General features: G+C 39.5%; 2 non-coding genes across 2 annotated transcripts; both read left to right on the plus strand.

The window, feature by feature from the left end:
* The first annotated feature begins 15,569 nt into the window (after window positions 1-15,569).
* On the plus strand, window positions 15,570-15,673 carry LOC130964207 (small nucleolar RNA R71). The gene has a single exon (XR_009080310.1). It is a non-coding gene; the product is annotated as a small nucleolar RNA R71 (small nucleolar RNA).
* Window positions 15,674-22,767: 7,094 nt separating this feature from the next.
* Window positions 22,768-22,871, plus strand: LOC130964463 (small nucleolar RNA R71). The gene has a single exon (XR_009080557.1). It is a non-coding gene; the product is annotated as a small nucleolar RNA R71 (small nucleolar RNA).
* The last annotated feature ends 49,218 nt before the right edge of the window (window positions 22,872-72,089 follow it).

Below are 72,089 nucleotides of genomic sequence, written 5' to 3' on the forward strand. Positions count from 1 at the left end.
TAAGGGAAAGTTGAAGATCTCAGGGGTGGAGGAGACTAGAAAACAAGTCTAGATCTCAATCCCTTCCTTGATCAAAGTAGAAAGCAAATTGAAGAAGAAAGAAAGATGAAAGCCGTAGAGAAAAACTTGGATCCAAAACTCAATTCACTGAAATTTTGCAGAAGAATAACAAGAGAAATCTTAGACCAAGAGGGAAACAGAATTCCTTCACTCTCAATCCCAGATTTAAGACAGAAAAAAAATAAAGGAAAGAGCTCTCCTACAAAGATGGAATTGATGCCTTTATATAGGCTTTACAAAATGAAAAATGAAAATGAAATTAAAACAAATTACAAAAATGAAAATCCTAATTTAATTGATCCATGTGCCTTTGAGTGATGATGTGGGCTTTGCTTGCTTTGGATTTGAGGAGAAATGGGTTTGGTTGGCCTTGATTCAATTTGGAGAGGAATTGAATTTAAATGAAATTTTGGTTGAATTTTTGGCCCATGTGCTCCCAGGAGGCTGCCCTGCCCTTGTGGAGGACAGGGCAGGAATTGATGCGTGCGGCCTTGGTACGAGCGTGGTGTGCAAGTTGGTGCTGCAGAATGTAACGACCCAACTTCCAAAATGTCATGATCGTACCGAAAGTAAGGCGTTACCAACCTGCTTTCCTTTATTAACTATTTACTATTGAGCCTCTAGTTCGATATCGCGAATCAATTTTAGTAAAAATACCAGAAAATTTTGTTTTTGATATTTAAAATCAAATAGCAAACATCACCAAGTAATAATAATCACATAATTACTAATAATAATATCTGTCATACAAAAGATTTCCAATAAAACTTGGATACAAATCCTATCCCTCTGTGTAAAATAAAAAAAAAACTAAAGCTACAAAAGCGAGGGAATTCTAGGAAAGCAAATTAACTCATACATTTAACTCATAAATAAGATCTATAATCGCCTGCAGTTTCAAACGGAGTCTTCAAACCTGCGTCACTGAAAGGGTGGAAGAATTTTGGGGTGAGAACAAACCACACGTTCTCAGTAGGGAATGAGAATGCCGTAAAAGTAATGATTAACATGCAAATAATTAACTTTGCTTAATAAACCATCATTGTCAAACCCTTTGAAAAACTTGTCAATCTTACTTTAGTTAAATAATTACTTTCTTTGAATTTCTAAACCCAAAACTGATCTCAATTGCAAAACTTGTCATATTAAATACCTTTCAGTCACGTAATTGATTCAAAGTCATAACAACAGATATTAATCATCTCTATCCATTCACAAACTACTAGCACAAGTAAGAAACTCAATTCAACACACAAACAAATCACAATAAGACAAACAACACAATCACAAACAAGTAATACAAGCAATACAACCAAATGCAAATACACAACTAATATGATGCATGTCTGTCCTAAGCAGGCCATGAGCTCACGTGTCGGTTTACACCCTGCAGCCCGACATTACCTAGGAACAAGTCCCAGATATGGCTTCCCTTTGTGTCCTTAGTGCATATGTGTCGGTGGTAAGAATACCACTCCTTCGTGACTACCGGCAATCGGCGCAAAGCCCGACCCCATAATATACGCACAAGGGGAAACAGTGATCTTCAGTTCGTGGGCGTCTCCGAGATCAATTCACAACAATAAAACAGAGATCCTCAGTTCGTGGGTTTCCCCGGGGTCAATGCATAACAAACACAGCGATCCTCAGTTCGTGGGTTATACCCGAGATCAACATACAACAAAAGAACGATCTTCATTTTGTGGGTTATACCCGAGATCAACATACAACAGTTCGTGGGTTATTCCCGTAATCAATGATTATCAGTTCGTGGGTTATTCCCGTAATCAATGATTATCAGTCCGTGGGTTTTTCCCGCTTATAAAACAAATAACAATTTATGGGTTTCCCCGAGATCAATGATCATTCAGTTCGTGGGTACTTCCCGAATTCAACCAATTATCAGTTCATGGGTGTCCCCCGTAGTTAAACAACTAACAGTTCGTGGGGTATTCCCGCCTTTTATCGTTTTTCGTTATCCTTTTTCAACATCAACAATCCACAAATCAATCTTCATTTCCTCTTTCCTTTTGAACCCTTAACACATATTCCTAAACCTTTCTTAACTTTCTCAAGCATTTGTCTTAATCCTCATTTCAGTTCATAATCTCTACTTTGGCAATCTTGGGTCAAGCCAACTTTAAAACAACTTTTCAGTTTAGTTCTCTATCAAAAGGCTCAAGAAAATTATTTATTTTAAATTCATTAAACTCCTTTCAAAACATAACCTCTCATTAGAGGTAATCAAATAAAACTCTTTCTCAAGTAAAACCTCAGATTTTACAAAATTCCGGCAGCACCTCCCCTAAAACTCGTACTCAACCACCCTTACGGGTTCCTCCTTTCTCAACAATTCAACAATCCTTTCTCAACGATCATCAAATACAAGATTCTCAAGCAATCAGAAAATCCGCAATTCGCAATTTTCACATAATCCAACAATCCGATTTTCATCTCATCAATTCGTAACTAACTTTCATTTATCATAGGATTCTTTCAAAATTAAACTCAATAAACTAGTATTCCAAGAAACTTGGTGTTGAGGTAATTTGGTCACAATAAAAACTTGTACCATCTCTCTTAAAATTCTGTTATTGCTTCCTAAGAAAATGCAGAAAAACAGCAGCAAGTAGTAAGTTTGGTAAATTCCTTAAAAATCCAGTTTTCACCCAATGCCTTTCAAAATTCACGATCTCAAACAAGACTCTTTTAGCTTTTTATTGAATTAAATTCCAGATTAATACCATGTCATATGAAAAAGTTATGAAGTGAGAAACACAGCCAGGCCTTTTAGAATTCGGTTTCCAAAATCCAGTGAGTTATCCATACTCTTTTCAACATATCTACTTGGTTAATTAGGATATTGACATGAAATTTAAAATGAAGATTGTGGACACAGGAAGCTTGAAAATGTCGTTGGTTTCAGCTCAAATACTTATCAGAATTGAAAGTTAAGTGAGTTGGAAGTTGGTGCTTCTGCAGTAAAGAAACAGAATTTTCTGCAGAAACCATCAATCTTCAAAAATTCATTTCTCCCAAAATACTCATCAATAAATTCTGAATTTTTTATGAGATGCTCAAAACACAGTAAAGTTTCATGCAAAAATAGTTTCATTCAAGTATATGATCCGGGATGCTCCCAGAAATTGATTCTTTCTACTGTCAGGTATGCAGAAATTCTGCCTGAAGCATTTTCAACAACCTTACTTATCAAAAACCACATTTGGACTTATAACCCTTCCGAAATCACACGTTTAACCTCTTTCCAGTTATTCAAAATTGTCTTCATTGCCAACACAGTCCAAGAGCCCAGAATCAATAATTCACACGATGTCAAGTGCTTAAGCATCATCAAACCTTTTCTTTTCTACACTATGTCAAGCATAATTTTCCATATACACTCATCATCATTCAAACACACAATAACTCGTCAATTCACACCAGCAAGCTCAGCAACAAAAGTAACACCATTTATTCTATCCCTTACAACATTCAGTACGCACAATCATCAAATCAATCACCAACTACAGTTATAATTCAACTCAATTCCATTCATAACAGAGAAAACAATATCAATTACAACTTCAAACACTCACAACAAAGCCCAAAGACATTCGAAGCCTTAACCTGAATTCAATAATCCAGTTGAAGCACTAACACATCATCAAACTCACTCCAAATTTCACAACCTCAACCATCATCACAATAATCCCAAACCAAACACAAATCTAACTCAGCTCATCAATTATTATTACAACAACTTTTCAATAGTTAACTCATCAAATTTCAATTTAACAAGTATTATCAAATGAATCACCATTCACAGCCACATTTGATTCCAGTCACAGCTCAAAATATTCACAACAACTAACAAATTTTCAAATGCATTTCAGGTCATTCCTGACAATTAAGAAATTCTAAACCATTGTTAACCATTTGCACTTATTCAAATAACTTGGTGGGCATTCTAAATTAAAAACGTTAAATCCCCTACCTCAATGTCGCATTAACAACGAAATCAAACCAACCAGCAGCCTTGGTGATGCTTTTCCTATGAGTTCCCTTCCTCTAGCAACAACACAGCAGCTCGGAACCTACGTAGCAGCATCAGAATCATCAAGGACAGCTCCAACATTGGTTCCTAGCGACTCCAACGGCAATACCCACGGCGGCAAAGATTCAGGTAACTGTGAAAATCAAAAGCAGAGGAAGAACAGAGGACAACCATGAGCAAGGAAAAGGATGAATTACGTCAGAGTCAAAACAGTAACTTCGGCGACCCTCACCGGCAAGAACAGAACCGACGTAACTTCAAGGGGCTGAGATAGCAAACCCTAAGAAACAGAAACGGAATTTTGGAGTAGCAGCAGCGGTGCTGGTGGCTCAAAGCAGCAAGAACGCGATGCCGGATCACCTCCCGTGACGGCAAGCTTCGGCGACGACAAGGATGAACGGCGACAAAGGCGGCTTTCCCCCGCGGCAAGCTTGCGGCAGACGCGACGCCACTCTCCTCTGTCTCTCTTCCTTTTCGGCGTGGGTGGACGGCACGACGGCGAGCAAGACGTGGCTGGGTGTGACGGAGTGCGGTGGCGGCGTGGCTCCTCCCTCTTCTTCACTGGCGCTCTCCCTTCCTGCCTTCTCCATATGTGTGTGTGCGTGGGTATAGTGAGGAAATGAGTGTGAGTGCGTTGATGAGGCTGAGAGTGAGAGGTGAGTCTATGTGTGTCATGTGACGAGGATAACGGCAGTGGGTGGTATGCTAGGGTTTGGAGGCTGGTGGCTGTTAGGGTGAAAAGGGTTAGGTTTCTTAATTAATTTGGGAATTAAAGTTTCTGAGTTTGATTTGGGAATTTAGGATTAGAAATTAGGGATTTTATAAAATAATATGGATAGATATGAATAGATATTTCAATAAAATTGGAGGATAGGATAATTTTAAAATCAAATGTACTCTATTAAAAATATTTAGAAACATTATTTATCAACATATTGCTAAGTTTAATCAATTATTTCTAATTTACATTATAAAATGAACAAGTTAATTATATTTTGTAAAGTACAATTTAAATTCAAATATCAATTTTCTAAATTAAATCATACAAATCTCTATTATTTTTTTCTATCTCTGAAACTTTAATTTCAATTTATAAAATAATTAATTATATTAAAAATTGTACATAAATATTAGTTGACTTAAACTTAAAGTATTTATAAATATTAATCTAATCATTTCTAATAAAATAATTTCTAGGAGTTCAAATTAATAACATATTTCATTTAAAATAGGATTTATTTAAATTAAATTATACAATGCTTTCTTATTTTTCAATTACCAAAATTATAATTTCAATCATACCAAATATCTAATAAAATTTATATAAAAATTCTAATTAATTTAAACTCCAATTATCATGAAACTCCATTTAATTACCTTTAGCAAAATAATTTTCTTAAAATGAAATTATCAGCAAATAAAATAAATCACAAATAACTAATTATCTAATTTTCAAAAACTAGGGTTGTTACACAGAATGCTGTGAGCGCCCAGATTTTACCTTAGCGAAATTCTTGCTTCCAACCTCACTTTGCATCACGATTCTACCCTGCCCTTGGCAAGAGCAGGGCAGTGTGTGCTGTTTGCCTATTCTTCATTAATTTTGTCATGGGCCACGCTTTTAAAAGCGTGGCCTAAAGCTCCAAAGTGTATCCCAACTTCAAAGTGTGTCCCAAAGCTCTTTTTTTTTCTCCTTTTTTTGTGCTTCTTTGCTTCTTTTTCTTCTTATTTCCTACAAGATTTATAAAATTAAAAGATCAAGGAAATCTATCATTTAAGTACAAAAGCATTCAATATTTAAGCACAAATCATCAATTTATTGTATGTAAAGCATAGAAAAATAGGTATATGATGACTTGTCATCACAACACCAAACTTAAACCTTGCTTGTCCCCAAGCAAGAAAAGAATCATGCAATAAAGATTGACAATCCAAGGTAAGAAGAATAGCAACTCAATGTTCATGGTAAGCTAGTTTTCTAAGCATGCTTCAATCACAAAAGAAATGTAAATGATTGATGCTTCTATCTAGCTCAATTTATGAAATCTTTTTCTTATAATTCTTCCTTGAAACAAGCTTTTGAATTTTTTTTTTTTTTTAGCTTCTCCTTTTGGGTGCTTTGCCCCATGAGTTGATAACAAAGCTACGACTTCTAAATGTTTTGTTTTCAAGTATTACCACTTGATACATAAGCACCACAAGCATTTAATTAGAGGACTTCATTAAGCTCATCATTTTTTTTTCTTTTCTTGACTCTCTAATCATTGATGCTCAGAACCTTGAGCTTTGAGGGAGTGCTTTTGCACTTGAGCCTAGCCTTGACTTCTAAGTGTTTTGTTTTCAAGCATTTGGCTTGATACATAAACACCACAAGCACTTAGCAAATAAATTGCCATTGGTACTCAGAGCCTTCAGCTTTCTCATTCTTTCCCTTTTTCTTTTCTTGCTTTAATTGTATTTGCTTCTTCAAGGTTTTCATGATTTTAAAAGATTTCACAAAAATTCCTAGATGAAAACTTCAATTAAATAAAATCCAATGCAATTGAGCAACAATCAATCATACTAGCTTTCCAATACTTGTATGCACATGCTAAATTCTTCTTTAATGCCTTGTTTGTTTATGATCATGATGCTTTATTGCTTTTGAATTCACAAAGCTCAAGTTGGTAGTTATAATGCCACAGCAACATATTATAAATCATGATTCAAGCTATGCTTATTCATACACACATGCATACAGAGAAGATAAAGACAATCATGCAGTTTATGAAACAAATGAGAGGAAAAGGAACTTTACAACCTTGTAGTTCATCTTCTCTATTGTTGTCATTTTCCTCCCATTTTCCTCCTTCCCATACCAAACTCAGAATGCTTGCTCATCCTCAAGCAACAATTAGAACAATGGCTATGGGGCTAAGATGGATCATGGATGTCTTACACAATGAAATGTTAGTAGCACATGTGTTTTAAGCAAGCAAAATTAAAGATAATAATCAAGGCACAAGAGACAGAGACATTTTGATTGCATAGATAAGAAGGTGTGCACAATACATTGCATAAAAGATAAGTGGCACACCAAACTTAGTGTGACACTTTCACTTGGAATTAATGCAAGTATCTTGTAAGAATTAGAACCAAATTTTGTTGCATAGCAACACCAAACTTAGAATGCAACCATATGTCAATTTATTTGAACTAAAACTAAACAAAAGAAACTGTTATTTGTTGAATACAATCACCAAGTGAAGAATCTATCATGAGTAAGGATGTTTGGGTGATGTATTAACAAATACAGTTAATAAAAGAAAGCATTAAAAACAAGGAAATGACTAAAACAATCAAGAAGACTAAAATTGTCTAACTAAAAAAAATAACACTGCAGCGGCATTATGATTATGTAAACAAGTGGTGTTGCTTGAATGAATTGCATAGAAAAATAAGTGGCACACCAAACTTAGAATCTTGGTGCGTCACTTTCATTTTTGATTTGATGCAATCATCCAAAAAGATTGAAAACAATTTGTTGCAAGGCAACACCAAACTTAGAATGTAATCATATGCCAATTTATTGAAATTTAAACAAACCACAAAAAGAAAACAAAGCAGAGAAGAAATGTTACCTACGGTTGGGTTACCTCCCAACAAGTGCTCTTTTAGTGTCATTAGCTTGACATGTTATTCTTCACTTTCTTCCTCTTCTTCCAATTGGTTAAGAGGAATGACTTCAAGGAAGGAGAAGTTTCAGCTATTATCCCCTGTCTTGGTCTCCTTTCAGCAAGCTTTCTTTTGAAATTGGCTTGATTGAGCTTGCTTGCTTGATCAGGGGGAGGATTGTTTGCAGTTGACCTTTTCTTGAATATTGTCCTTGATATCTTGGTCACAATCCTCTTCTTGGTGTTTTTGTCAATTGCCTTCACTTCCTTGAGTCCAAGTCTTGGTGGTTGTGTAATTGTTGGAGTTTTGTCTTCATCAAGAGTTCCTTGCAGTGATGGTTCAATGACCCCTTCCTTCATGTGATTTTCTGCTTCACTTGAGTTTGACTTCTCTTGAGTGTCTTCCTCCCTTTCTTCTTCATGATTTTCCATTAATGCCTCTGGGAGGGAATCTTTATGTTTCATTGTCACCTCAAGTGGCTCTTGTGAATGTAAAAGTTCAGGATCAAATGCCTCCTCCACCTCATTTTTCATTAAAAATTTTGCTTGACATAGAGGCTTCCTCATCTTGCCTTTCCACTTTCTTCGTTGCTCTCAACAATTGAGCTGTGTACACTTCCATGTTTGTGAAGAAGTTCTCTTTTCTTTTCCATAATTTCTTTTCCTCCTCCCAACATCTTTTGAGCATGGACTCAATCCTTGAGAGTCCTTGGCTTGTGGAAGTTTGTGTTGGTTGTGAGTCATGGGATGGATTTTGTGTTGAGGCATAGTTAATTGATGAAGAATTTTCAAATGAGAAACTGGGAAGTGAGGGTGGATAATTTTTCATGTGATTTGACTGCTCAGAATTTGCAGTTTCTTGGTGATACTCCCATCCACCATGAGGATAATGATATGAATCATTTTGTGGTGGTGGTTGGTATCCCTCATAATTCTCTTGCTCATCTTGGGGTTCTGAAGCAAACCTCCATGGATTGGAGTGCTCAGAATTTGTATCTTCTTGGTGATATTCCCAACCACCATTAGAGATTGGTGATGGTGGGTAATATCCCATAAAATTTGTTCGATCATAAGATGAGTTAAACTCCATTTAAATTTTGGAAAACACAACACCAAGGAAAATTGAAATTACTCATATCAGAGATGAGAATTTCTTAGTGAGGCAAAAACTCAAACACCTTGGTTTCAATTTAAAACAAGAAACAAAAACAAAAAAAATGCTTGATCTAGACTTCTCACCCACTTAATCATTGTTGATCTAATCAATCCCCGGCAACGGCGCCAAAAACTTGATGGTGTTTTTGCGGAAAACAAATTTTCCAACACACAAATCCAATCGGCAAGTATACCGGGTCGCATCAAGTAGTAATAACTCACAAGAGTGAGGTCGATCCCACAGGGATTGATGGATCAAGCAACTTTAGTGGGTGATTAGTTTAGTCAAGCTAACATTGAAGTGAATTGTGTGAAGTTGATCAACAGAAAGTAAATTGCAGGAATGATAAAGTTGCAGAATCTAAATGGGCAGAAAACTTAAAGAGCAAGAAAGTAAAATAGCTGAAACTTAAATTGCAAGAATTGTAAATTGCATCAAATGTAAAGGGGAGTGGGTGCTGGAAATTAAAGGAAGCAATAGATTAAGCAATTGGAAATTTAAATTGCGGAAAATGTAAATGTGCAGGAAATTAAATCTAGCTCAATGTGAACAAAGATGTGAAAGTGAAGAATGTAGGAAAGGAAATTGCAGAAAAGTAAATGTAGCAGAAGAGGAATGAAACAGAAAGTAAAATGCAGCTCAATTTCAATAGCTAAGGGAAAGTTGAAGATCTCAGGGGTGGAGGAGACTAGAAAACAAGTCTAGATCTCAATCCCTTCCTTGATCAAAGTAGAAAGCAAATTGAAGAAGAAAGAAAGATGAAAGCCGTAGAGAAAAACTTGGATCCAAAACTCAATTCACTGAAATTTTGCAGAAGAATAACAAGAGAAATCTTAGACCAAGAGGGAAACAGAATTCCTTCACTCTCAATCCCAGATTTAAGACAAAAAAAAATAAAGGAAAGAGCTCTCCTACAAAGATGGAATTGATGCCTTTATATAGGCTTTACAAAATGAAAAATGAAAATGAAATTAAAACAAATTACAAAAATGAAAATCCTAATTTAATTGATCCATGTGCCTTTGAGTGATGATGTGGGCTTTGCTTGCTTTGGATTTGAGGAGAAATGGGTTTGGTTGGCCTTGATTCAATTTGGAGAGGAATTGAATTTAAATGAAATTTTGGTTGAATTTTTGGCCCATGTGCTCCCAGGAGGCTGCCCTGCCCTTGTGGAGGGCAGGGCAGGAATTGATGCGTGCGGCCTTGGTGCGAGCGTGGTGTGCAAGTTGGTGCTGCAGAATGCTGTGAGCGCCCAGATTTTACCTTAGCGAAATTCTTGCTTCCAACCTCACTTTGCATCACGATTCTACCCTGCCCTTGGCAAGAGCAGGGCAGTGTGTGCTGTTTGCCTATTCTTCATTAATTTTGTCATGGGCCACGCTTTTAAAAGCGTGGCCTAAAGCTCCAAAGTGTACCCCAACTTCAAAGTGTGTCCCAAAGCTCTTTTTTTTCTCCTTTTTTTGTGCTTCTTTGCTTCTTTTTCTTCTTATTTCCTACAAGATTTATAAAATTAAAAGATCAAGGAAATCTATCATTTAAGTACAAAAGCATTCAATATTTAAGCACAAATCATCAATTTATTGTATGTAAAGCATAGAAAAATAGGTATATGATGACTTGTCATCAGAGGTTCCAACATTGCTCTGAGTATCTGTGAGGCTCCATGAGAGCCCTCTGTCAAGCTACTGACATTAAAGAAGCGCTTGTTGGGAGGCAACCCAATGTTATATTTTACCTATTTTCCTTTGTTATTTTATGTTTTTTTTGTAGGTTGATGATCATAAGAAGTCACAAAATCAATTGAAAAAGCAAAAACAGAATGAAAAACAGGAAGAAAAATAGCACACCCTGGAGGAAGAACCTACTGACGTTTAAACGCCAGTGAGGCTAGCAGATGGGCGTTTAACGCCCAGTCTGGCACCATTCTGGGCGTTTAACGCCAGAAAGGGGCACCAGACTGGCGTTAAACGCCAGGAAAGGGCAAGAACCTGGCGTTAAACGCCAGAAATGGGCACCAGCCCGGCGTTTAATGCCAGAATTGGCTCAAAACGTGATTTTCCATGCCATTTGGTGCAGGGATGACTTTTCCTTGACACCTCAGAATCTGTGGACCCCACAGGATCCCCACCTACCCCCACCACCCTCTTTCTTCTTCACCCATTCACCAATCACTTCCATACCTCTTCCCAAAAACCCTTCACCTATCAAATCCCATCTTTCTCTTCACCACTCACATCCATCCTTCATAAAATCCCACCTACCTCACCATTCAAATTCAAACCACTTTCCCTCCCAAACCCACCCATCATGGCCGAACCATGAGCCCCCCTCTCCTATATAAACCCTTCTTCACTCCTTCATTTTCACACAACCTAAACACCACTTCTCCCCCTCTTTAGCCGAACACAAAGCCATTCCCTTCTTCCTCATTTCTTCTTCTTCTACTCTCTTCTTTCTTCTTTTGCTCGAGGACGAGCAAACCTTTTAAGTTTGGTGTGGTAAAAGCATTGCTTTTTGTTTTTCCATAACCATTTATGGCATCCAAAGCCGGAGAAACCTCTAGAAAGAGGAAAGGGAAGGCAAAAGCTTCCACTTCTGAGTCATAGGAGATGGAGAGATTCATCTCAAGGGTGCATCAAGACCACTTCTATGAAGTTGTGGCCTTGAAGAAGGTGATCCCCGAGGTCCCTTTTTCACTCAAAAAGAGTGAATATCCGGAAATCCGACATGAGATCCGAAGAAGAGGTTGGGAAGTTCTTACCAACCCCATTCAACAAGTCAGAATCTTAATGGTTCAAGAGTTCTATGCCAATGCATGGATCACCAAGAGCCATGATCAAAGTGTGAACCCGGATCCAAAGAATTGGCTTACTATGGTTCGGGGGAAATACTTGGATTTTAGTCCGGAAAATGTGAGGTTAGCATTCAACTTGCCTATGATGCAAGGAGATGAACATCCTTACACTAGAAGGGTCAACTTTGATCAAAGGTTGGACCAAGTCCTCACTGACATTTGTGAAGAGGGCGCCCAATGGAAGAGAGATTCAAGAGGGAAGCCGGTTCAACTAAGAAGGCATGACCTCAAGCCCGTGGCTAGAGGATGGTTGGAGTTTATCCAACGCTCAATCATTCCCACTAGCAACCGGTCCGAAGTTACTCTTGACCGGGCCATCATGATCCATAGCATCATGATTGGAGAGGAAGTAGAAGTTCATGAGGTTATAGCCCAAGAACTCTATAAGGTGGCGGACAAGTCCTCCACCATGGCAAGGTTAGCCTTTCCTCATCTCATTTGTCACCTCTGTTATTCAGTTGGAGTTGACATAGAGGGAGACACCCCCATTGATGAGGACAAGCCCATCACTAAGAAAAGGATGGAGCAAACAAGAGACCCTTCTCATCATGAAATCCCTGAGATACCTCAAGGGATGCACTTTCCTCCACAAAACTATTGGGAGCAACTTAACACCTCCCTAGGAGAATTGAGTTCCAACATGGGACAACTAAGGGTGGAGCATCAAGAACACTCCATTCTCCTCCATGAAATTAGAGAAGATCAAAGAATCATGAGAGAGGAGCAAAAAAGACAAAGAAGAGATATTGAGGAGCTCAAGCACTCCATAAGACCTTCAAGAGGAAGAACAAGCCGCCATCACTAAGGTGGATCCATTCTTTAATCTCCTTGTTCTTTATTTTTCTGTTTTTCGAAAATTATGCTTTATGTTTATCCATGTTTGTGTCTTATGATCATTAGTATCTATGCCTTAAAGTTATGAATGTCCTATGAATCCATCACATTTCTTAAATAAACAATGTTCTTAATTGAAAAAGAGAAGAATTGCATGAATTTTGAATTTTATAACAGATTAATTATTCTGATGTGGTGGCAACACTTTTGTTTCCTGAATGTATGCTTGAACAGTGCATATGTCTTTTGAATTTGTTGTTCATGAATGTTGGCTCTTGAAAGAATGATGAAAAAGGAGACATGTTACTGAGGATCTGAAAAATCACAAAAATGATTCTTGAAGCAAGAAAAAGCAGTGAATAAAAAAAAAGAAGCAAGCGAAAAAAAAAGGAAGGAGAAAAACGAAAAAAAGGGTGGGAAAAGAGAAAAAGAAAGAAAAAAAAAGAAAGAAATAAAGTTGTGATCCAAGGCAAAAAGAGTGTGCTTAAGAACCCTGGACACCTCTAATTGGGGACTCTAGCAAAGCTGAGTCACAAACTGAAAAGGTTCACCCAATTATGTGTCTGTGGCATGTATGTATCCGGTGGTAATACTGGAAGACAGAGTGCTTTGGGCCACAGCCAAGACTCAATAAGTAGCTGTGTTCAAGAATCATCATACTTAACTAGGAGAATCAATAACACTATCTGGATTCTGAGTTCCTAAAGAAGCCAATCATTCTGAATTTCAAAGGATAAAGTGAGATGCCAAAACTGTTCAGAGGCAAAAAGCTAAAAGCCCCGCTCATCTAATTAATACTGATCTTCATAGATGTTTTTGGAGTTCATTGCATATTCTCTTCTTTTTATCTTATTTGATTTTCAGTTGCTTGAGGACAAGCAACAATTTAAGTTTGGTGTTGTGATGAGCGGATAATTTGTACGCTTTTTGGCATTGTTTTTAGTATGATTTTAGTAGTTTTAGTTGAGTTCTTAGTATATTTTTATTAGTTTTTAGTTAAAATTCACTTTTCTGGACTTTACTATGAGTTTGTGTATTTTTCTGTGATTTCAGGTATTTTCTGGCTGAAATTGAGGGACCTGAGCAAAAATCTGATTCAGAGACTGAAAAGGACTGCAGATGCTGTTGGATTCTGACCTCCCTGCACTCGAAGTGGATTTTCTGGAGCTACAGAAGCCCAATTGGCGCGCTCTCAACGGCGTTGGAAAGTAGACATCCTGGGCTTTCAAGCAATATATGATAGTCCATACTTTGCCCAAGATTTGATGGCCCAAACCGGCGTTCAATGTCACCCTCAGAATTCCCAGCGTTAAACGCCGGAACTGGCACCAAAATGGGAGTTAAACGCCCAAACTGGCACAAAAGCTGGCGTTTAACTCCAAGAAGAGTCTCTACACGAAAATGCTTCATTGCTCAGCCCAAGCACACACCAAGTGGGCCCGGAAGTGGATTTTTATGTCATTTACTCATCTCTGTACACCCTAGGCTACTAGTTCTCTATATATAGGACCTTTTACTATTGTATTTTAGAAATCTTCTGATCTTTGGAATCTTTTGATCTTTAGATCTTTTGATCACCTTTGGGAGGCTGGCCATTCGGCCATGCCTAGACCTTGTTCTTATGTATTTTCAACGGTGGAGTTTCTACACACCATAGATTAAGGTGTGGAGCTCTGCTGTACCTCGAGTATTAATGCAATTACTATTGTTCTTCTATTCAATTCCGCTTGTTCTTATTCCAAGATATTCATTCGCACTCAAGAACTTGATGAATGTGATGATTATGTGACACTCATCATCATTCTCACCTATGAACAAAGTGACTGACAACCACTTCTGTTCTACAAGCAAACAAGGCTCTAATGTTTATCTCTTGGATTCCTGATACACGATGCATGGTTGATCGCCTGACAACCGAGTGCTCGCCTGACAAACGAGCCAGCCATTCCGTGAGATCAGAGTCTTTGTGGTATAGGCAAGAACTGATGGCGGCATTCAAGAGAATCCGGAAGGTCTAACCTTGTCTGTGGTATTCTGAGTAGGATTCAATGATTGAATGACTGTGACGTGCTTCAAACTCCTGAGGGCGGGGCGTTAGTGACAGACGCAAAAGAATCACTGGATTCTATTCCGGCCTGATCGAGAACCGACAGATGGATAGCCGTGCCATGACAGGGTGCGTTGAACATTTCCACTGAGAGGATGGGAGGTAGCCACTGACAACGGTGAAACCCTTGCATAAGCTTGCCATGGAAAGGAGTAAGAAGGATTGGATAAAGACAGTAGGAAAGCAGAGAGACAGAAGGGAAAGCATCTTCATACGCTTATCTGAAGCTCTCACCAATGATATACATAAGTATCTCTATCTTTATCTTTATGTTTCATTCATCATCTATACCCATTTGAGTCTGCCTGACTAAGATTTACAAGGTGACCATAGCTTGCTTCATACCAACAATCTCCGTGGGATCGACCCTTACTCGCGTAAGGTTTATTACTTGGACGACCCAGTGCACTTGCTGGTTAGTTGTGCGAAGTTGTGTTTATGCCATGGTAGTGCGCACCAAGTTTTTGGGGCCATTACTAGGGATTATTTGAGTTGTAGTGATCACAATTTCGTGCACCAATGCCTCTTTAGTACTGTTGGATGCATTTTGCCATCCATTCAGACTTTGAGAAATCATGTTGACTTTCTGAGTCAACACTTTGTTCTGAGCCAATATGGCATTCAGAGCATCAATTTCAAGAACTCCCTTCCTTTGAGGCGTCCCATTATTCACGGAATTCCTCTCAGAAGTGTACATGAATTGGTTATTTGCAACCATGTCAATAAGTTCCTGAGCTTCTGCAGGCATTTTCTTTAGGTGAATGGATCCACCTGCAGAATGGTCCAATGACATCTTAGAGAACTCAGATAGACTATAATAGAATATATCTATCATGGTCCATTCTAAAAACATGTCAGAAGGACATCTTTTGGTCATCTGTTTGTATCTTTCCCAAGCTTCATAGAGGGATTCACCATCTTTTTGTTTGAAGGTCTGAACATCCACTCTAAGCTTGCTCAGCTTTTGAGGAGGAAAGAACTTAGCCAAGAAGGTCGTGACCAGCTTATCCCAGGAGTCCAGGCTATCTTCAGGTTAAGAGTCCAACCATGTTCTAGCTCTGTCTCTTACAGCAAAAGGGAAAAGCATGAGCTTGTAGACTTCAGGATCTACTCCATTAGTCTTAACAGTCTCACAGATCTGCAAGAACTCAGTTAAGAACTGGTAAGGATCTTCTAATGGAAGTCCATGAAACTTGCAGTTCTGTTACATTAGAGCAACTAATTGAGGTTTCAGCTTAAAATTGTTTTCTTCTATGGTGGGAATTGAGATGCTTCTTCCATCAAACTTGGAAGTAGGTGTAGTATAATCACCAAGCATCTTTCTTGCATTATTGTTGTTAGGTTCGGCTGCCATATCCTTCTCTTGTGCGAAAATTTCAGTAAGGTTATCTCTGGATTGTTGTAATTTGGCTTCTCTTAGTTTTCTCTTCAGAGTCCTTTCAAGTTCAGGGTCAGCTTCAACAAGAATGCCTTTTTCCTTGTTCCTGCTCATATGAAAGAGAAGAGAATAAGAAAAGAAGAGAAGAGGAATCCTCTATGTCACAGTAAAGAGGTTCCTTATTGTCAGTAGAAGAAGAAAAGGGAATAAAGAAAGGAGAATCCAAACAGAAGGGTGAGGATAGGGGTAGTGATTTGAGATGAAGAGAGGTGAAGAGAAGTGTTAGTAAATAAATAAATAAATAGAAGAAGAGGAGAGAGAGATTTTCGAAAATAAATTTTGAAAAGGTGTTAATGATTTTTTAAAATTAAAATAAGAAATAAAATTAAAATTAAAATTTGAAACAATTAATTAATTAAAAAGAATTTTGAAAAAGGGGGAGATATTTTTGAAAATTAGAGAGAGAAAAGTAGTTAGGTGGTTTTGAAAAAGATAAGAAACAAACAAAAAGTTAGTTAGTTAATTGAAAAAGATTTTGAAAATCAATTTTGAAAAGATAAGAAGATAAGAAGTTAGAAAAGATATTTTAAAATCAAATTTTTGAAAAAGATAAAAAGATATGATATAAAAGATATGATAAAAAGATATGATAAGAAGATAAGATAGAAAAGATATGATTGAAAAGATTTAATCTTTAAAATTAAAATTAATTGCTTTGACTAACAAGAAACCAAAAGATATGATTCTAGAATCTAAATATTGAACCTTTTTTGACAAGAAAGTAACAAACTTTCAAATTTTTGAATCAATCATATTAATTGTTAGTGAATTTTCGAAAATTATGAAATAAAGTTAAGAAAAAGAGATTTTGAAAAATAATTTTCAAAATTTTCGAAAAATAGTAAAAATAAAAAAAGATATGATTTTTGAAAAAGATTTTGAAAAGATAAGATTTTTAAAATTGAAAATTTGACTTGACTTACAAGAAACAACTAAATTTAAAAAATTTTTTGACTAAGTCAACCCAAATTTTCGAAATTTATGAGAAAAATAAGAAAAAGATATTTTTTTGGTTTTTTTGAATTTTTAATGATGAGAGAGAGAAACACAAATACGACCCAAAACATAAAAATTTTGGATCAAAACACATGATGCGTGCAAGAACACTATGAATGTCAAGATGAACACCAAGAACACTTTGAAGATCATGATGAACATCAAGAACATATTTTTGAAAAATTTTTGATGCAAAGAAAACATGCAAGACACCAAACTTAGAAATCTTTAATGCATGGACAATATGAATGCAAGAATGCACATGAAAAAAATAAAAGACACAAAATAAGAAAACATCAAGATCAAACAAGAAGACTTACCAAGAACAACTTGAAGATCATGAAGAACACTATGAATGCATGAATTTTCGAAAAATGCAAGAAAAATTTTTTAAAGCATGCAATTGACACAAAATATTTTTGGTTTTTTTTATTTTATGATTTTTTTGGATTTTCTTTTATATTTTTCAAAAAACATATAGGAAAAAGAAAGTAATGAATCCAAAGTCCTCAATCAAAATCATGTGAATAAGCCATGGCTTAATAGTCAGCCAAGCTAAAACATGTTATATGAAACTCTAGGATTCATTCTTGAAAACTCTGAAAATTTTTGAAAACAGGTGAGAAATTTTGAAAAATATTTTTGAAAAGAAAATAAAAAAGAAAATTACCCAATCTGAGCAACAAGATGAACCGTCAGTTGTCCATACTCGAACAATCCCTGGCAATGGCACCAAAAACTTGGTGCACGGAATTGTGATCATCAACAATGGCTCCAAAGACTTGGTGCTCTCAAACATGAATCACACTTTGTCACAACTCCGCACAACTAACCAGCAAGTGTACTGGGATGTCCAAGTAATAAACCTTACGTGAGTAAGGGTCGATCCCACAGATATTGTTGGTATGAAGCAAGCTATGGTCACCTTGTAAATCTCAGTCAGGCGGATAATAATTGATTATTGGGTTTTCAAATAATAATAAATAATAAACAGAAAATAAAGATAGAGATACTCATGTAATTCAATGGTGGGAATTTCAGACAAGTATATGGAGGTGTTGTGTTCCTTCTGAATCTCTACTTTCCTACTGCTTTTATCCAATCCTTCTTACTCCTTTCCATGGCAAGCTGTATGTAGGGCATCACCGTTGTCAATGGCTACATCCCATCCTCTCAGTGAAAATGATCCAAATGCTCTGTCACAGCACGGCTAATCATCTGTCGGTTCTCGATCATGTTGGAATAGAATCACTTGATTCTTTTGCGTTTGTCATCACGCCTAGCAATCGCGAGTTTGAAGCTCGTCACAGTCATTCAATCCCGGAATCCTACTCGGAATACCACAGACAAGGTTAGACTTTCCGAATTCCCATGAATGCTACCATCAATTCTAGCTTATACCATGAAGATTCTGCTTAAGGAATCCAAGAGATATGCGCCCGGTCTAAGATAGAACAGAAGTGGTTGTCAGTCACACGTTCATAGGTGAGAATGATGATGAGTGTCACAGATCATCACATTCATCATGTTGAAGTGCAACGAATATCTTAGAATAAGAATAAGTTGAATTGAATAGAAAATAGTAGTAATTGCATTGAAACTCGAGGTACAGCAGAACTCCACACCTTTAATCTATGGTGTGCAGAAACTCCACCGTTGAAAATACATAAGGGATGAAGGTCTAGGCATGGCCGAATGGCCAGCCCCCAAACATGATCAATAGTCTCCTAAGATGAATAATGGAATAAAACCGAAACCAAAGATTTGTAATACACTAGTAAAAAGTTCTATTTATACTAAACTAGCTACTAGGGTTTACAGAAGTAAGTAATTGATGCATAAATCCACTTCTGGGGCCCATTTGGTGTGTGCTTGGGCTGAGCTTGATCTATCCACGAGCTGAAGCTTCTCTTGGAGTTGAACGCCAAGTTGTAACGTGTTTTGGGCGTTCAACTTTGGTTCGTGCCGTGTTTCTGGCGTTTGACTTCAGAATGCAGCATGGAACTGGCGTTGAGCGCCAGTTTACATCATCAAATCTCGAACAAAGTATGGACTATTATATATTGCTGGAAAGCTCTGGATGTCTAATTTCCAACGCCATTGAGAGCGCGCCATGTGGAGTTCTGTAGCTCCAGAAAATCCATTTTGAGTGCAGGGAGGTCAGATTCCAACAGCATCAGCAGTCCTTTGTCAGCCTCCTATCAGAGTTTTGCTCAGGTCCCTCAATTTCAGCCAGAAAATACCTGAAATCACAGAAAAGCACACAAACTCATAGTAAAGTCCAGAAATATTAATTTAACACAAAAACTAATGAAAACATCCCTAAAAGTAACTAGATCATACTAAAAACTACCTAAAAACAATGCCAAAAAGCGTATAAATTATCCGCTCATCAACCGGCTTGCCTTTTGAGTCTCTTTTCCATTGAGCTCCTTCCACACATATGTCTATGAGGACTTGGTCCAACCTTTGATCAAAGTTGACCCTTCTAGTGTAGGGGCGTGCGTCTTCTTGCATCATAGGCAAGTTGAATGCCAACCTTATGTTCTCCGGACTGAAATCTAAGCATTTCTCCCGAACCATTGTAAGCCAATTCTTTGGCTTTGGGTTCATGCTTTGAACATGGTTTCTAGTGATCCATGCATTGGCATAGAACTCTTGAACCATTAAAATTCCGACTTGTTGAATGGGATTGGTAAGAACTTCCCAACCTCTTCTTTGGATCTCATGTCGGATCTCTGGATACTCATTTTTCTTGAGCATGAAAGGGACCTCAGGGATCACCTTCTTCTTTGCCACAACTTCATAGAAGTGGTCTTGATGGACCTTTTAGATGAATCTCTCCATTTTCTATGACTCGGAGGTAGAGGCTTTTGTCTTCCCTTTCCTCTTTCTAGAGGTTTCTCTGGCCTTATGTGCCATAAATGGTTATGGAAAAACAAAAATATTATGCTTTTACCACACCAAACTTATAATGTTGCTCGTCCTCGAGCAAAAGAGGAAAGAATAGAAGAAGAATAAGATATGGAGGAGAGGGAGAGAGATGTGTATTCGGCCAAGAGGGAGAAGAGAGGGTTGTGTTATGTGAAAATGAAGAAGGAAGAAGGGGTTTATATAGTGGAGGGAGAGGGATTTAGGTTCGGTCATTTAGGGTGAGTTTGGGTGGGAAAGAGATTTTGAATTTGAAGGTAGGTGGGATTTATGGGGAAGAGTGGATGGATGTGAGTGGTGAATTGGTGATGGGAAAGAGTGATTGAGGTGATTGGTGAATGATGTTTGGGGAAGAGTGTTATGAAACGGTGTGAGAGAGAGGGAGAAGGTAGGTAGGGATCCTGTGGAGTCCACAGATCTTGAGGTGATCCTGTGGGGTCCACAGATCCTGAGGTGTTAAGGATTTCTCATCCCTGCACCTTTTAGGCGTGTAAAATGCCCTCTATATGCAATCCTGGTGTTTAACGCCAGACTGCAGCATGTTTCTGGCGTTAAACGCCACTTCCATGCTTGTTTTGGGCGTTCAACGCCAATCTGCATCATGTTTCTGACGTTGAATGCCACTTCCATGCTTGTTGCTGGTGTTTAATGCCAGCTTTCCTCAGGGTGCATTCCTGGCATTTAAATGCCAGACTGCTGCTTGTTTCTGGCGTTCAACGCCAGCTTCATGCTTTGTTCTGGCCTTAAACGCCAGCCATATGCTCCTTACTGGCGTTTAAACGCCAGTAAGCTCTTCCTCCATGGTATGCTTTTTCTTCTGCTGTTTTTTATTCTGTTTTTAATTTTTGCAATTGTTTTGTGACTCCACATGATCATAAACCTAATAAAACATAAAATAACAATAGAAATATAGATAATTAAAAATTGGGTTGCCTCCCAATAAGCACTTCTTTAATGTCAATAGCTTGACAGTGAGCTCTCATAGAGCTTCACAGGTGTTCAGAGCATTGTTGGAACCTCCCAACACCAAACTTAGAGTTTGAATGTAGGGGTTCAACACCAAACTTAGAGTTTGGTTGTGGCCTTCCAACACCAAACTTAGAGTTTGATTGTGGGGGCTCTGTTTGACTCTGTATTGAGAGAAGCTTATCGTGCCTCTTTTCCATGGTTACAGAAGGATAACCTTGAGCCTTAAACACAAGGTAGTCCACATTCAGTTGAAGGACTAGTTCACCTCTGTCAACATCAATCACAGCTTTTGTTGTGGCTAGAGAGGGTCTTCCAAGAATGATGGATTCATTCTCATCCTTCCCAGTGTCTAAGATTATGAAATCAGCAGGGATGTAAAGGCCTTCACCTTTACCAACATGTCCTCTACAAATCTATAAGCTTGTTTTATTGACTTGTCTGTCATCTCTAATGAGATTCTTGCAGTTTGTACCTCAAAGATCTCCAGTTTCTCCATTACAGAGAGTGGCATCAGATTTATACCTGACCCCAGGTCACATAGAGCATTCTCAAAGGTCATGGTGCCTATCGTACATGGTATTAAGAATTTACCAGGATCTTGTTTCTTTTGAGGCAAAGTTTGCTGAACTCATGTATTTAGTTCACTAATGAGCAATGGAGGTTCACTTTTCCAAGTCTCATTATCAAACAACTTGGCATTCAGCTTCATGATGGCTCATAGATATTGAGCAACTTGCTCTTCAGTTACATCTTCATCCTCTTCAGAGGAAGAATAGTTCTCAGAGCTCATGAATGGTAAAAGGAGGTTCAATGGAATCTCTATGGTCTCTAGGTGAGCCTCAGATTCCTTAGGTTCTTCAGTCTGGAACTCCTTTTTGTTCAGAGGACGTCCCAGGAGGTCTTCCTCACTGGGATTCACGTCCTTTCCCTTCCTTGTGCATTCGGCCACACCAAGCAAGGTTTTGGCCTTGCACTCTCTTTTTGGATTCTCTTCTGTATTGCTTGTAAAAGTACTAGGAGGAGTTTCAATGATTTTCTTACTCAGCTGACCCACTTGTGCCTCCAAGTTTCTAATGGAGGACCTTGTTTCACTCATGAAACTTAAAGTGGCCTTAGATAGATCAGAGACCATGTTTGCTAAGCTAAAGGGGCTCTACTCAGAATTCTCTGTCTGTTGCTGAGAAGATGATGGAAAAGGCTTGCTTTTGCTAAACCTGTTTCTTCCACCATTGTTAAAGCCTTATTGAGGCTTTTGTTGATCCTTCCATGAGAAATTTGGGTGATTTCTCCATGAGGAATTATAGGTGTTTCCATAGGGTTCACCCATGTAATTTACCTCTGTTATTGCAGGGTTCTCAGGATCATAAGCTTCTTTTTTAGAAGATGCCTCTTTAGTACTGTTGGATGCATTTTGCCATCCATTCAGACTCTGAGAAATCATGTTGACTTACTGAGTCAACATTTTGTTCTAAGCCAATATGGCATTCAGAGCATCAATTTCAAGAACTCCCCTCTTCTGAGGTGTCCCATTACTCACAGGATTCCTCTCAGAGGTGTACATGAATTGGTTATTTGCAACCATGTCAATAAGTTCTTGAGCTTCTGCAGGCGTTTTCTTTAGGTGAATGGATCCACCTGCAGAATGGTCCAGTGACATCTTAGAAAGCTCAGATAGACCATCATAGAATATATCCAAAATGGTCCACTCTGAAAGCATGCCAGAAGGACACTTTTTGGTCAACTGCTTGTACCTTTCCCAAGCTTCATAGAGGGATTCACCATCTTTTTGCTTGAAGGTCTGAACATCCACTCTAAGCTTGCTCAGCTTTTGAGGAGGAAAGAACTTGGCCAAGAAGGCCGTGACCAGCTTATCCTAAGAGTCCAGGCTATCTTTAGGTTGAGAGTCCAACCATGTTCTAGCTCTATCTCTTACAGCAAAGGGGAAAAGCATGAGCCTGTAGACTTCAGGATCTACTGATGAGCGGATAATTTATACGCTTTTTGGCATTGTTTTTAGGTAGTTTTTAGTAAGTTCAAGCTACTTTTAGGGATGTTTTCATTAGTTTTTATGTTAAATTCACATTTCTGGACTTCACTATGAGTTTGTGTGTTTTTCTGTGATTTCAGGTAATTTCTGGCTGAAATTGAGGGACTTGAGCAAAACTCTGATAGGAGGCTGACAAAGGACTGCTGATGCTGTTGGAATCTGACCTCCCTGCACTCGAAATAGATTTTCTGGAGCTACAAAACTCCAAATGGCGCGCTCTCAACGGCGTTGAAAAGTAGACATTCAGAGCTTTCCAGAAATATATAATAGTCCAGAATTTATTTGGGAATTGACGACGTAAACTGGCGCTCAACGCCAGTTCCATGTTGCTGTCTGGAGTAAAACGCCAGAAACACGTCACGACCCGGAGTTGAACGCCCAAAACACGTTACAACTTGGCGTTCAACTCCAAAAGAAGCCTCAGCTCGTGGATAGATCAAGCTCAGCCCAAACACACACCAAGTGGGCCCCGGAAGTGGATTTATGCATCAATTACTTACTCATGTAAACCCTATTAACTAGTCTAGTATAAATAGGATAATTTACTATTGTATTAGACATCTTTGGTCTCAGTTTTATTTTATTCTTCATCTTAGGAGGCTATTGATCAATTTTTGGGGGCTGGCCATTCGGCCATGCCTGAACCTTTCACTTATGTATTTTCAATAGTGGAGTTTCTACACACCATAGATTAAGGGTGTGGAGCTCTGCTGTACCTCATGTTTTAATGCAATTACTATTATTTCCTATTCAATTCTCTTTATTCCTATTCCAAGATATTCGTTGCACTTCAACTTAATGAATGTGATGATCCGTGACACTCATCATCATTCTCACCTATGAACGCGCGTGATTGACAACCACTTCCGTTCTACCTTAGGCCGGGCGCATATCTCTTGGATTCCTTAATCAGAATCTTCGTGGTATAAGCAAGAATTGATGGCGGCATTCATGAGAATCTGGAAAGTCTAAACCTTGTCTGTGGTATTCCGAGTAGGATTCCGGGATTGAATGACTGTGACGAGCTTCAAACTCCTGAAGGCTGGGCGTTAGTGACAGACGCAAAAGAATCAAAGAATTCTATTCCAACCTGATTGAGAACCGACAGATGATTAGTCGTGCTGTGACAGAGCATTTGGACCTTTTTCACTGAGAGGATGGGATGTAGCCATTGATAACGGTGATGTCCTACATACAGCTTGCCATGGAAAGGAGTGAGAAGGATTGGATGAAGCAGTAGGAAAGCAGAGATTCAGGAGGAGCACAGCATCTCCATACACCTATCTGAAATTCTCACCATGGAAATACATGAGTAACTTTATCTTTATTTTATGTTTATTATTTATTATTAATTTTCAAAAATCCATAATCAATTATTATCTGCTTGACTGAGATTTACAAGATGACCATAGCTTGCTTCATACCAACAATCTATGTGGGATCGACCCTTACTCACGTAAGGTTTATTACTTGGATGACCCAGTACACTTGCTGGTTAGTTGAACGAAGTTGTGTCCACACATAGCAAAGAGCCATTATAATTATTCCATACAACAACAAAGTATACAACATTGATGATCACAATTTCGTCCACCATCTACTCCATTAGTCTTAACAGTATCATAGATCTACAAGAATACAGTTAAAAGCTGATAGGGATCTTCTGATGGAAGTCCATAAAACTTGCAGTTCTGTTGCATTAGAGCAACTAGTTGAGGTTTCAGCTCAAAATTGTTTGCTCCAATGGCAGGAATTGAGATGCTTCTTCCATAAAAATTAGAAATAGGTGTAGTATAATCACCAAGCATCCTCCTTGCGCCTCCACCATTATTATTGGGTTCGGCCATGTCTTCTTTTTCAAGATTCTCTGTAAGGTTTTCTCTGATTTGTTGTGCTTTAGCTTCTCTTAGCTTCTTCTTCAGAGTCCTTTCAGGTTCAGGATCTGCCTCAACAAAAATGTCCTTGTCCTTGCTCCTGCTCATATGAAAAAAGAAGAAAATAGAAAAGAAAAAAGAATCCTCTATGTCACAGTATAGAGATTCCTTTATGTGAGCAGAAGAAGACAAGAATAGAAGAAGGAGGAGAAAAATTCGAACACAAACGGGGGAGAGAGGGTTTGAATTTTTAGATGAAGAGAAGTGTTAGTAAATAAATAAATAAATAAATAGAAGAAGATGAGAGGGAGAGAATTTCGAAAATTGTTTTTGAAAAATTGGTTAGTGATTTTCGAAAATTAAGAGAAGAAATAAAATTAAAATTAAAATTTAAAATAATTAGTTGATTAAAAAGAATTTTGAAAAAAGGGTGAGGAATTTTCGAAAATTAGAGAGAGAAAAGTAGTTAGATGGTTTTGAAAAAGATAGGAAACAAACAAAAAGTCAATTAGTTAGTTAAAAAAGATTTGAAAATCAATTTTGAAAAGATAAGGAGTTAGAAAAGATTTTTGAAATTGATTTTGAAAAAAAGATATGATTGAAAAGATATTTTGAAAAAAAAGATTTGAAAAGGAAATTAAAAAGATTTGATTTTTAAAATTAAAATTGATTACTTGACTAACAAGAAACTAAAAGATATGATTCTAGAATTTAAAGATTGAACCTTTCTTAACAAGAAAGTAACAAACTTCAAATTTTTGAATCAATCACATTAATTGTTAGTAAAGTTTTTGAAAATTATGAAATAAAGATAAGAAAAAGATTTTGAAAATCAATTTTAAAAATTTTTGAAAATTAGTAAGAAAAATGAAAAAGATTTGATTTTTGAAAAAGTTTTTAAAAGATAAGATTTTTAAAATTGAAATCTTAACTTGACTAACAAGAAACAATTTATTTTAAAATTTTTTGACTAAGTCAACCCAAAATTTCGAAATTTATGAGAAAAATAAGGAAAAGCTATTTTTTATTTTTGAATTTTTAATGATGAGAGAGAAAAACAACTAAACGACCCAAAACATAAAAATTATGAATTAAAACACATGATGCATGCAAGAACACTATGAATGTCAAGATGAACACCAAGAACACTTTGAAGATCATGATGAACATCAAAATTTATTTTTTTGAAAAATTTTCAAGAAAAGAAAAACATGCAAGACACCAAACTTAGAAATTTTTCATGCTTAGACATTATGAATGCAAAAATGCATATGAAAAACAACAAAAGACATAAAACAAGAAAATATGAAGATCAAACAAGAAGACCTACCAAGAACAACTTGAAGATCATGAAGAACACCATGCATGAATTTTTCGGAAAAATGCTTAAATTTTAAAAACATGCAATTGACACCAAACTTAGAAATTGACACTAGACTCAAACAAGAAACACAAAAATATTTTTTATTTTTTTTATTTTATGATTTTTTTTGGATTTTTTCGAAAATTACTTTTTGGAAAAACGAAAACAAAGAAAAATTTTCAAAGATTTTTGAAAAATTTTTGAAAAGAAAATTACCTAATCTGAGCAACAAGATGAACCGTCAGTTGTTCAAACTCGAACAATCCCCGGCAACGGCACCAAAAACTTGGTGCACGAAATTGTGATCATCAACAATGGCGCCAATAGATTTGGAGCTCTCAAACGTAAATCACACTTTGTCACAACTTCGCACAACTAGCCAGCAAGTGCACTGGGTCATCCAAGTAATACTTTACGTGAGTAAGGGTCGATCCCACGAAGATTGTTGGTATGAAGCAAGCTATGGTCATCTTGTAAATCTCAGTCAGGCGGATTCAAATGGTTATAATGGTTTTCGAATATAAAGATAAATAAAACGTAGAATAAAGATAGAGATACTTATGTAAATCATTGGTGGGAATTTCAGATAAGTGAATGGAGATGCTTTATCCCTCTTGAATTTCTGCTTTCCTACTGCTTTCATCCAATCATTCTTACTCCTTTCCATGGCAAGCTGTATGTTGGGTTTCACCGTTGTCAATGGCTACCTCTCGTCCTCTCAGTGAAAATGGTCCAAATGCTCTGTCACAGCACGGCTAATCATCTGTCGGTTCTCGATCATGTCGGAATAGAATCCAGTGATTCTTTTGCGTCTGTCATTACGCCCAACACTCGCGAGTTTGAAGCTCGTCACAGTCATTCAATCCCTGAATCCTACTCGGAATACCACAAACAAAGTTTAAACTTTCCAGATTCTCAAGAATGCTGCCAATGGATTCTAGCTTATACCACGAAGACTCTGATTAAGGAATCCAAGAGATACTCATTCAATCGAAAGTAGAACGGAGGTGGTTGTCAGGCACGTGTTCATAGGTTGAGAATGGTGATGAGTGTCACGGATCATCACATTCATCAGGTTGAAGTGCGAATGAATATCTTAGAACAAGAATAAGCGTGAATTGAATAGAAAACAGTAGTAATTGCATTAATACTCGAGGTACATCAGAGCTCCACACCTTAATCTATGGTGTGTAGAAACTCCACCGTTGAAAATACATAGGTGATAAAGGTCCAGGCATGGCCGAATGGCCAGCCTCCCCAAACAGCATGTGAATTCGAAAATAGGGAATAAGACCGATCCCAAGATCAAGGATGATCAAAAGATAATCCAAAGATGGATACCAAGATCGAAATACAATAGTAAAAATTCCTATTTATACTAGACTAGCTACTAGGGTTTACAAAAATAAGTCTAAGTGCAGAAATCCACTTTTGGGGCCCACTTTAGTGTGTGCTTGGGCTGAGCTTGAGCTTTACACGTGCAGAGGCTTCTCTTGGGGTTAAACGCCAAGTTGTAACGTGTTTTTGGCATTTAACTCTGGTTTGTGACGTGTTTATGGCATTTTACTCCAGAATGCAGCATGGAGCAGGCGTTGAACGCCAGTTTGCGTCATCTAAACTCGAATAAAGTGTAGACTATTATATATTTCTGGAAAGCCCTAGATGTCTACTTTCCAACGCAATTGAGAGCGTGCCATTTAGAGTTTTGTAGCTCCAGAAAATCTATTTCGAGTGCAGGGAGGTCAGAATCCAACAGCATCAGTAGTCCTTTGTCAGCCTGAATCAGATTTTTGCTCAGGTCCCTCAATTTTAGCCAGAAAATACCTAAAATTACAGAAAAATACACAAACTCATAGTAAAGTCTAGAAATGTGAATTTTGCATAAAAACTAATAAAACATCCCTAAAAGTAGCTAGATCCTACTAAAAACTACCTAAAAATAATGCTAAAAAGCATATAAATTATCCGCTCATCACATGCCAACATATAGAACAAAAAGTTTAGTGAATAAACATGTATGAAGCTAGAGGTATGTCAATAAGTGCACATTTGGATTTAATTTGACAACACTTGAGGTGAATGCACACAAGATGGCATGCACCAGTGCAACCTGACATGAACAGATATGGAGGTCACCCCAAATGGAATACAAAAGAGGTCACTGTGATATTAATAATTAGTTCAGTATGAAGTAATGTAATAAGATCCCAAAAGATAGCAAGTGTCCAGTGTCCAAAATAAGGATAGAGTGCATACAAAGGCAAGTAATAAACAAAAATCTAAAAGTTCAACTAGTGATAACTGCAAGGACATATTAAAACTACAAGGGTTCACATAAGAGATACAAGACTAAGTGTCAAAGATCTCCTTCAAGCGAGTAACTTCAGTTTGGAGAACGGTCTGGAAGATCCTAGCTTCTTTGGCAGCTTCTTGTGAAGAGAGCATCTTCTTTTCAAGTGACTGTAAGGTTGCATTGCTACTGTCAAACATGTTACTTGCTTTGGCAAATTGAGCCTCATTCTTCATCAAAGCAGCATCCAGCCTATCTTTTACTCCTCTCTTAACAATCAGCTGTTGTTCCAAGTCTCGAATATCCTCAGATAACTCATGAGCCCGGTCTTTAGCTTTTGCAATATGGGCAGCCAGGGTAGCTTTGGCAGTCTCAAAAGAGGAGGTGTCTTGTTTTAACTTAGAAAGAGTTTCAGTTGATTGTTGATATGATGAGATGGCTACTTAAGAATATGGAAATTTGGCATAAAGGTCCTCATAAACCTTCTGTAAGTGAGCGAACAAAGGATCAATAGTCTCAGGATGTGATGTAGTTGAAAAAGTCTGAAGAATATCAGAAAGTTGAGCCTTAAACTGCGGATCAGTAGCAAGTGTCAAAATAAGTTTGGATAGAATGACACTGAGTTGTTGGGCCAATGGAAGCAAGATGAAATTGTTAACTATCTTGGTTGTAGGAGGTGTAGTATAAGGCTGCTCTGTTGGAAGTTGACTTTGAATGGTGAAACAAGATTCAACTATAGCCTTCTGTGTACCTATGCTACATGCATATGCCTCATTTAGACTTTCTAAATCAGCCAATAGATCATTCACCGCATTAGGGGTCTGAGCATGAATGGAAGTGATTGGTATTTGTTTTTCTGACTGCTCACTTGGGGGATTTTGCAGAATTTTAAAGCTAAACAAAAATGCAAAAATAAGTGTTAACATAAAAAAATAAATAAAGAAAATACAAGGAAGAGATACTAATAATCAAGCTAAATGACATGTCATATCTTGTTGACATTGGCTTTAGGTATAGGCTTATCAGATGTGGCAGCCATCATATTTTCAGTACTAGGCACAATCAAAGAAATGGTAGGAGTGACAGTGACCTAAAACAAGAAGTGAAATGAGAACAAAGGTAATAAAAAAGGGAACTCAGCATGAGAGATATCATCACCATATAAGTTCTTTACGATGATGCTATTTTGATATGGAAGACATGAAAATATATAAAAATACCTGAGAAGTAAGCTGGCCACTGGGGCTAAGAGCATTGACATCTTCTTCTGAAGAGAACTTACTTGGCCAATGGGACATAAGTGATTTCAACTTGAATACTTCTGGCACAGAAAACAATGCCACTCAACCAATAGAGAAGGAAGGCTATGTGCTCATTATCGGAAACAGGTTCTCTATCTCGACCTCTGTTATTAAGAATGAAGCTCTGGTAAGTAGTTGAAGAAATGTCAATGGCATACTCAACGCCTGTGGTTGACCGGGTAGTGGTTAAAATTTCCTCTCTCAAGGGAGGTAGGCCAGTTATTGCAGCTACATCCAGAAGAGTAGGAATAATCATAGCGTAGGGGGTGTGAAACGTATGAGAAGTCTCATCCCAGAAGTACAATGCACCTCCTATTAATCCTGAATTAACAGTGTAGGAGTTTTTACTAAACTGAATTAGGTCATATATCCCAATCTCTTTCCACAAGGTCATCTTCTCAGTTTCAACCCCACCTAACCAAGTATGGTAACCTCCAATATTGGTTTTTGGAAGATTTCTGAATAGTCTGTTGTTGGAGTCGAAGTATCCAATAGGAATGGAGTCTTAAAAAGCAACAGATTTTCTTTGAGGGTGACCAGAAAAAACATTTTTTATCCTGTTTGCTTCTTTAAGAGAGACAATAGGACCAACAAAAGCTGAGTCTACACCGTCAATAGTTAAAGGAATTAGCACCTGAGATTCCCATATCTTTGATTTTGAGGCCTCTGGTTCAGGAGCAAAATTCTTGCCATTCTTGACAATAGACTTATGCAAGTGGCCACTTTAGATGAAGAAGGAGGAATTGTTGACAGATGGTTGCTTGAGGTTGCCATAACAATGCAGTTTGAAAAATTCAAGTATTGGGTGCTGAGGTTGTCAACGATCAACAAACAAGCTAAAAAAATAAAGAAATTGAATTTATATGGGTTTAATTTGGTTTAAGCAGTAAGCAGGAATTTAACATGAAACAAAACTTAATCCTGCTTGCCAACACTCATGAATAAAAGAAAAAAAAGAGAGACAACAACATGGCAGAATTGAAAAAAAATAGGGTTCAACAGTCAAATCACAATTTGAATCAAAGATATATATATATATATATATATATATATATATATATATATATATATATATATATATAAAGAATGTTCTTCAGAGTAAGATTCTAGTACTCATAATCATAAATAACACAAGGGATATTTTGCATGTCATTTTTGGGGTTAGGATTCTTCACAATCATTAATGGAAAAGAAAAGATAAAGATGGAGCTAGGAGTAAAACCTTACTTGGAATATTGGAAGAATTAAGTATAATCAAATCCTTGTGAATAGAGAAAGCCAATCATAGTAGATAAATTTAGGAGAGTACGTAGGGGGTATGGAGTTGAAGAAGAAGCTTAATACTAACGTATTCTTTTTCTCACATGTGTCACAAGAACATAAGAGTACTGAGTGATTTCACTTTTTGTTTAGCCAATTTAAAAATAAATAAATAAATAAACAAAATAACAAAGAAAAGAGAAAGAGTACAGTACTCTTATGTGCTTTCTAAGTGATGTCTCAAAATTTCATTCTTATCAACACTTATTGTTATCATTTATATATATTTAAAAAAAATAATAATAAAAAATAATAAAAAATATAAATAAATAAATAAATAAACATACGTTTGTATATACTTCTCTTATTATTATAAACAACAAAATTTTTCACTTTCAATCACTGTATGACTTTAAGTGAAAAATTTTGGGGGCATTATATTAGACAAAATATAATTTTTATAAGAAAATTATAAAAGGAAATAATTAGTTAATTGGTAATGTTTTTATATATAATATTTATATCTATTTTAAATTAAATTAGATCACTTGACAGTTGACTATCTATTTAATTTTTTGCACAAGATAATACATAAAATTATATAAAAAAATTTTATTAAAATTTAAATAAAAAATATCTATAGTAATTATTATTATTATTATTATTATTATTATTATTATTATTATTATTATTATTATTATTATTATTATAACTTAAAAATATTAAAAATAAAAGTGAAGTATTGTTTTTGTCATCAATGTTTGGGATAAGTCCTATTTGTGTCCTTAACGTTTTAATCGTCCTATTTGTGAACGTCTACTTCCTCTTCCTCTCGCGCCCACCAGGCCACCCCTCAGTGTCTCTGTCTCATCACTCTCTCATCTCTCTCACTGTCACTCTCGCTCTCGCACTCAAGCTCTCTCGTCTTCGGTCTTGCAGTCAAGCTTGTCGTCGCTCTGTGTCTCGTCACCGTCTTGCGTCAGCGTGCGCCTTCCCTGCGCTCGTCGCCGACGGAAGAAGCAGCAGGTCTTGGGCTGGTCGTGGTTGTCGTCTTCTTGCTTCGAGCCTCACCGTCAGCTTTCACCTCGCCATCAGTAGCTGGTCCCCGATTTGGTGAGTTCCAACAAATTTCCCTGTTCTTTCTTGCTCAATTTTGTTGCTATTCATCTCTGCACTTTGATTTTGTCGTTGAAGGTTGAATTTGTTGCTGAAAATATCACTGAGCTAATTTTTTTGGGCTAAAAATCATCAATGAGTTGAATTGTTTACTGATTATCATCACTGAACTTTGAATCTGTTACTGTTTTGTTGAAAAAATCACCTAACTAAATTTTGGTTGCTATCATTCATCACTGCACCTTGACTTTGTTGCTGAACATGTTGGAACTATTTGTTTTAGCTGAAATCATCACTGAGTTGAATTTGTTACAGATTATCATCATTGAAACTTGAATCTGTTGTTATTTTGCTGAAATAATCACTTAGCTAAAATTTTGTTGCTATAAATAATCTTTTGAGCTACATCTTTTGTTGCTAAAAATTATCATAGTTGAATTTGTTGTTGAAAATGAGGTTCATGCTCTCTGCAACATAAAATAAATTATTCAGTTAAATTGTATAAATTGTTCAGTTAAATTGTTGTTCCCATGATCTGTTTGTTTTTTTTGCTAGAATTTTAAAAATGTCTTCATCACAACTCAGTTGCTATTATGAATTATTCTTGGTATTGATTTATGAAAAATACACAAATGTAGTTATAGATGCAAATCAAAATAAAGAAAATATTGGTCAAATTTTAAATTTGTCCTACGAAGATATAGATACCGACTTTGAGAACACCTCTTGAATTTGATGTGCTGATTGTGTTATTTTTTCTCTCTTTCTTGTTCATTTAAATTCAGAAAGTATTTTGTACTAGTGACTAATTTATTATCTCTTTTTGCATCATTGGTTATGTTTAAAAATTGATATTTGATCGTTATTAATATGTTTGTGGACGTATCCATTCTAAGTTTCAACTTTTGATTTTTGTTTTATTTTTATAATTTTACATTTTTATATAATTATAACTGACTCAACCGAGTGAATCAGTAACCCACTAGTTGAATCAATGATCTGGTAATCCGATCATATGACCGGATCAATTACCAGTTTAGTTCTGATAACTATGGTCACACACGCACTTCACATGCTCATCCCTTTCACCCTCTTACAATGTCTCTCTCTGTCTCACACACATGGAAACAGATCCTATCTAGTGCCAATAAAAATTAACACCCTCCAGTGTTTAATCTCAGCTTTTAATTAATTTTAACGGTAATATTTATGGTACTATTTTATTTAACCCACAAATCATTTTGTCTCTTCAGTTCTACTATACCTTTCTTTTTTTTCGTACCTCTCCATATCTCTTCATCTTTGAGAAACTCCTCTCTCTCCAAACTATTGATTTTTATGATGTCATGCGATGCTAATGAGAAACTACCATAAATACTATTTGATGACAATACACCTCTGCCTTCACCATTGAGATTTTAGTGCCTTCCTTCGTGTTCTTATAACAAAAGTAAATCATACAAACCAAGATAGTGAAACAGAGGCCATTAAATTAATCATATCACAAACTAAAACTCAATCACCATCGATTCTTCACTTCTTCTCTTGTTTATAAATTGGTTCTTGTTTGCCATTAAATTAATCATATCACAATCTCTCTGGCAAATGGTTGTCTAGCATTAATCATTTCTTTCTGTTAGTCTCTTAATAAGTTTACCGATCTTTTACCTTGCACAGCTCAAGTGATTGGATGCACGGAAGCAGAGTTAACAAGGCACCTTCGGTAAGCTGTTTTGATTAAGAGTCTTTATCTCCTTTGAAAGCTACTGTGAGGAACAGAATGTTAAAGGGTAATAAGCTTATATTAGTAGTCCATCAATCCATTTATGTGTGCACGTGTGTATTATTATTAGATGATACTTAGATGTAGCCTTTTACTTGATATTTTCCTTTTTTAGTTTTGCTATATTTCTAACACTAAACTAAGCAAGTTAGTTATGTTTTTTACTTCTCAATGTTTTTCTTTATTTTTGGCTTTTGTTAAATTTAGGGTTACTTTCTTTTTTGAAGGTTGTGGATATAGAAGCTAATGTATTGAGGTAAGTTTGAATTGGTTGATCTAACAGTGAAGACCTTTCTAAGGTATGTGCATGTGTGATTCATTGAATCTTTCATTCACATATTGAATCATCTTTTCTTAGCTATATTTTTTCATGGATACAGGGCTCATTCTATATTTTATTCGTGTGTGCAGAAGATTCTCTAGAGTTGCTCATAAGGGTTAAGATGTACGTGAGCTCTTGTTTTAATATTCTAGTTACTAAATTTTTGAAAAACTTGTTAGTAGCAGTAATTTACTCTATACTCATGAAATTGGCAAAAATGTTGTTTCTTGTTAATCCTTAAACTAACAATATTGCTAAAAGTGTTTTTTTCTTGTAGTGTGTTCATAAAGGTATCACTTAAGTCTCTGTCTATCATTAGAACTATCCATCTACCTTAGTTGTGGTTTTCTCATGGCAGGATCTGACCCATGGATTGCATGGTTTCAGGCACCCTAGAGACCTCTGTTTATGCCAATTTTGCTGGTGCTCTAGCCTAGTTGTGTTCTGCAACAGGTACTTTGGCCTTTTCTTATGCAACTCATCTATGCTTAGAATCAGTGAGTCATACAGTGATGAATGTCAATTTCTGAGTCCTACTAGTCTCCCATTGTAAATCATAACAATGTTGCTTTCTATATCATTTAGTCATGCTGATGATAAATTTCCAACGGCCATGGTATATACGAGACTTTGTTTTCATTATTGTTCAAGGCCTCCAAATGCCATTTCTGCTCCTTTCTGCTCCTTTCTTCTTTTTTTTTTTCTTTTTTCTTTTTTCCTTCCCATGATACTTCCTATAATAATCATGCCAGAACTGTCACGTAAGGTTGACAGACATTCTAGCCATCTTCTTGTGTTATATTTTTTCTGGAATCTTTAGTATCCCTGAGCTGCCTTGTCAACCTTTTTTTTAAGGTGATTTTAAATTTTTCTTATTGTTAGAGAGTTATTGTGTTAACTTTGAGGGGTAATGTTGGAACATTGTGTTACTTGTAAGCTTTTGCTTGAGGGGTTAATGCTGGAATTATCTCATTAATTTCTCTAGTTTTGGAAATAATAGTGGAAGTCAAGAATAGGGACACTTGGAGAAGAGGAATCATAGGAAATAGCAGAATTCTTAATATATTCTACTAAAAGAAATAAACAGGATTTATGTTTACCGCTGAATCACTTAGGCCATTTAGCCATGCTTGTGATTCTCTTATGTTTTATGGTTAATTATTCATAACATGATTTATAAGCAACGAACCTAAAGCTCAAGAATGTGGAAGCTTCATATCTCACACTTGGTATGACCTAAAACATTGAACAAGATCTTTGGCAATAATAATTTGATTAAGCTTTACTTATTAGTTAATAAGCTTTTATCAAACTTGTTTTTCTAAATTTTGCCGTAATGTTAACATGATTCTAAACTGTTATATACATTTAGATTCTATATAGATATGGATACTATACCGAGGCACCTTTTAGAGGAGTTGATCACATAAGTCGCTAATACCATATTTCTGAAGGAGGGAAGAGATATAGTTTATCTTATTTTTACTTTAGCTAAGTAGGTATTTTTTTATATCTTTGTTGTAACTATATATTATTTTCAAGATTTTTTCCTCTAAAATCTCTTAAAAATTTGATTGTTACTTTTAAACGAGATTATTTTCCAAAAGACTAAGAAACTAATAGATTAAAAAGGTATGAATTACAAATTTTTTCTTTATGTTCCACAATTTTTCCCTCTATCTGGCAGTTGAATTAAAATAGTTATATCATATGTGTTTTATTTCATGAGAAGTGCTTTGGAGCCAAGATTTTAAGTAAAAATAAAAAGAAAAGTTGGTTAATGTTGGTCTTTAATTCAATTTATATCACATGCATATTTTCTAAGCATTTTTTTGTATGTAGGATTTCCAAGGTATTTTGCGATTCGATATTTTGGTAAAGTCTCATCCAAGATATCATGACTACTGCCAGAAAATTCATGGTAGGAGTTTCTGATGTTAGACGCGACTAGGCTTTGCTGTTCCTGCCTTGTGAGGTCGGATGTTTACTGTTGCTTATGTTGACAACATGCAAGTCTATGACACCGAATCTATGACAACAGTAGTTTCACATTTGCTAGATATGACGGAAAAAATATATACGATGCGCCCATCATTGGGCCTATATATTGTTCCGTTATAAGTGATATGTCTATTAGAAACAATTTAATTTTCTTTGATGGCAATGGGAAATGGTGGGTCGGTTTGGTCTGTAGAGGGGTTACAGGTCAGGAGTTCTACATATGAAACTTACGAGAGAGAAATGTATTTTTTCAGGTGGTTTATTCTTAGACGAGGGAGATGTGTCCAGCTGATAAGTTATTCTTTTGCTAGATATCAAAGTGGTGGTTGTGTATCCTTGACTAGCAGTGGTTAATTGGTGACATGCTGCGTTTTAGGATTGATGCATTTAGTTTGCAGAATTTTGAACATTGGTTGTGAATGATACAGATATTATCTTTATAAACTATTTTTTTACATGTCACACGATGCATGTTCACGGGTAACATTTTTGGACCATCATGATCAAGAGTTACTAGTTGTTATGTTGGGTAACCGGAGATCAATGGGTTGGACAAGTTTAGCTGGCCCAATCGTCTGAACGGTGAAACGTCCAAGTGTGTTCACGATCCGAAGCCCCCGTCCGACTTGTGTAAGGAGGAATGGGGGGTGGTACCTACAAGGACACTCCGATGCCTAAGTCAGTAAGGGTGCAAACAGGCTTAGAGAGTATTGGGACTTAGAGATACCTGAGAGGTGTCAGGGTATTTATAGTGGTGAACCAATAACCACCGCTGAAGTAGTTCCGCCTTTTAAGGTGGATAACCGTTCCTTTATCTTAGGGGGGTTGAGATATGGCTCCTGAAAGTTGGTAGAGAGATTTCAGGGGCAGTTACTCATTTGAATGAGTGATTATCTGCCAGCTAATCTTCGTTCCCGACCTCTTTAGGGTTAGCCGTGATAGGAACCGACTTCATAGGGAGGAGGTCGGTACAAGGCGAAGCTCAACCTTTTTGGGTTGGGCCTTTTGTTGGGACCTGGGCCTTATCGTTGGGCCAGGGTATGAACAATGCCCCTACTCGAGCCCAATTTCCTTTAAGATTTGGGTTTGAGTATTCTACTCGGGGTCGTAACCGACTTGTGAGGGAACCGACGTGATTTGTTTGCAACCGACGTGAATTTTCGTGACTTTTGATTTTTACAGTTACATCTAATCAAACGTCGCGTCCGTTAGGGGTGTGCGTAGGTATTAATTACCTTGGTAACGGTGCATTCATTAATGACCGCTTCCATTTTTACCATTATGCCCCTAACGTGCTTATAAATGCTTCCCTCTTCCTTCGTTGTTTCGTTTCTTCGATTTTTCAAAAATTTTTTCCCTTTCATCTGTTCGTGGAATACTTTCGTATCTGTTCGTGGGGTACTCTTCGTTGAAGGCTTTCATCTTCCTCTACTCCTTTTCAGGCAAAGGTTGGTTCTTTCTTCCCTTTTACTAAGTGCTTCTGCATGCCTTTTATTTTCTTTGGAGAGGGAGAGGGTGACGTCGTAGGTTGTTTAGATTTCATGCCCCTTAAGGACTCTCGTTTTTTATTCTTTTTCCTTTTCCCTTTGTAGGTTTTCATCGTACCATAGGGAAAAAATGTCTTCTGTAGAAGTTCTTGCTCAGTGGGTTGATGTTACGGTCTTGGGGGAGGAACCCTTGGTCGATACCGAGTTCATCACCAACCTTCGCACTCATCACCATATTTGTACTTTGACATGCAAAATTGTGATCACTACTTTTCACAACTCAAATAATCCCTAGTAATGGCCCCAAAGACTTGGTGCTCAATACCATGGCATAAACACAACTTCGCACAACTAACCAGCAAGTGCACTGGGTCGTCCAAGTAATAAACCTTACGCGAGTAAGGGTCGATCCCACGGAGATTGTTGGTATGAAGCAAGCTATGGTCACCTTGTAAATCTCAGTCAGACAGACTCAAATGGTTATGAATGATATATGAATAAAACATAAAGATAAGGATAGAGGTACTTATGCAATTCATTGGTAAGAACTTCAGATAAGCGAATGGAGATGCTTTGTCCCTTTCCTCTCTCTGCTTTCCTACTGTCTTCATCCAATTCTTCTTACTCCTTTCCATGGCAAGCTGTATGCAAGGGTTTCACCGTTGTCAGTGGCTACCTCCCATTCTATCAGTGGAAATGTTCAACGCACCCTATCATGGCACGGCTATCCAGCTGTCGGTTCTCGATCATGTCGGAATAGAATCCAGTGATTCTTTTGCGTCTGTCACTAACGCCCCACAATCGCGAGTTTGAAGCTCGTCACAGTCATTCAATCATTGAATCCTACTCAGAATACCACAGACAAGGTTTAGACCTTCCGGATTCTCTTGAATGCCGCCATCAATTCTAGCTTATACCACGAAGACTCTGATCTCACGGAATGGCTGGCTCGTTTGTCAGGCGAGCGCTCGGTTGTCAGGCGATCAACCATGCATCGTGTATCAGGAATCCAAGAGATATTCAGCCAATCTAGGGTAGAACGGAGGTGGTTGTCAGTCACACGTTCATAGGTGAGAATGATGATGAGTGTCACAGATCATCACATTCATCAAGTTGAAGAACAAGTGATATCTTGGAATAAGAACAAGCTGAATTGAATAGAAGAACAATAGTAATTGTATTAATACTCGAGGTACAGCAGAGCTCCACACCTTAATCTATGGTGTGTAGAAACTCCACCATTGAAAATACATAAGAACAAGGTCTAGGCATGGCCGTCAGAGCAGCCTCCAAACGTGATCAAAGGATTCAAAGACCTAAAGGTGATCTAAGATCCAAAGATGAAAATACAATAGTAAAAGGTCCTACTTATAGGGAACTAGTAGCTTAAGAATTACAAAGATGAGTAAATGACATAAAAATCCACTTCCGGGCCGACTTGGTGTGTGCTTGGGCTGAGCATTGAAGCATTTTCGTGTAGAGACTCTTCTTGGAGTTAAACGCCAGTTTTTGTGCCAGTTTGGGCGTTTAACTCCCACTTTGGTGCCAGTTCCGGCGTTTAACGCTGGGAATTCTAAAGGTGAATTTGAACGCCAGTTTGGGCCATCAAATCTTGGGCAAAGTATGGACTATTGGTGGACGAAATTGTATCTCTTTATGGAATATGATAATGGAGCCTGGTCCAAAATCAACTTCACAACTCCGTTCAACTAACCAGCAAGTGCACTGGGTCGTCCAAGTAATACCTTACGTGAGTAAGGGTCGATCCCACGGAGATTATTTGCTTGAAGCAATCAATGTTATTTTATTAATCTTAGTCAGGAGGCTAATGAAGTTATTTGGATTTATTTGTAAAAGGCCAAACTACAAACTACTTAAAATTGTAAGGTGGAATAATAAAGAATACTAGCGTTACTTGTTGTGCAGTAATGGAGAATATGTTGGAGTTTTGGAGATGCTTTGTCCTTTGACTTCAACTCTTCCTTGAAATCCTCTTCTCACACGCAAGTTCCTTCCATGGCAAGCTCTATGTAGGGTGTCACCGTTGTCAGTGGCTACTTCCCATCCTCTCAGTGAAAACGTTCCTATGCTCTGTCACAGCACGGCTAATCATCTGTCGGTTCTCAATCAGGTTGGAATAGAATCCATTGATTCTTTTGCGTCTGTCACTAACGCCCAGCCCTCAGGAGTTTGAAGCACGTCACAGTCATTCAATCCTGGAATCCTACTCGGAATACCACAGACAAGGTTTAGACTTTCCGGATTCTCATGAATGCCGCCATCAATCCAGCTTATACCACGAAGATTCTGATTAGGGAAGCTAAGAGACATTCATTCAATCTGATGTAGAACGGAGGTGGTTGTCAGGCACACGTTCATGGGTTGAGGAAGGTGATGAGTGTCACGGATCATCACCTTCTTCACAATTAAGCGCGAATAAACATCTTAGATAAGAACAAGCGTGTTTGAATGGAAAACAAAGGAATTGTATTAAATCATCGAGACGCTGCAGAGCTCCTCACCCCCAACAATGGAGTTTAGAGACTCATGCCGTCACAAAGTATGTAATTCAGATCTGGAAATGTCATGAGGTACAAGGAATGTCTGTAAAAGTTGTTTAAATAGTAAACTAGTAATCCTAGGTTTACAGAATATGAGTAAACTAAGATAATTGGTGCAGAAATCCACTTCTGGGGCCCACTTGGTGTGTGCTGGGGCTGAGACTAAAGCTATCCACGAGTAGAGGCCTTTCTTGGCGTTAAACTTCAGGTTATGACGTGTTTTGGGTGTTCAACTCCGGATCATGACGTTTTTCTGGCGTTTAACTCCAGACAGCAGCGTGTACTTGGCGTTCAACGCCAAGTTACGTCGTCTATCTTCACGCAAAGTATGGACTATTATATATTGCTGGAAAGCCCTGGATGTGTACTTTCCAACGCCGTTGAGAGCGCGCCAATTGAACTCCTGTAGCTCCAGAAAATCCATTTCGAGTGCAGGGAGGTCAGGATCCAACAGCATCAGCAGTCCTTTTGTCAGCCTTTTTCAGATTTTTGCTCAGCTCCCTCAATTTCAGTCAGAAAATACCTGAAATCACAGAAAAACACACAAACTCATAGTAAAGTCCAGAAATATGATTTTTGCTTAAAAACTAATAATATTTAACTAAAAACTAATTAAAACATGCTAAAATCTACATGAAATTACCCCCAAAAAGCGTATAAAATATCCGCTCATCAACTATCATATATTGCTGGAAAGCCCAGAATGTCTACTTTCCAATATTCAGATTGTGACTTAGCTTTGCTAAAGTCCCCAGTTAGTGGTGTCCAGAGCTCTTAAGCACACTCTTTTGCTTTGGATCACGACTTTAACCACTCAGTCTCAAGCTTGTAACTTGGACCTGCATGCCACAAGCATATGGTTAGGGACAGCTTGGTTTAGCCGCTTAGGCCTGGATTTTATTTCCTTGGGCCCTCCTATCCATTGATGCTCAAAGCCTTGGATCCCTTTTTACTCTTGCCTAGTGCTCATGGCTTGTGAATATTTTTTTTTTCACTGCTTTTTCTTGCTTCAAAAATCAATTTCATGATTTTTCAGATCATCAATAATATTTTTCGTGTTCCTCATCCTTTCAGGAGCCAATATTCATCAAATTCAAAGTACAATTTATGCACTGTTCAAGCATTCATTCAAAGAACAAAAAGTATTGCCACCACATATAATTAATTATAGTCTTTATTACTAAGAACTCATAAATATAGATTACTTCTTTATTCTAAAAAATTCTACTACTTTATTCATGCCTGATGATGATGAGAAAAATAAATTATAGCTTAATTGGAAATAAAATCAAAATAGACATACTAATTACTACTAAATATCTCCTAAGGTGAAAAAAAAATAAAAAAAAATAAAAAAAAAAAACGCTATCACTAAGTTAAAGCAGGAAAATTGGAACTCAGCCACCTGTTGTTTTGAGGAGTAGATGTTCTTCTAATCTGTGGAGCACTTTTCAAGGATTAATTTTTGGCGCTTTAGCTCCCTTAGATCACGCCCTTGCTCCTCCTGTTCCTTGAGCAGTTTGCAAATCATGCTACCTTGATTATTCTGTTCTTCCTTTATTTGATCCATAGCTTCTTGCAATCTGGAAATAGAAGCCTCAAGATGTTCCCAATATTCGAATTGGGGCAGTTCTGGGAGGGCCTCTTGTGCTCTCCTCTTGGTTGAATCATCTTGTTGCTGTTGTCTGACCATTGATATTCCAGTAATGGGCTTTTCAATTAGGATATATTCAGTTATTCCCATCTTTACTCCAGCATCTTTGCAAAGCATAGAAATTAGGCTTGGATAAGCCAATTTGGCGTCCTTAGAATTCTTGTTTGCAATTTTATATAGCTCACATGAGATCAGCTGATGGACTTCCACTTCTTTTCCCAGCATGATGCAGTGAATCATGACAGCTCTTTTGATGGTAACTTCAGAATGGTTACTGGTGGGCAATATGGAACGACTAATAAAATCCAGCCAGCCTCTAGCTACTGGTTTTAGATCTTCTCTTTTGAGTTGAACTGGGGTGCCAGTCGTACTGGTAGTCCACTTGGCTCCAGGGACGCATATATCTTCCAAGATCTTGTCCAATCCTTTATTGACCCTCATCATTCTCCTATTAAAGGAGTCTGGGTCATCCTTCAGTTGAGGAATCTTGAAAATCTCCCTGATCTTGTCAGCATTGGTATGAATGATCTTTCCTCTGACTACTGTCTTATGGTCAAAGAGGGCGGCTCCAATGATTCTTTGCCTTTCTGTCTGCCATAGATTAGCATAGAATTCCTGAACCATGTTCCTTCCCACTTTCGTTTCAGGATTGGCCAGAATTTCCCAATTCCTGTTTCGAATCTGCTCTTGGATCTCCGGATATTCATCTTCTTTCAGATCAAATCTGACTTCCGGGATCACTGATCTGTGACTCATTATCTTGTAGTAATGGTCTGAATGTTCTTTAGTTAAGAACTTCCCTTGATTCCAAAGTGGCTTTGGATTGCTTTCTTTCTTGCCTCTTGGGTTGGGTTGTTTCCCTTTAGGAGCCATGATCAAGAGACACAATAGTTTTTGTGATCACGGGTAAAACACACCAAACTTAGAGCTTTGCTTGTCCTCAAGCAAAAGAGAAGAAAGAAGAGGGATAGGAGGAGAGCAATGTGGAATGGTGATGATGAGGAGGGCGCCGAATACAAGATATAGGGAGGGGGGTGGGTAATTTTCGAAAAATAAGAAAGAGATAAGATAAAAGATATGATTTTAAAAGATATGATCAGAAAAAGATATAATTTTTAAAAGAGAAAGATATGAATAATAATTTAAAAGATAAATTTGAAGTTTAAATTTTGAAAAGGATTTTTTTTTAAAAGATAATTGATGTGTTGGAAACAAATTTGAAAAGAGGCTGGATTGAATTGGAAAGCCATTTGTTCTTTTGGGTTAAGATAAATCTAAAACATTTGCAATCACTGGATTTTAGAAATTAGGATAAAAACTTTTGGAATTGAAAGTGATAATTTAAAATATGTTTATGCAAGAAATCATGAATTGAAACATAAAAATTTTGAAAAATTGTAAAGAAAAACGAAATTGTACCTCCTCCCACCATCCTGGCGTTAAACGCCCACATGGTGCATGGTTTGGGCGTTTAACGCCCACATGTTGCTTCTCCTGGGCGTTCAATGCCCATGTGATGCTTCTTTCTGGCGTTGAACGCCAGGAAGTCCTTCTTTACTGGGCGTTTTTCTAAACGCCCAGAATGCTAGCAGATTGGCGTTAAACGCCCAGAAGGTGCATCTTTCTGGCGTTTAACGCCCAGAAGATGCTCCTTTCTGGCGTTTAACGCCCACATGGCTACCTTCACTGGCGTTAAACGCCCAGTGGGAGCTTCTTTTGGGCGTTTAACGCCCAAAGTATTTCTTACTGGCTTTTTCATGCCAGTGAGCTTCCAAATTTCCCTGTAACTCTGTGACTTCAACCAATTGCTATTTCACCTTTGAAGATATTTGGACTCAAAACCTGAAACAAAATCAATTAATTAATTAATACGAATAAAATTAAATTTTGTAAATGGCTGGGTTGCCTCCCAGCAAGCGCTTCTTTAGTGTCATTAGCTGGACTGTCACTGATCTTCAATGAAGTCTCAGTCTTGAGCATTCTTGCTCGAAATTATCTTCAAGATAGTGTTTAACTCTTTGTCCATTAACAATGAACTTTTTGTTGGAGTCATTATCCTGAAGCTCTATGTATCCATATGGGGATACACTTGTAATGACATATGGACCTCTCCACCGGGATTTTAATTTTCCGGGGAATAATTTGAGCCTTGAATTAAATAGCAGAACTTTCTGTCCCGGCTCAAAGACTCTGGATGACAATTTCTTATCATGCCATCTTTTTGCTTTCTCTTTGTAAATTTTCGCATTTTCAAAAGCATTGAGTCTAAATTCCTCTAGCTCATTTAACTGGAGCAATCGTTTTTCTCCAGCTAACTTGGCATCAAGGTTTAGGAATCTGGTTGCCCAGTAGGCCTTGTGTTCCAGTTCCACTGGCAAGTGACATGCCTTTCCATACACAAGCTGGTATGGAGAGGTCCCTATAGGGGTCTTAAATGCTGTTCTGTATGCCCACAGAGCATCATCCAAGCTTCTTGCCCAATCCTTTCTACGGTTAATTACAGTCCGTTCCAGGATTCTTTTAAGTTCTCTATTTGAGACTTCAGCCTGCCCATTAGTTTGTGGGTGATATGGAGTAGCCACCCTGTGGTTGACTCCATAACGTACTAGAGCAGCGTAGAGCTGTTTATTACAGAAATGAGTGCCCCCATCACTGATTAATACTCTAGGGATACCAAATCTGCTGAAGATATGTTTCTGGAGGAATTTTAACACTGTTTTAGTGTCATTAGTGGGTGTTGCAATAGCCTCCACCCATTTGGATACATAATCCACTGCCACCAGAATATAGGTGTTTGAGTATGATGGTGGGAAAGGTCCCATGAAGTCAATGCCCCATACATCAAACAACTCAATCTCCAAGATTCCTTGTTGAGGCATGGCATAACTGTGAGGCAGGTTGCCTGATCTTTGGCAACTATCACAGTTAAGCACAAATGCTCGGGAGTCTTTATAGAGAGTAGGCCAGTAGAAGCCACTTTGGAGGACTCTTGTGGCTGTTCGTTCACTTCCAAAATGTCCTCCATACTGTGATCCATGGCAATGCCAAAGGATCTTCTGTGCTTCTTCTTTAGGCACACATCTACGGATTACTCCGTCTGCACATCTCTTGAAGAGATATGGCTCATCCCAAAGATAGTACTTTGCATCTGTGATTAACTTCTTTGATTGCACCCTACTGTACTCTTTGGGTATGAATCTCACTGCCTTGTAGTTTGCAATGTCTGCAAACCATGGCACTTCCTGGATGGCAAACAGTTGCTCATCCGGAAAGGTTTCAGAGATCTCAGTGAGAGGGGGGAACGCCCCTTCTCCTGGTTCTATTCGGGACAGGTGATCTGCTACTTGATTTTCTGTCCCTTTTCTGTCTCTTATTTCTATATCAAACTCTTGCAGAAGCAACACCCATCTGATGAGTCTGGGTTTTGAATCCTGCTTTGTGAGTAGATATTTAAGAGCAGCATGATCAGTGTACACAATCACTTTTGATCCTACTAAATAGGATCTGAATTTGTCAATGGCGTAAACCACTGCAAGTAGCTCTTTTTCTGTGGTTGTGTAATTCTTCTGTGCATCATTTAGAACACGGCTGGCATAGTAAATGACGTGCAGAAGCTTGTCATGCCTTTGTCCCAACACTGCACCAATGGCATGGTCATTGGCATCACACATTAATTCAAATGGTAATGTCCAGTCTGGTGCAGAGATGATTGGTGCTGAGACCAATTTAGCTTTCAGGGTCTCAAACGCCTGCAGACACTCTTTATCAAAGATAAATGGCGTGTTAGCAGCTAGCAGGTTGCTCAAAGGTTTAGCAATTTTTGAAAAATCCTTTATAAACCTCCTATAGAATCCTGCATGCCCCAGGAAGCTTCTGATTGCCTTAACATTAGCAGGTGGTGGTAATTTTTCAATTACTTCTACCTTAGCTTGATCCACCTCTATTCCCTTGTTCGAAATTTTGTGCCCAAGGACAATTCCTTCAGTCACCATAAAGTGACATTTTTCCCAGTTTAAAACCAGGTTAGTCTCTTGGCACCTTTTCAGAACAAGTGCTAAATGGTTAAGGCAGGAGTTGAATGAGTCTCCAAATACTGAAAAGTCATCCATGAAGACTTCCAGGAATTTTTCCACCATATCAGAGAAAATTGAGAGCATGCACCTCTGAAAAGTTGCAGGTGCATTGCACAGGCCAAATGGCATCCTTCTGTATGCAAATACTCCGGATGGGCATGTGAATGCCGTTTTCTCCTGATCCTGGGGATCTACTGCAATTTGATTATAACCTGAATATCCATCCAGGAAGCAGTAGTATTCATGACCTGCTAGTCTTTCTAGCATCTGGTCTATGAATGGTAAAGGAAAATGATCCTTTCTGGTGGCTGTATTGAGCCTTCTATAATCAATGCACATACGCTACCCTGTAACTGTTCTTGTAGGAACCAGTTCATTTTTTTCATTATGAATCACTGTCATGCCACCTTTCTTAGGGACAACTTGGACAGGGCTCACCCAGGGGCTGTCAGAAATAGGATAAATAATCCCAGCCTCTAGTAATTTAGTGACCTCCTTCTGCACCACTTCTTTCATAGCTGGATTCAGCCGCCTTTGTGGTTGGACCACTGGTTTGGCGTCATCCTCCAACAAGATCTTGTGCATGCATCTGGCTGGGCTAATGCCCTTAAGATCACTGATGGACCACCCAAGAGCTGTCTTGTGTGTCCTTAGCACTTGAATTAGTGCTTCCTCTTCCTGTGGCTCTAAGGTAGAGCTTATAATTACAGGAAAGGTATCACCTTCTCCCAGAAATGCATATTTCAAGGATGGTGGTAATGGTTTGAGTTCGGGTTTTGGAGGTTTCTCCCCTTCTTGAGGGATTTTCAGAGGTTCTATTATCTTCTCTGACTCCTCCAAATCAGGCTGAACATCTTTAAATATGTCCTCTAGCTCTGATTCGAGACTCTCAGCCATATTGACCTCTCTTACCAGAGAGTCAATAATATCAACACTCATGCAGTCATTTGGGGTGTCTGGATGTTGCATTGCTTTGACAACATTCAACTTGAACTCCTCCTCATTGACTCTCAAGGTTACTTCCCCTTTTTGGACATCAATGAGGGTTCGGCTAGTTGCTAGGAAAGGTCTTCCTAGAATGAGAGTTGCACTCTTGTGCTCCTCCATTTCCAGCACCACAAAGTCAGTAGGAAAGGCAAATGGCCCAACCTTGACAATCATGTCTTCAATCACGCCTGATGGGTACTTAATGGAGCCATCAGCAAGTTGAAGACATATCCTGGTTGGTTTAATTTCTTCAGTTAAACCAAGCTTTCTGATAGTAGATGCAGGTATTAAGTTGATACTTGCCCCAAGATCACATAAAGCTTGCTTGGTACAATTACCCTCTAATGTGCATGGTATCATAAAGCTTCCAGGATCTTTAAGCTTCTCAGGTAAGCTTTTCAGAATGACTGCACTGCATTCTTCAGTGAGGTAAACTTTTTCAGTTTCCCTCCAATCCTTCTTATGACTTAAGATCTCTTTCATGAACTTAGCATAAGAGGGTATTTGCTCAAGTGCTTCTGCAAACGGGATCTTTATTTCAAGAGTCCTGAGATAGTCTGCAAAGCGGGCAAATTGCTTATCCTGTTCCGCTTGGCGGAGCTTTTGAGGATAAGGCATTTTGGCTTTGTATTTCTCAACCTTAGTTGCTGCAGGTTTATTACCTACAGAAGTGGGTTGGGAAGCCTTTTTAGAAAGGTCAGCACTTGTATGTGACTGATTCCCCAATGGCATTTGAATACCAGGGGTGGAAGCTGGGGTGGCGTTAAACGCCACCTCCTTGCTTGTTATTGGCGTTTGAACGCCAGAACCATGTTCCTTTTGGGCGTTCAACGCCAGATCCATGCTTGTTTCTGGCGTTGAACGCCAGGAATGAGCATGGTTTGGGCGTTCAGCGCCAGCTTTATCCCTTTCTGGGCTCTGCCTGTCCTCAGAGGGATTTTGAGTAGCTATTTGTTCATTTCCTGTCTTCTTGCTGCTTTGAAGTGAGGTATTTAATGTTTTCCCACTTCTTAATTGAACTGCTTGGCATTCTTCTGTTATTTGTTTTGACAGTTGCTTTTCTGTCTGCTTTAATTGCACTTCCATGTTCCTGTTAGCCATTCTTGTTTCCTGTAATATTTCCTTGAATTCGGCTAGTTGCTGAGTTAGAAAATCTAATTGCTGATTGAATTCATTAGCCTGATCCATTGGACTGAGTTCTGCAGTTACTGTTTTAGCTTCTTCTTTCATAGAGGATTCACTGCTTAGGTACAGATGCTGATTTCTGGCAACTGTATCAATAAGCTCTTGAGCTTCTTCAATTGTTTTTCTCATGTGTATAGATCCACCAGCTGAGTGGTCTAGAGAAATCTGAGCTTTTTCTGTAAGCCCATAGTAGAAGATGTCTAATTGCACCCATTCTGAAAACATTTCAGAGGGGCATTTTCTTAGCATCTCTCTGTATCTCTCCCAGGCATCATAAAGGGATTCATTATCTCCTTGTTTGAAGCCTTGGATGTTTAGCCTTAGCTGTGTCATCCGTTTGGAAGGGAAATAGTGATTCAGGAATTTTTCTGACAGCTGTTTCCATGTTTTTATGCTGCTCTTAGGCTGGTTATTTAACCACCTCTTAGCTTGATCTTTTACAGCAAATGGAAACAGTAATAATCTGTAGACATCCTGATCTACTTCCTTATCATGTACTGTATCAGCAATTTGCAGAAATTGTGCCAGAAACTCTGTAGGTTCTTCATGTGGAAGACCAGAATACTGGCAGTTTTGCTGCACCATGATAATGAGCTGAGGATTCAGCTCAAAGCTACTAACTCCAATGGAGGGTATACAGATACTACTCCCATATGAAGCAGTAGTGGGGTTGGCATATGACCCCAGAGTCCTCTTGGACTGTTCATTCATACTTACTTCCATAATGGAATACAAGCTGAGAATTTATATGTTGAGAATTATTTAATTTATAATAGTGGAATAAAAAAATGGAATATATATAAAAAAATATTTTGAAAATATTTTGTGAAAATTTTTTCGAAAAATTTGAAATTGAAAATTGAAGTTTATATTAAAAATTTCGAAAAAGTAGTTTTAAAAATAGTTGGAAAATAAAATTTTTTTGAATTTTGAATTTTATGATGAAAGAGAAAAACACACAAAAGACACAAGACTTAAAATTTTTAGATCCAATGCTCCTTATTTTCGAAAATTTTTGGAGGGAAAACACCAAGGAACACCAAACTTAAAAATTTTAAGATCAAGACACAAGAAAAACTCAAGAACACTTTGAAGATTCACAAGAACACCAAGAACACAAGAAAGAACACCAAACTTAAAATTTTTAGAAAACTTTAATAAATTTTCGAAATTTAAAGAGAACTTAACAAGAAAACACCAAACTTAAAGTTTGGCACAAGATTAAATCAAGAAAAATTATTTTTGTGGATAAAAGTATAAGTTTTTTTTTTTTTTTTAAAAAGATAAGGTTTTGAAAAAGCACAAGAAAAACAAGAAAAGACACCAAACAAGAAAAACTCAAGATCAAACAAGAAAAATAAACAAGAACAACTTGAAGATCAATGAAGAACAAAGAACACAAGTCGAAAATTTTAAAGAAAAATATAAGATATGCAATTGACGCCAAACTTAGAACAAGACACTAGACTCACGAAAATCAGCAATTAATTAAAAGAAAAATAATAAATTTTGAAAAGAAATTCTTGAAAAGAAACTATCCTATCAATATTGATTTAATGACTCTATAATAATTAAAAATAAGAATAAAATTAAAAATAAATTATTCCTAATCTAAGAAATAAAATAAGCCTTCAATTGTCCAAACTCAATAATCCCCGGCAACGGCGCCAAAAACTTGGTGGACGAAATTGTATCTCTTTATGGAATATGATAATGGAGCCTGGTCCAAAATCAACTTCACAACTCCGTTCAACTAACCAGCAAGTGCACTGGGTCGTCCAAGTAATACCTTACGTGAGTAAGGGTCGATCCCACGGAGATTATTGGCTTGAAGCAATCAATGTTATTTTATTAATCTTAGTCAGGAGGCTAATGAAGTTATTTGGATTTATTTGTAAAAGGACAAACTACAAACTACTTAAAATTGTAAGGTGGAATAATAAAGAATACTAGCGTTACTTATTGTGCAGTAATGGAGAATATGTTGGAGTTTTGGAGATGCTTTGTCCTTTGACTTCAACTCTTCCTTGAAATCCTCTTCTCACACGCAAGTTCCTTCCATGGCAAGCTCTATGTAGGGTGTCACCGTTGTCAGTGGCTACTTCCCATCCTCTCAGTGAAAACGTTCCTATGCTCTGTCACAGCACGGCTAATCATCTGTCGGTTCTCAATCAGGTTGGAATAGAATCCATTGATTCTTTTGCGTCTGTCACTAACGCCCAGCCCTCAGGAGTTTGAAGCACGTCACAGTCATTCAATCCCGGAATCCTACTTGGAATACCACAGACAAGGTTTAGACTTTCCGGATTCTCATGAATGCCGCCATCAATCCAGCTTATACCACGAAGATTCTGATTAGGGAAGCTAAGAGACATTCATTCAATCTGATGTAGAACGGAGGTGGTTGTCAGGCACACGTTCATGGGTTGAGGAAGGTGATGAGTGTCACGGATCATCACCTTCTTCACAATTAAGCGCGAATAAACATCTTAGATAAGAACAAGCGTGTTTGAATGGAAAACAAAGGAATTGTATTAAATCATCGAGACGCTGCAGAGCTCCTCACCCCCAACAATGGAGTTTAGAGACTCATGCCGTCACAAAGTATGTAATTCAGATCTGGAAATGTCATGAGGTACAAGGAATGTCTGTAAAAGTTGTTTAAATAGTAAACTAGTAATCCTAGGTTTACAGAATATGAGTAAACTAAGATAATTGGTGCAGAAATCCACTTCTGGGGCCCACTTGGTGTGTGCTGGGGCTGAGACTAAAGCTATCCACGAGTAGAGGCCTTTCTTGGCGTTAAACTTCAGGTTATGACGTGTTTTGGGCGTTTAACTCCGGATCATGACGTTTTTCTGGCGTTTAACTCCAGACAGCAGCGTGTACTTGGCGTTCAACGCCAAGTTACATCGTCTATCTTCACGCAAAGTATGGACTATTATATATTGCTGGAAAGCCCTGGATGTCTACTTTCCAACGCCGTTGAGAGCGCGCCAATTGGATACCTGTAGCTCCAGAAAATCCATTTCGAGTGCAGGGAGGTCAGGATCCAACAGCATCAGCAGTCCTTTTGTCAGCCTTTTTCAGATTTTTGCTCAGCTCCCTCAATTTCAGTCAGAAAATACCTGAAATCACAGAAAAACACACAAACTCATAGTAAAGTCCAGAAATATGATTTTTGCTTAAAAACTAATAATATTTAACTAAAAACTAATTAAAACATGCTAAAATCTACATGAAATTACCCCCAAAAAGCGTATAAAATATCCGCTCATCAACTATCATATATTGCTGGAAAGCCCAGGATGTCTACTTTCCAATGCCATTGAGAGCGCGCCAATTGGGCTTCTGTAGCTCCAGAAAATCCACTTCGAGTGCAGGGAGGTCAGAATCCAACAGCATCTGCAGTCATTTTCAGTCTCTGAATCAGATTTTTGCTCAGGTCCCTCAATTTCAGCCAGAAAATACCTGAAATCACAGAAAAACACACAAACTCATAGTAAAGTCTAGAAAAGTGAATTTTAATTAAAAACTAATAAAAATATACTAAAAACTAACTAAATCCTACTAAAAACATACTAAAAACAATGCCAAAAAGCGTACAAATTATCCGCTCATCACAACACCAAACTTAAATTGTTGCTTGTCCCCAAGCAACTGAAAATCAATTAAGATAAAGAGAAGAGAATATGCAATGAATTCCAAAAACATCTATGAAGATCAGTATTAATTAGATAAGCGGGGCTTTTAGCTTTTTGCCTCTGAACAGTTTTGGCATCTCACTCTATCCTTTGAAATTCAGAATGATTGGCTTCTTTAGGAACTCAGAATCCAGATAGTGTTATTGATTCTCCTAGTTAATTATGATGATTCTTGAACACAACTACTTATTGAGTCTTGGCCGTGGCCCAAAGCACTCTGTCTTCCAGTATTACCACCGGATACATACATGCCACAGACACATAATTGGGTGAACCTTTTCAGATTGTGACTCAGCTTTGCTAGAGTCCCCAATAAGAGGTGTCCAGGGTTCTTAAGCACACTCTTTTTGCCTTGGATCACAACTTTATTTCTTTCTTTTTCTTTCTTTTTCTCTTTCTCCCTTTTTTTTTTCTTTTTTTTTCGTTCTTTTTTCCCCTTTTTTTTTCGCTTTTTTTTTTGTATTCACTGCTTTTTCTATCTTCAAGAATCATTTTTATGATTTTTTAGATCCTCAGTAACATGTCTCCTTTTTCATCATTCTTTCAAGAGCCAACAATTTTAACATTCATGAACAACAAATTCAAAAGACATATGCACTGTTCAAGCATACATTCAGAAAACAAAAGTATTGCCACCACATCAAAATAATTAATCTGTTATAAAATTCAAAATTCATGCAATTCTTCTCTTTTTCAATTAAGAACATTGTTTATTTAAGAGAGGTGATGGATTCATAGGACATTCATAACTTTAAGGCATAGACACTAATGATCATAAGACACAAACATGGATAAACATAAGCATAAATTTTCGAAAAACAGAAGAATAAAGAACAAGGAGATTAAAGAACGGGTCCACCTTAGTGATGGCGGCTTGTTCTTCCTCTTGACGGTCTTATGGAGTGCTTGAGCTCCTCAATGTCTCTTCCTTGTCTTTGTTGCTCCTCTCTCATGATTCTTTGATCTTCTCTAATTTCATGGAGGAGAATGGAGTGTTCTTGGTGCTCCACCCTTAGTTGTCCCATGTTGGAACTCAATTCTCCTAGGGAGGTGTTGATTTGCTCCCAATAGTTTGGTGGAGGAAAGTGCATCCCTTGAGGTATCTCAGGGATTTCATGATGAGTGGGGTCTCTTGTTTGCTCCATCCTTTTCTTAGTGATGGGCTTGTCCTCATCAATGAGGATGTCTCCTTCTATGTCCACTCCAACTGAATAACAGAGGTGACAAATGAGATGAGAAAAGGCCAAGGTCCGCCACCTTATAGAGTTCTTGGGCTATAACCTCATGAACTTCTACTTCTTCTCCAATCATGATGCTATGAATCATGATGGTCCGGTCTATAGTAACTTCGGACCGGTTGCTAGTGGGAATGATTGAGCGTTGGATAAACTCCAACCATCCCCTAGCCACGGGCTTGAGGTCATGCCTTCTCAGTTGAACCGGCTTCCCTCTTGAATCTCTCTTCCATTGGGCGCCCTCTTCACAGATGTCTATGAGGACTTGGTCCAACCTTTGATCAAAGTTGACCCTTCTAGTGTAAGGATGTTCATCTCCTTGCATCATGGGCAAGTTGAATGCCAACCTTACATTTTCCGGACTAAAATCTAAGTATTTCCACCGAACCATTGTAAGCCAATTCTTTGGGTCCGGGTTCACACTTTGATCATGGTTCTTGGTGATCCATGCATTGGCATAGAACTCTTGAACCATTAAGATTCCGACTTGTTGAATGGGGTTGGTAAGAACTTTCCAACCTCTTCTTCGGATCTCATGTCGGATCTCCGGATATTCACTCTTTTTGAGTTTGAAAGGGACCTCAAGGATCACCTTCTTCAAGGCCACAACTTCATAGAAGTGGTCTTGATGCACCCTTGAGATGAATCTCTCCATCTCCCATGACTCGGAGGTGAAAGCTTTTGCCTTCCCTTTCCTCTTTCTAGAGGTTTCTCCGGCCTTGGATGCCATAAATGGTTATGGAAAAACAAAAAGCATTGCTTTTACCACACCAAACTTAAAAGGTTTGCTCGTCCTCGAGCAAAAGAAGAAAGAAGAGAGGAGAAGAAGAAGAAATAGAGGAGATGGAGATGGCTTATGGTTCGGCCAAAGGGGGAGAAATAGTGTTTAGGGTGTGTGAAAATGAAGGAGTGAAGATGGGTTTATATAGGGGTGGAGAGAGGGGTGGGGTTCGGTCATGTAAGGGTGGGTTTGGGAGGGAAAGTGGTTTGAATTTGAATGGTGAGGTAGGTGGGGTTTTATGAAGGATGGATATGAGTGGTGAAGAGAAAGATGAGATTTGATAGGTGAGGGGTTTTTGGGGAAGAGGTGTTGAGGTGATTGGTGAATGGGTAAAGAAGAAGAGAGAGGGTGGTGGGGTAGGTGGGGATCCTGTGGGGTCCACAGATCCTGGGGTGTCAAGGAAAATTCAACCCTGCACCAAGCATTGTGCGAAAATACACTATGTGCCAATTCTGGCGTTAAACGCCGGGATGGTGCCCATTTCTGGCGTTTAACGCCAGGTGCTTGCCCTTTTCTGGCGTTTAACGCCAGTCTGGTGCCCCTTTCTGGCGTTAAACGCCCAGAATGGTGCCAGACTGGGCGTTAAACGCCCAACTGCTACCCTTACTGGCGTTTAAACGCCAGCAGGATCTTCCTCCAGGGTGTGCTGTTTTTCTTCCTGTTTTTCATTCTATTTTTGCTTTTTCAATTGATTTTGTGACTTCCCATGATCATCAACCTACAGAAAACATAAAATAACAAAGGAAAATAGATAAAATATAACATTGGGTTGCCTCCCAACAAGCGCTTCTTTAATGTCAGTAGCTTGACAGAGGGCTCTCATGGAGCCTCACAGATGCTCAGAGCAATGTTGGAACCTTCCAACACCAAACTTAGAGTTTGGATGTGGGGGTTCAACACCAAACTTAGAGTTTGGTTGTGGCCTCCCAACACCAAACTTAGAGTTTGACTGTGGGGGCTCTGTTTGGCTCTGATTTGAGAGAAGCTCTTCATGCTTCCTCTCCATAGTGACAGAGGGATATCCTTGAGCCTTAAACACAAAGGATTCTTCATTCACTTGAATGATCAATTCTCCTCTGTCAACATCAATCACAGCCTTTGCTGTGGCTAGGAAGGGTCTGCCAAGGATGATGGATTCATCCATGCACTTCCCAGTCTCTAGGACTATGAAATCAGCAGGGATGTAATGGTCTTCAATCTTTACCAGAACATCCTCTACAAGTCCATAAGCTTGTTTTCTTGAGTTGTCTGCCATCTCTAGTGAGATTCTTGCAGCTTGTACCTCAAAGATCCCTAGCTTCTCCATTACAGAGAGAGGCATGAGGTTTACACTTGACCCTAAGTCGCACAAAGCCTTCATGAAGGTCATGGTGCCTATGGTACAAGGTATTGAAAACTTCCCAGGATCTTGTCTCTTTTGAGGTAATTTCTGCCTAGACAAGTCATCCAGTTCTTTGGTGAGCAAAGGGGGTTCATCCTCCCAAGTCTCATTACCAAATAACTTGTCATTTAGCTTCATGATTGCTCCAAGGTATTTAGCAACTTGCTCTCAGTGACATACTCATCCTCTTCAGAGGAAGAATACTCATCAGAGCTCATGAATGGCAGAAGTAAATCCAATGGAATCTCTATGGTCTCAGTGTGAGCCTCAGATTCCCATGGTTCCTCATTAGGGAACTCATTGGAGGCCAGTGGACGTTCATTGAGGTCTTCCTCAGTGGCGTTCACTGCCTCTTCCTCCTCTCCAAATTCGGCCATGTTGATGGCCTTGCACTCTCCTTTTGGATTTTCTTCTGTATTGCTTGGAAGAGTACTAGGAGGGAGTTCAGTAACTTTCTTACTCAGCTGTCCCACTTGTGCCTCCAAATTCCTAATGGAGGACCTTGTTTCAGTCATGAAACTTTGAGTGGTTTTGATTAGATCAGAGACCATGGTTGCTAAGTCAGAGTTGTTTTGCTTAGAATTCTCTGTCTGTTGCTGAGAAGATGATGGAAAAGGCTTGCCATTGCTAAACCTGTTTCTTCCACCATTATTGTTATTGAAACCTTGTTGAGGTCTCTATTGATCCTTCCATGAAAAATTTGGATGATTTCTCCATGAAGAATTATAGGTGTTTCCATAGGGTTCTCCCATGTAATTCACCTCTTTCACTGAAGGGTTCTCAGGATCATAAGCTTCTTCTTCAGATGAAGCATCCTTAGCACTGCTTGGTGCATTTTGCATTCCAGACAGACTTTGAGAAATCAAATTGACTTGCTGAGTCAATATCTTGTTCTGAGCCAATATGGCATTCAGAGTATCAATCTCAAGAACTTCTTTCTTCTGATTTGTCCCATTGTTCACAGGATTCTTTTCAGAAGTGTACATGAATTGGTTATTTGCAACCATTTCAATTATCTCTTAAGCTTCTGTAGGCGTCTTCTTCAGATGAAGAGATCCTCCAGCAGAGCTATCCAAAGAAATCTTGGACAGTTCAGACAGACCATCATAGAAAATACCTATGATGCTCCATTCAGAAAGCATGTCAGAGGGACACTTTCTGATCAATTGTTTGTATCTTTCCCAAGCATCATAGAGGGATTCTCCATCCTTCTGTCTGAAGGTTTGGACTTCCACTCTAAGCTTACTCAATTTTTTGAGGTGGAAAGAACTTTGCCAAGAAGGCATTGACTAGCTTTTCCCAAGAGTTCAGGCTTTCTTTAGGTTGTGAGTCCAACCATATTCTAGCTCTGTCTCTTACAGCAAAAGGAAATAGCATAAGTCTGTAGACCTCAGGGTTAACCCCATTAGTCTTGACAGTGTCACAGATTTGCAAGAATTCAGCTAAAAACTGATGAGGATCTTCCAATGGAAGTCCATGGAACTTGCAATTCTGTTGCATTAGAGAAACTAATTGAGGCTTGAGCTCAAAGTTGTTTGCTCCAATGGCAGGGATAGAGATGCTTCTCCCATAGAAGTCGGGAGTAGGTGCAGTAAAGTCACCCAGCACCTTCCTTGCATTGTTGGCATTGTTATTGTTTTCGGCTGCCATGGGTTCTTCTTGTTTGAAGATTTCTGTTAGGTCCTCTACAGAGAGTTGTGCCTTAGCTTCTCTTAGCTTCCGCTTCAAGGTCCTTTCAGGTTCAGGATCAGGCTCAACAAGAATGCTTTTGTCTTTGCTCCTGCTCATATGAAAGAGAAGAGAACAAGAAAGTATGGAATCCTCTATGTCACAGTATAGAGATACCTTGAGGTGTCAGAGGAACAGAAAAATAGAAGGAAGAGGTAGAAAAATTCGAACTTAGTGAGATAGAGTTCGAATTGTGCATTAAGGAGGAGTGGTACTCCATAAATAGAAGGATGTGAGAAGAGGGGAAGAGATTTTTCGAAAATTAATTAAAAAGATTTTAAAAACGTTTTGAAAAATTGATTGATAATTTTCAAAAACTAAAAGTGGGAAAGAAGTCAAGTGATTTTTGAAAAAGATTTTGAAATTAGAAATAAAAAAGATATGATTGAGAAGATATGATTTGAAAAATAATTTAAAAAGATTTGATTTAAAAAAATTAATGACTTGGCTAACAAGAAAAGATATGATTCAAACATTAAACCTTTCTTAACAGAAAAGGCAACATACTTGAAATGTTGAATCAAATCATTAATTGATAGCAAGTATTTTTGAAAAAGGAAAGAAATTGATTTTGAAAAAGATTTGATTGAAAAGATATGATTTGAAAAAGATTTGATTTTGAAAAACTTTGAAAACTTGAAAAAAATTTGATTTGAAAACAAAATCTTCCCTCTTGTGCCATCCTGGCGTTAAACGCCCAGAATGGTATCCATTCTGGCGTTTAACGCCCAAAATGCTATCCTTTTGGGCGTTAAACGCCCAGCCAGGCACCCTGGCTGGCGTTTAAACGCCAGTTTTTCCTTCTTCACTGGGCGTTTTGAACGCCCAGCTTTTTCTGTATAATTCCTCTGCTGCATGTACTGAATCTTCAGTTCCCTGTATTATTGACTTGAAAATAGAGCCAAGATCAAATAAACAATGCATGCAAGACACCAAACTTAAAATTAGACACTAGACTCAAACAAGAAACATAAAATATTTTTGGTTTTTATGATTTTGTAATTTTTTTTGGATTTTTCGAAAATTAAGTGGAAAAGAAAATAAAGGTATCAAAATTCTTAATGAGAATCCCAGGAATCATTGCAATGTTAGTCTAAGACTTCGGTCCAGGAATTAGACATGGCTTCACAGCCAGCCAAGCTTTCAAAGAAATCTTCGGTCCAAGACACTAGACATGGCCAATGGCCAGCCAAGCCTTAGCAGATCATTGCTCTAATAGCAAGATTGATAGAAATCAACAAGCTCTTGTGATGATAAGTTGAAACCTCGGTCCAATAAGATTAGACATGGCTTCACAGCTAGCCAGACTTCAACAGATCATCATGAAACTCTAGAACTCATTCTTAAGAATTCTGAAAAATACCTAATCTAAGCAACAAGATGAACCGTCAGTTGTCCATACACGAAATAATCCCCGGCAACGGCGCCAAAAACTTGACATGCGAAATTGTGACACTACTTTTCACAACTCAAATAATCCCTAGTAATGGCCCCAAAGAATTGGTGCTCAATACCATGGCATAAACACAACTTCGCACAACTAACCAGCAAGTGCACTGGGTCGTCCAAGTAATAAACCTTACGCGAGTAAGGGTCGATCCCACGGAGATTGTTGGTATGAAGCAAGCTATGGTCACCTTGTAAATCTCAGTCAGGCAGACTCAAATGGTTATGAATGATATATGAATAAAACATAAAGATAAGGATAGAGGTACTTATGCAATTCATTGGTAAGAACTTCAGATAAGCGAATGGAGATGCTTTGTCCCTTCCGTCTCTCTGCTTTCCTACTGTCTTCATCAAATCCTTCTTACTCCTTTCCATGGCAAGCTGTATGTAAGGGATTCACCGTTGTCAGTGGCTACCTCACATCCTCTCAGTGGAAATGTTCAACGCACCCTGTCACGGCACGGCTATCCAGCTGTCGGTTCTCGATCATGTCGGAATAGAATCCAGTGATTCTTTTGCGTCTGTCACTAACGCCCCACAATCGCGAGTTTGAAGCTCGTCACAGTCATTCAATCATTGAATCCTACTCAGAATACCACAGACAAGGTTTAGACCTTCCGGATTCTCTTGAATGCCGCCATCAATTCTAGCTTATACCACGAAGACTCTGATCTCACGAAATGGCTGGCTCGTTTGTCAAGCGAGCGCTCGGTTGTCAGGCGATCAACCATGCATCGTGTATCAGGAATCCAAGAGATATTCACCCAATCTAGGGTAGAACGGAGGTGGTTGTCAGTCACACGTTCATAGGTGAGAATGATGATGAGTGTCACGGATCATCACATTCATCAAGTTGAAGAACAAGTGATATCTTGGAATAAGAACAAGCTGAATTGAATAGAAGAACAATAGTAATTGTATTAATACTCGAGGTACAGCAGAGCTCCACACCTTAATCTATGGTGTGTAGAAACTCCACCATTGAAAATACATAAGAACAAGTTCTAGGCATGGCCGTGAGGCCAGCCTCCAAACGTGATCAAAGGATTCAAAGACCTAAAGATGATCTATGATCCAAAGATGAAAATACAATAGTAAAAGGTCCTACTTATAGGGAACTAGTAGCTTAAGAATTACAAAGATGAGTAAATGACATAAAAATCCACTTCCGGGCCCACTTGGTGTGTGCTTGGGCTGAGCATTGAAGCATTTTCGTGTAGAGACTCTTCTTGGAGTTAAACGCCAGCTTTTGTGCCAGTTTGGGCGTTTAACTCCCATTCTTGTGCCAGTTCCGGCGTTTAACGCCGGGCAATTTTGAGCTGATTTGGAACGCCGGTTTGGGCCATCAAATATCGGGAGAAGTATGGACTATTATACATTGCTGAAAAGCCCAGGATGTCTACTTTCCAACGCCGTTGAGAGAGCGCCAATTGGGCTTCTGTAGCTCCAAAAAATCCACTTCGAGTGAAAGAGGTCAGAATCCAACAGCATCTGCAGTCCTTTTCAGTCTCTGAATCAGATTTTTGCTCAGGTCCCTCAATTTCAGCCAGAAAATACCTGAAATCACAGAAAAACACACAAACTCATAGTAAAGTCCAGAAAAGTGAATTTTAATTAAAAACTAATAAAAATATACTAAAAACTAACTAAATCCTACTAAAAACATACTAAAAACAATGCCAAAAAAGCGTACAAATTATCCGCTCATCATACTTCAGAAGAGGATGAGCTGAAGTATGAATTGGTGGTCCCGGGTCTGGAAGACCGGGTTTGTTTTGGGAAGGATACTGAGGAGGCCCCTCATTTTTTCTATATGTATGAAAGCATGATTACCCGTTTGGGTGTTTTTCTTCCATTTTCTGATTTTGAAATAGCTGTTTTGCGTCACTGCCGAGTTGCTCCTACCCAACTTCACCCCAATTCTTGGGGTTTTCTGAAAATTTACCAGTTTATCAGCCATGCCTTAGATATTTCGACCTCTTTGAGGATTTTCTTCTATCTTTTTCATATGACCAAGCCCTTCAGTGGGCTAAATAACAAGCAACAATGGGTGTCTTTCTGAGCTATACAAGGTCGGAGAGTTTTCACCCTTTTTGATGAATCCTTCCATGACTTTAAAAATTATTTTTTCAAAGTTCAAGGTGTAGAGGGTCACCACCCCTTTTTTCTGGATGAAAATTCTGTTCCTCGCTTTCCTCTGTATTGGTTGGAGGCCTCCCCTGTGAGAAATATGGTTTGGATGACTTGGATGAGGTGGAGGCAGCCATTGTGGGGTTCCTCCGAGAAGTGTGGGGGAAGGCCCCATATCTGGATACCAAAAAATTTCTCCAGGGGTCGCCGGCCTTTGTCCAGGCACAATTAGGTAGCCTTTGTCTGTTATACTTTGTTTCCGACTTGTATCTTGTTTTTCCGACTTGTCTGAATTTTTTGGCTAATAATTGCTTTTAGAGAGATGGCGAAGAAGAATTCCAGTGAATCTTACCAGAGAGTCCAGGAGGCCAGGGCGAGATCTCGCGCCAAGGCTGGTGGTGCCAGGGTAACTAGCTCCTCTCTTCCTCCTCCTCCTCCTCAAACTTTGGGGACCTCTTCTCGGCCTATTGTTATTTTCTCCTCGGCTTCTTCTCAGCCGCCCCCTCCCCCCCGACCTTCTCCTGAGCCAGAGAAGAAGAAGCGTAAGACTTTAGAGTCTTCCTCTTCTTCTGAAGGTGAGGCTAAGGTGGATGCACCTGCATTTGTTCGAAAACACAGCTATCCCCATACCCGTATAGGTATGGATGATGTTTCTGTCCGGAACCACCTCACTATTCTGGCTCAGGAGAGTGTTAGGGCGGTGGCGGTGTGCATCAAGTTTCTTGATATTTTTGAGAAGACTCCTCTTAGCTCTTTGGGTTCAACTTCGAGGGTTGAGGAGTTGGAGGAAAGGCTTCTCATATATCAGAAACATGAGAAGGAGTTGAAGGAGGAGGTCGCTAAATTGAGGGAGGAGAGGGATGATCTTCGGGAAAAGGGGAGCAAGTTACAAGCCCAATGCAACATGGATGAGGGTTTGAGGAAGAAGGCGCAGGAGAGTTATTCAAGCTTGTTCCAGGATCTCGTGGAGGTGAGGAAGGACTTGTTGAATTCTCGGACTGCTTACGCCGAGTTGGAGGACTCTATTGCTGAGGGAGCCGAGGAGGCTTGGAGGATTTTTAAGGAGTAGGTCGGCGTCCTTGCTCCCGATTTGGATCTCTCTCCTTTGGACCCAGACAAAATTGTTATTAATGGGGCCATTGTATCTCCTCCCCGACCTGTGTCTGAGTCCGAGTTGAAGACTCGGGGTCAGAGAATCATAGAGTCTCCTCCCCGTCCAGACAATGCTCCGAGTTCTTTCGAGACTCCCGAGACTTCTCTTCCAACTCCTATAGGTGCCTCTCTCCCTGGTCCTGACGGCGCTCCGACTCCTCTTCTTGATTCTGGTGATGATCCTACTACTCCCGGTGGTGATAGTTAAAAAATTTGTTGGCTATATGGGGGCCCGGCCTGTGGGTCCCCCCTTTTTTAAACTCTTTGTTGTTTATGGTGGTGGTGACTTGACTTTTTCTCTGGATAAGGGTTTTATGTTTAACAAGGAAATACCCTTTTTTGGATAAGGATTTAAGTTACCTTTTGTGTGCATGCTTTTCTCTTTTTGTTTGGTACTTTAGAAAGTTTCTCCGACCTTTTGAAAAACCTTTTCTTTGGCTTGTCTGTCTTTATGAGCTTGACAGTCTTTTGTCCTTAGGTTTTTTCGATCTCTCTTTTCCACTATTCCTTTATACTCAACTTTGTGGTTTATTGAGCTTTTATGTCTTAGGTTATTTTTGCGATGCGTTTTTCTTCTACTCGGTTTTTCATTTCGATTTATGGGTCGAAGTGTTTCCGAGCTTTTCTACTCGGGTTTTCATTTCGACTTATGAGTCGGAGTGTTTCCGAGTTTCTTACGATCAACTTATATAACCTCTTTACACCGACTTGTACCTCGTCGTTTTATCCTGACGACCATCTAGGTCGGTTCATGGGATTTTCACGTTTTGTCGAGCTTAAGTCGGCGCGTTTCATATAAAAGAAAATAAACGAGAAGGAATTTTTATGAGAGATATTTAAAAAAGATCTTTATTTATTTGGAAAGGTACTTTCTACTGCTACTAAGGGCTTTTAACAACTTATTCCCCTTAGGCTATACTATGATGCCTCATTAAAAACCCTTTCTTCAGAAAAAACCCTTTGTTTTTTTGAGAAAAAATCATGAAGTAGGAAAAAGAGTGCATCAGGGAGTAGAGTTAGCTTTTAATTATAGTACCTTTTCATGTTGCAAGCATGCCACGACCTTGGTAACTCGGTGCCGTTTAGATCGATCACCTTATAATAGCCTTTTCCTAAGACCTTACTAATTTTGTATGGTCCCTTCCAATTAGCAGCGAGTTTTCCTTCCCCCGATTTGTTGACTCTAATGTCGTTTCTGATCAATACCAAGTCGTTTGGGGTGAAGCTTCTTCGAATGACTTTTTTGTTGTACCTGGTAGTCATCCTTTGTTTCAACGCTGCTTCTCTTATCTGGGCTTGCTCTTTGACTTCGGGAAGCAGTTGGAGCTCCTCTTTGTGCCCCTGTATGTTTCCGATCTCATCATGGTGAATCACCCTTGCACTTTGTTCACTGATTTCTACTGGTATTATGGCTTCTACGCCGTAGACGAGTCGGAAGGGCGTTTCTCTAATCGCAGATTGTGGCGTCGTCCGGTAGGCCCATAACACTTATGGGAGCTCCTCAGCCCAGGCTCCTTTTGCATATTGTAGTCTTTTCTTTAGTCCTGCCAGTATGACTTTGTTGGCTGCCTCGGCTTGTCCATTTGCTTGTGGATGTTCCACCGAGGTGAACTGGTGTTTGATTTTCATACTGGCCACCAAGCTTCTGAAGGTAGAGTCAGTGAACTGGTTTCCATTATCTGTGGTAATGGAATATGGTATCCCATACCTTGTGATGATATTTTTGTAGAGGAACCTCCGACTTCTCTGGGCTGTGATGGTGGCTAATGGTTCTGCTTCTATCCACTTTGTGAAGTAGTCTATTCCCACAATCAAGTATTTGACTTGTCCTGGAGCTTGGAGAAAAGGACCTAACAGATCCATCCCCCATTTTGCAAAGGGCCATGGAGAAGTTATGCTGATTAGCTCCTCGGGGGGAGCCACGTGGAAATTTGCATGCATTTGGCATGGCCGTCACTTTTTCACAAATTCTATGGCATCTTTCTGCAAGGTCGGCCAGTAGAATCCAGCTCGGATTACTTTCCTGGCTAGTGACCTGGCTCCGAGATGGTTTCCGCAGATCCCATTGTGAACCTCCTCTAGTACCTCAGTTGTCTTTGAGATCGGTACGCATTTCAACAATGGTGTTGATATTCTTCTTTTATAAAGGATATTCCTCACCAGAGTGTAATGTTGTGCTTCCCTCCGGATTTTCTTAATCTCTTTTTCCTCTTTGGGGATGATGTCGAACTTTAAGTATTCGACCAAGGGATTCATCCATCCGAGGTTTAGCCCAGTTACCTCAAGGACATCTCGTTTGTCTTCTGCTTTTACTACAGATGGTTCTTGGAGAGTTTCCTGGATCAGGCTTCTGTTATTCCCTCCTGGTTTGGTGCTTGCCAACTTGGAGAGGGCATCTGCTCTGCTATTGAGATCCCGAGTTACATGCTTAACTTCGGTTTCCGCAAAGTGCCCTAAGTGTTCCAGAGTTTTTTCCAAGTATCTCTTCATGTTTGGGTCTTTGGCCTGATACTCTCCATTTATTTGGGAGGTCACCACTTGGGAGTCGCTGTATATCATCACTTTCGTTGCACCGACCTCTTCTGCCAATTTCAACCCTACACTCAGGGCTTCATACTCTGCTTGATTATTTGAAGCTGGGAATTCAAATTTGAGGGACACCTCTATTTGGGTTCCCCTTTCGTCGACTAGTATTATGCCAGCGCCGCTTCCTGTCTTGTTTGAGGATCCGTCTACATAAAGTTCCCATGTAGTTGGTTTTTCCTCTTGATCTCCTGCGTATTCTGCTATGAAGTCGGTGAGGTATTGGGCTTTGATCGCTGTCCGAGTTTCATACTTTAAGTCAAACTCGGAGAGCTCTATTGCCCATTGAACCGTTCTTCCTGCAACATCCGTTTACTGGATGATTTGCTTCATGGGCTGGTTCGTTCGGACTCTTATGGTATAGGCTTGGAAATAAGGCCGTAGCCTTCGCGAGGCTATTACTAAGGAGTAGGCAAACTTCTCTAGTTTGTGGTACCTTAGTTCAGGGCCCTGTAGAACTTTGCTGATGAAGTAAACTGGATGCTGTCTGACTTCGTCCTCCTTTATCAGGGCTGATGCGACAGCTTTATCTGCTACTGACAGATATAGGACGAGATCTTTCCCGCTTAGAGGTCGGGTCAAGATTGGTGGTTGACTCAAGAACCTTTTGAACTCCTAGAATGATCCTTCGCATTCTGGAGTCCATTCGAATTGGCATCCCTTTTTTAATAAAGAAAACAGTAGAAGGGATCTGAGTGCTAATCCTGCCAAGAACCAGGAGAGGGCTGCTAGTCAGCCATTCAATTGTTGGACCTCTCTTAAGTAAGTCGGGCTCTTCATTTCAAGGATGGCTTTACACTTGTCGGGGTTTGCTTCGATCCCTTTCTGTGTTAGCATGAACCCTAGAAATTTTCCAGCCTCTACCGCAAAGGTACACTTTGCGGGATTTAGCCTCATCCCAAGCAACCTTATGGTGTCGAAGACTTGCGAGAGGTCTGTCAAGAGATCAACTTCTTCCTTAGTTTTCACTACCATGTCGTCTACGTAGACTTCCATTAAGCTCCCGAGGTGGGGGGCGAACACCTTGTTCATCAGCCTTTGGTATGTGACCCCTGCATTTTTTAGTCCAAATGGCATGACCACGTAGCAGAAATTTGCTCGGGCGTGATGAACGATGTCTTCTCTCTGTCTGGCTCATGCATAGGGATTTGGTTATATCTCGAGTAAGCATCCATGAACGACAAGTATTGATACCCCGAGCTGGAGTCTACTAGAGTATCAATACTTGAAAGTGGATAAGGGTCCTTGGGACATGCCTTATTTAAGTCGGTGTAATCGACACACATTCTCCATTTGTCATTTTGCTTCTTGACTAGCACTACGTTTGCTAGCCATGTTGGATATTTGACTTCTCTGATGAAGCCGGCTTCTAGGAGTGCCTGTACTTGCTCTTCCACCGCTAGAGCTCGTTCAGGGCCAAGCTTGCGCCTTTTCTGTTGTACAGGTCAGGATCCTGGATATACCGAGAGCTTGTGGGACATTAGCTCGGGGTCTATCCCGGGCATGTCGGAGGCTTTCCAAGCGAAGAGGTCGGAATTGTCTCTTAGGAGTTTAGTCAACCCTTGCTTCAGGGTTACCCCTAAGTTGGCTCCTATATTGGTATTTTTTCTTTGGCTCCTAAGAGATCATGAAGGAGAAGGTACCGCGAAACTTCAAACCACCCGATATGGACCTCTACGATGGCACCACCGATCCAAGTCATCACCTCAGCAACTACAGAAGCAGAATGTATCTAGTCGACGCCTCCGACGCGATTCGGTGCAAAGCCTTCCCCACCACTCTCACCAAGTCAGCCATGAAGTGGTTCGACAACCTGCCACCAAGATCAATCACCAGCTTCGAAGACCTAACCAAAAAATTCCTAACAATATTCTCTATTCAAAAGGACAAGACAAAACATGCCCCCAGTCTACTCGGGATCAAACAAGGTGACCAAGAAACTCTCCGAAAATACATGGAACGATTCAACAAAGCCTGCCTGGACATACAACACTTGCCCACTGAAGCAGCCATCATGGGACTAGCAAACGGCCTAAAAGAAGGACCGTTTAGCCAATCCCTATCCAAACGATACCCGACCTCCCTATACGAGGTGCAGGAGCGAGCGGAAAAATATATCAACATGGAGGAAACCTCCCAGCTAAGAGACTCTTCTAGGAAGGAATCAACCTACCCACTCCGAGATCGGGATCGGGAACATAAAAAGAAAGAAGAACCCAACTCGGACAAACCACGGAAGTACCACAGCTACACCCCCTCCGAGTCTCCTTGGTAGACGTCTACAGAGAAGTATGCCACACCGAAAAGATCCCACCGCCCCGACTGCTAAAACACAAGAAAGCAGGGAGAGATCGGTCCGAATACTGTGAATATCACAAGCTCTACGGTCATTCTACTAACGACTGCTACGACCTAAAAAATGTTATAGAAAAGCTAGCCAGAGAAGGAAAATTCGACAGATACATAGCAGAGAAAGGAGAAGAGACCAGGAAGAGAAGGCGGGGGGACAATGAAGATCGGGCCGAACAAACCCCACGAACACCTGAAAGACATGTTCACATGATAAATGGAGGTTTTGCAGGCGGAGGAACATCCAAATCCTCACGAAAAAGACACCTCAAAGAAGTCTATCACATCCGAGAAGACAGTCCCCTGCCCGAATTACCTACTATTTCATTCACCCGAGAAGATGCTCAAGGGATAATTCCCGGACACGACGATCCAATGGTAGTCACCATTATCCTAGCAAACGCCAACTTACATCGAACCCTGATTGACCAGGGAAGCTCAGCAGATATCCTGTTCAAAACGGCCTTCGACAAACTCGGACTTGAAGAAAAAGAACTAAAGGCCTACCCCACCGACCTATTTGGGCTAGGGGATACTCCGATCCATCCCTTAGGATACATCTCGCTACACACTACCTTTGGAAGAGGCGAGCAATCTAAAACATTAAGCATCGACTACATTATAGTCGACGTCACTTCAGCATACAATGCCCTCATTGGGCGACCAACCCTAAACAGACTGGCAGCTATAGTCTCGACCCCACACCTCTGTATGAAGTTCCCTACCGCAAAGGGAATCGCTACCCTAAAAGGCGACCAAAAACTAGCACGGCGATGCTACAACGAAAGCCTGAGCCTAAAAGGGAAAGAGGTCAACACGATAGAACTCGGACGAGTTCAATCCCGAGAAGATCTCCGGCCGCAGCCAGAGGGAGAAACCAAAAAAGTCCAGATTGGGAACACACCTGAAAAAATAACAAGCATAGGAGTAAACCTCGACACAGGCCTAAAAGAGGAACTCATAACCCTCTTAAGGGAGAATTCCGACCTCTTCGCCTGGAAAGCCTCCGACATGCCGGGCATAAGTCCCGACCTGATGTGCCATAAGCTATCGGTTTACCCGGGATCCCGGCCTGTCCAACAAAGACGCCGGAAGCTCGGACCCGAGCGCATGCAAGCAATAGAAGAACAAGTACAAGCACTGCTAGATGCAGGGTTCATTAGGGAAGTAAAATACCCCCTATGGCTCGCAAACGTGGTCCTGGTAAAAAAGCCCAACGGAAAATGGAGGATGTGCGTCGATTACACAGATCTCAACAAAGCCTGCCCCAAAGACCCATATCCACTACCAAACATCGACGCATTAGTAGACGCAGCCTCAGGCTATAGATATCTCTCCTTCATGGACGCATACTCGGGATACAATCAAATCCCAATGTACGGACCCGACCAAGAAAAGACCTCGTTCATAACCCCAAGGGCAAACTACTGCTACGTGGTAATGCCCTTCGGGCTAAAGAACGCAGGGGCAACCTACCAGAGGCTAATGAACAAAGTGTTCTCAGAGCACATCGGACTACAGCTGGAGGTGTACGTCGACGACATGCTGGTAAAGACACAAGAAGACAGAAACTTGCTGACCGACCTCGCCAGTGTTTTCGGCACCCTCAGAAAACACAACATGAGACTTAACCCGACAAAGTGCACCTTCGCCGCAGAAGCCGAAAAGTTCTTAGGCTTCATGCTGACCCAAAGGGGCATCGAAGCAAACCCGGACAAATGCCAAGCGATACTCAATATGAAGAGCCCGACGTGTGTCAAAGAAGTACAACAACTAAATGGAAGGCTAGCTGCCCTATCAAGATTCTTGGCGGGATCAGCGATAAAGTCACTACCTCTCTACTCACTCCTAAAAAAAGGGAAACCCTTCTCATGGACCCCGGAGTGCGAAAAGGCCTTTCAAGACTTCAAGGAATTCCTCGGGCAGCCACCAATCCTAACCCGACCTCTAAAGGGAGAAGAACTCGTACTATACCTCTCGGTTGGAAATCGAGCAGTCGCTTCAGCGTTAATACGAGAAAATGACCAAGGACAACACCCCATATACTTTGTAAGCAAGGCACTACAAGGGGCCGAATTAAACTATCAGAAAATAGAAAAATTCGCCTACGCCCTAGTGTTCACAGCTCGGAGGCTCCGTCCCTACTTTCAAGCCCACACCATCAAAGTCCGGACAAACCAACCAATGAGACACATCCTCCAAAAAACAGATCTGGCAGGACGAATACTGCAATGGGCGGTGGAACTGTCCGAGTTCGACCTCCACTATGAAACCCGGACTGCCATAAAATCCCAGTATCTAGCCGACTTCATCGCAGAATACACTGAGACCCCTGGAACCCCACTCTCGTGGAACCTGTATGTAGACGGGTCCTCAAACAAAACAGGAAGCGGAGCCGGGGTTATACTCGAAAGCGACCAAGGAACGCGGATAGAACTATCCCTAAAATTCGAGTTCCAGGCTTCGAACAACCAAGCCGAATACGAGGCCCTACTAGCAGGTCTAAAGCTAGCCGGAGAGGTCGGAGCCCAAAAAATCACGATCTTCAGCGACTCCCAGGTCGTCACATCACAAGTAAATGGAAGCTACCAGGCCAAAGACCCCACTATGAAAAAATACCTGGACCAAACACAGGCACAACTACGCCACTTTTCAGAGATACAGATTCAGCACATACCTCGGGAACAAAACGCCCGGGCAGACGCCCTCTCAAAACTTGCCAGCACCAAGCCCGGAGGCAACAACAGAAGTCTCCTCCAGGAAACCTTACAATCTCCCTCCGTGCTAAGAGAGGAAGAAGCGCTAAATATATCCAACCAACAGCAAGGATGGATGACCCCCATACTCAACTACCTGAAGTCGGGAACTCTCCCCGCCGAAAGAAAGGAAGCTAAAAGACTCACGAAAGACGCCCAGAATTACACACTAATTCACGACATATTATACAGAAGAGGATTCTCAAACCCCCTCCTTAGGTGTGTCCTGACCTCAGAAACAAAGAGCGTCCTCGAAGAAGTCCACGGAGGCATGTGTGGGAACCACCTCGGAGCTCGAGCATTATCCAAGAAAGTAGTCCGAGCCAGATTCTACTGGCCGACCTTGCAAAGAGACGCAACGGAATTTGTGAAAATATGCCCCCTGCCAAAAACACGCCAATTTTCACAAAGCACCACCTGAAGACCTCATCAGCATCACCGCACCATGGCCCTTCGCAAAGTGGGGACTTGACCTACTCGGCCCGTTTCCCCAAGGACCGGGGCAAGTCAAATACCTCATAGTAGGGGTCGACTACTTCACAAAGTGGATCGAAGCTGAACCCTTAGCCACCATCACGGCTCAGAAAAGCCGCAAATTCCTATACAAAAACATCGTCACAAGGTTCGGAGTCCCCTACTCCATCACCACAGACAATGGAACACAGTTCACAGACACAAGTTTTCAGAACTTGGCGGCCGAGCTAAAAATCAAACAGCAATTCACCTCAGTCGAGCACCCACAAGCCAATGGACAAGCGGAGGCCGCAAATAAATTCATCTTGGCCGGGTTAAAACGGAGACTCCAAGAAGCCAAAGGGGCATGGGCCGAGGAGCTCCCCCAGGTGCTTTGGGCATATCGGACAACCCCACACTCTACAATGGGAGAATCACCATTCCGACTAGCTTACGGGATGGAGGCAATGATTCCTATCGAAATAGATGAAGGGTCACCCCGAGTCATCTTCTACAACGAAGAAGGTAACCCACAGGCACAAAGGGAAGAACTCGACCTCCTCCCCGAGGTCCGAGAAAAAGCCCGGATCCGAGAGGAAGCCTTAAAACGGCGAACGGCCCTCAGATACAATCAGAAAGTAATAAAACGAAGCTTCTCAATTCCCGACCTGATTCTGATCCGAAACGACATCGGAACACAAAAGTCGGGTGAAAGGAAGCTAGCTGCAAATTGGAAAGGACCTTACAAGGTAACGGAAGTCTTAGGAACAGGCTATTACAAAATATCCGACCTAGAAGGCAATGAGTTGCCCAGGGCCTGGCACGCCTGTAATCTAAAACGATACTACAGCTTGAAAAACCTAACCCGAGGTGTACTCTTTTTCCCTACAAGGGTTTTTTAATGAGACACCCGGACAAGAAAAGCACCCGACCCAGCCAAGGGTAAACACTCTGTAAATATTCTTTCTTTTTTAAATACTAATCGAATTTTTCTCTTTTCCTTCTCCTTCTTCTTCATGATGAAACAAATCCTGAAAAGTACCCCGCCAAGGCGCATTAATTTATGCTCGGCAAAACGCAAAAAATCATTGCCAAGAGACCACACAAGGTCGGCAAAGATAAAGCGACGAGGTTCAGATTAATGTGAGAAGTTATAAAGCAACTCTGAAAAGGCTCAAAAAGCCAAATAAAAGAGGTTACAAAAATAACTTAAAAGGCCGACCAACAATAAGGCCGGACCCAACGAAGGGAAGTACTCAACCGCCCCCCCGAGGTCCGAGAAAAAGCCCGGATCCGAGAAAGAAGCCTTAAAACGGCGAAAACAAAGATTTCGAAAACGCTTACTAAAAAGTTGCTATACAAAAACAACTAAAAAGTACAAAGCGAAGAAACGAAATCGAAGGGGTAGGATAAAACAAAGTTTCAAAAAAACGCTTACTAAAAAGTTGCTATACAAAAACAACTAAAAAGTACAAGCGAAGAAACGAAATCAAAGGGAAGGATAAAACGAAGTTTCAAAAAGCGCTAGCTAAAAAGTTGTTATCCAAAAACAACTAAAAAGCATAAAGCGGAACTAAAAGTCAAAACGCGAACAAACACCACATAATAAGCTAAAAAGTTACTACAAGTAGCTAATAGCAAAAAGGTGTTCAAAGCATTAAACAGGTAGTAAAAACCATCCAAAAAAGAGCCCACAGGCCGGGCAAAAAACCAAAGACAAAGGATTACAGGGAATCAAGGTCCTTTCCGGACTCCACATCGGTAGAAGGCTGCGGAGGAAGAACCATAGAAATCGGGACAGCCTTGACAGCACCGTCATCTCGGTTTGAAACCTCCACACCAGATTCCTCCCCGGCCAAAGGTGAAGTCGGGTTCGCAACCGGAACTTTGGGGTCAGACACCGGAACCTCATCCTCGATGGGAGCCGGAACAATCTTTCCTTCCACGACAACATTATCCGTACTGAATAAACTCAGATCCAGGTCAGGAGCAAGAACCCGGACCTGAGCCTTCAAATTTTCAAACATAGCAT

The sequence above is a fragment of the Arachis stenosperma genome, chromosome 2 (genome assembly GCF_014773155.1).
Source record: "Arachis stenosperma cultivar V10309 chromosome 2, arast.V10309.gnm1.PFL2, whole genome shotgun sequence".
Classification (NCBI taxonomy): Eukaryota; Viridiplantae; Streptophyta; class Magnoliopsida; order Fabales; family Fabaceae; genus Arachis; species Arachis stenosperma.